Genomic DNA, 72,089 nt, shown 5'->3' with positions numbered 1-72,089 from the left:
GTAATCCGGTTAATGGACATATGCGAAACACACGTTCACCTTTACATATTTAAATGTCTGTACAGCACAGACACATTTATTACACTTTAACATTATATGTGCTGTAGTCGTAGTTGAACCGGGACTGCATTCACGTTGGCCGGATGCTGTAACCACTATACGTTTGGTGTTCTGACTCATTTATATGCATACCCATAGTACATAGCTACATTAACATATGCCTCACCGCTTCACTTACGACACAGGCATCCATTCTCCTGCTGGGAAAAATGCAGTACTACATATTACACATTCCCTATTCCCTACTGCTCTGGACCCAAGCTGCATATTGCATCACTGCAGGGATATTTAGAACCCCAAGGCTTATAGTCCTGACACATACAAGTCTTTAATTGTCAGGGTGTTCATGTGGTGATCTGAGTTTAGGCTTGTCCGCCTGGTGAACAGAACTGACCTGACTGTGTTCAAATGTCAGACAAAGTACATGGACAGAGTTTGTCCATTTTAAACATTTTATATGTGTTTACAGACACAGGTGTTTGGGCACCTGTCAGCAGCTTATAATGTTGGCAATACATAATATGGATGGGGGTAGTTACAATACATAATCTACGGTGTTGGTGTTCCCATTCACATTATTTTACCTGTGTTTACAGACACAGGTGTTTGGGCACCTGTCAGCAGCTTATATTGTTGGCAATACATAATTTGGGTGGGGGTGGTTACAATACATTATCCACGGTGGTGTTCACATTCACATTTGACTATTTTCTGTATTCATTCATACAAGGATTATTATTTTGGACATGAATTAGCTATGAGTTAACTACAGGTATGCAGTAGTACGGTAAACATATGTGAAGATTTGTTACAGTAAGAATGTACGGACATCTGTAATACTCGGGGACTACCCCACATCCTTCACAACATTTCATGCTAATGTACATACTATTATTCTGTGAACTTTCGAAGTTTGTGAGAGCAGTAATTACATCTGTCCCTATTTGTCCACCCATCCTTTTAGGCTTTGTCCAGATTTTGTTGCTGTAATAGGTTGAGAGGTGGTGTCGGTATGTGATTGAGTTGAATATATACTGTCGATAATTCAGTGGGGAGTAGGGTTACCACCTGTTCCTCTTTGCGAGGGGAAGTCCCTCTTTGGACAGTTGTGTCCTGCGATGAAACCTACGACATGGCAAATGTCCTGTGATTTTAAGACAACAGTATATTTCTTATTTTCTTTACTAGTTGCATGATACAGGTATTTTGTATCTGGAACACATAACTATTATTTGGGATAGCATAAGCTATTCAAATGCTATGGAATAAGCTTTTATCTTGGCATAAAGGTGTAATTCTGTCCTTTGCACTGGCCGGGGGTATGTTTTATCCTTCAAATTCTCACATTTCTACAACGGATGTCCCACCTTGGGCATCTTAACAGGTGGCAACCCTAGTGGGGAGACCTGCATGGTGGGCAGCTGTTCCATCCTGCATAGTATGTTTTGCATGTCTGTCTAGAAACTGAACCGTACCATGACTACACATACATGTTTTGTCCAGATGTGTACAGTACTAGACACCGTGGCGTGTAAACAACTCTGAGGTTTCAACTGGTTACTTATCCCACGCGGGATGCACACACATTTGGCCGAAACCTGAACGCACAGGCATTTGGATTTACGTAACTGTGATGGGATGTTTACAAACATGGGATACATATTTGCAATCTTGACACTGCCTAGGACGATACTTCCTACTACATATGGGGAATACTCGCTATGTGTAGGTGTACGGATGCGCAAGGCTGGTAGCTGGATTTGGTGGACATTCGGACATGGGTGCAGGTTATGTGCTATACAGGGGTTGTTGCGTATTGCATTTGCATGCATGGGTTCTGCTTTTGGATATCCCGGTTCCGCATATAGCATCCTATGTGTATGTGCCAGTTACATTCCTGTTCATGTGTATAGCACATTTTAATATACATATGTTTGTGTGTGTTTGTTATACAATTTGGACTGTCAGGTTTCTTTATGGTTGTTTTATAGCCACAACTTCCCAGCTGTATACTATCACTACCACTGTGGGACTGCTGGTGACCCTGCCCATGGGGCTAGACGTGTGTATTGGCGGCGCGATGACATGATGCGCTTCACTTCCGCTGGGTATACCTACTTACAGTGCAGTACATTACGGACACATAATTTTAAATATCATTTGTTCCATGGGCGGGAACTCATTTTGTGTTGCGTGCATTTCTGTTTGGTTCTCCATTTTGTGTGGCCGGGAACTGTCTTGCATGCTTTGCATACGTTTCATTATCCACGGACACTGATAGGTGCGATTACTATTGCAGGCAGACTATAATATTCAGCAGTTTAGGTTGCTCATCGACAGCCGACATTGACACGCCTCCGGGCGCAGCTTAGTAACGCCCCATGCAGTCGCGCACGTGTCCTATGCACATGGATGTGGTGGCAGCGCACCTTCATTAATATGCATATGGCGCTACTACACCATATATACACCGCACGGCCGGCGCAGGCCTTACACCGGCCTTGCGCCGAGCTTCATGAATCCGGGGGCCTATGTTGCCTCTGATCCAAGAGGTTTAAGGTATCACACGGTGGAAAGTCTAGCTTTTGCTAGATTTTCCTTTTTGTGTTTTTTAACCAATTGGTTTTCCTGTGTTACCTTTTTACTCATTGTTTTAACTTTTAGTAAAGAAATACAATGACATTTTAGTCCATCAGTTTAATACATACCAAACCATGCTGCACAATGAGAATTATTTTGTAAACTTCTTTATAGTAGTTGAATTTTTAGTGTCAGACCTATCTGTTGTGGACAAAGTAGCACCATTTTGCAAACTATCCTACCTTCCTTCATTTCTCTCTAGATAACTGCTGCCATGTTCTGATTAGTTCACTGTTCACTGTCTCTCTCTGTTTCTTCTCAATGACACTCTTTCTGGTATTGTAATTGGTTGGACAGGATGAATCCCATTGTATAGTGATATAAATCAACTGCCACTGGATCTTTACAATAATAAAATGGAAATGTTTGCTTTAGAGTTGGCGAAGCTAGCAGCTGACTGAAACATTTGTAGGGTGAAAAATATATAATCAAACGGGAGTATCAAGTTCTAAATCACAAAAAAAAAAAAAAAAAATCAGGTTGCTGTCAGTGCTAGCCACTGCTAATGCTGCATGATTTTCTCATTTTTTATATTGCGTATAGTTGTATTGACTTGAACATTAGACAGTGAGTTGCATACATTTCTTGAACTTTATATTTGCATAGAGTGAATCATATATAATTACATTTAGCATCCAATAACTTGAACTCATAGCTTCATGCCTCTGCTTGCAGTAACTGTTAACCTTACAGCCTTAGGAAAATGTGAATAATAATCCACATGGATTAAATACAATATTGCTGATGTTGAAACAAATCCAGTTTCTTCAGAGGTGTTTATGGAACTGGATAGGAATCATCTGCTTGTTTATATTACAATGTAATAATCATTACATATTCCAATTAAGAACCATTTTCTCAGTTTATATTAACATTCATAGACAATGTGAACACTTCATAGTCCATGAACCATGGATTATTGCCAACATTTCTTTCCTTAGATGATATAACATTAAACAACAAGCACATATAATGTCTTCATTAAATTAAAAGTAAGCTATTTTTTTTTCATTATACCACAGTTTAGGCACAGTTCTTAGAGTTACTTCTCAAATCTTCTACAAGTATGGATTATTCCCAATACAGTGTTGAAACTTTTTAAGTTTATTTTCAGTCACACGTAATTGTGTAACAATACTGCTCACTTCCTAGTTCTTTACTAATCAGTTTTCTTACAGCTCTAGGAAGAAAAATTAACAGCTTAGTATACATGTTGCATACATTTGTTGCTCTAATATATTAGTAACATCATTAAGCCCGTCAAAGCTATATATGCTTTGAGATTAAGTTATACATCTGAAATTACAAAAGCATGTGCTGCAGTTAGGTGGCACCTTGTACCACATGCTGCAGTTAGGTGGCACCTTGTACCACATGCTGCAGTTAGGTGGCAACTTGTACCATGTGCTGCAGTTAGGTGGCAAGTTGTACACGTGCTGCAGTTAGGTGGTACCTTGTACCACATGCTGCAGTTAGGTGGCACCTTGTACCACATGCTGCAGTTAGGTGGCACCTTGTACCACATGCTGTAGTTAGGTGGCAACTTGTACCACAGCTACTAAAACATACTCTGCAATGGCTTATTGTCTCCCTCTAGCAATACTTTCTTTGGATGAATATATCCAAGAAATCAATCCACAATTATAGATTGTGGCAGGCTGCCCTTTTGATATCTGATTGTACTGCATGTTTTGTAATTGTCAATAAAGGCTTTGGTTTTGGACCTGTAAACAGTTTGTGCTTTTCTTGCAAAACTTCTGCAGTATTTCCATCATTGATGCAGTTGGCATATTCAAATTAAAATATTTCAGTGTGGGATTTCTATTGTCGTCTGCTAGGAATTTCAAATAATTTTTCTCCCTCTGTGCTCAGTACTATAACATATATCGTTCCATTAATTTCCTTAAGTAAGTGGTAGCATGTAATTGTTAACAACTCACAGCCTTAATCAGTCATCTTGCCCTGAAAATTTTGAAAATAGGAACAAAGGTCTGTGAAAAAAAGATAGATCCAACCAAAGATCTGGACAGACACGGCAGCATAACATTTGAATACCAAACAGCACATGACTCTTCCTGCTTTATTTCTCGCTTCCAGAAGGAATGTGGGTACTACTCAGAAGCACATGTGTAAAATAACAGAGTAACAAAAAAAATGATAGAAAAATAGAAGCACATTATCATAGAAACTGCAAAATATGTAGACTTTAAGCAAGCAATAATGCCCGACAGGGTGTGTGTTGATGTGTAATTAATGCCCCTCCAGGGGTGTTGTGCGGCGTTGGGCCTCTACACTCCTGGAAGGTCATTAATTACACTCCCTGGAGGGCATTATTGCTCTTAGAGAATGGGCTTTCTGTAAAATTGTTGTATTTTACTTACTTATGTATTTTTTTAAGTTCTATTTTATTTTTTAATATATATTTGATGTAAAATAGTTCCTCCACCTGTTTCATACTTGCTGTAATATATGTTAATGGTGTTGAAGAAAGCATTTTACATCCAAAATATATTAAAAAAAATAAAACAGTGCTTAAAAAATATATAAGTAAGTAAAACACAACAAATCTGCAGAAAGCCCATTTTCTAAGAGCTGGCAGAGATTATTCTCTCTTCACTCGCTCTCACACATGCTACCAGGGGATGGTTGGTTCACTTTTGCACTTCACTCACTCACTCTCTCTCTTACACACACCCACACGCACAGTCTCTCTGCTTTCATGCACACATTCACTCACACAAGATCAGTCTCACCCTCTTCCTCAATCTCTCACAGTCTCCATCTGCTTTCATACGCACATTGTCTCACTTTCTCTCGATCTCTTTCACACACACACAGTCTCCCCTGCTTACACATACATGCATTCACTTACACATCACTCTCACTCTCTCTTTAACTCTCTAGATCTCTCTCTGTCTCTCTCTCACACACACACACACACACACACACACACACATACACACACACAGTCTCTCTCTGCTTTCATGCATGCATTCACTCACACATGCAGACAGAAACACACACTCAATCAATTGCTCTGTCTCTTTTACTCATACACGCATACAGTCTCTCACACACTTTCTCTTTTTTTTTTTTTAATTTTACCCTCTCTAAACAGCAAAAGTGCTGCTTAGCGAGTGTAAGATAATGCCTTGCTTGTTCTCACTATCACTACATGTATACACACACACACACACACACACACACACACACACACACACACACACACACACACACACACACACACACACATGCACACATTTTTTATTCTCTCTCTCTCTCTCTCTCTCTCTCTTCCTTTTTTGACATTTTACACTCGCTAAACAGCAGAAGCACTACTTAGTGAGTGTAAAATAATGGCAGCTGTTTCATTCTTCTCAGTCCAGCTGCACAGCGGCTGACTCATTTTTCACCGGGCATTACTTGTACATTAATACCCTGCTGGAGAACGTTTGTTCTCCAATCAGGGTACTGATGTACAGTAAACCTATTTTCTAATTAACTATATTGCAACATTCTGTCACACAAGGTAATTTATTTTTGCTTCTAAAAAACAGACGTAAAACGTGTTTCCTCTGTCTTTAAATTTTTGATGCCACTAATGTGTTGATCGTGTAGTATTGCTTTCTGTGTACTAGACAGCTTTAAAAAAATCACATGTGATGAGGGCAAGTCAGAAAATTGTGTCAAGAATAAATCAAGCCTGAAAGTTAGGGCATACTTCCAAAGATAGATAAATCATATGCAGGGGTATATCAGACTTGTAAATATACATTTGTCTCCAAAATAGTGACACTTGAGGGGTCTGGCCTTAATACTATTTACTAAACTGAGTTACCAACCTACCTGGGTATTGATGCTGTAACTCTGACACTGCAGTGCAGTGTTGAAATGGTGCTACATTTCAGAGGTGTCAGCCTTTGAACCACACATTAAACTAAGGTCCCACCTGCTTGAGATAGTGTTAGGTTAAATGAATTTTCTGAAGATATGACATCACTTATTCAACAAAGTACCTTTATTAAAGGTTAATTATCCTTAGTATCAGTAGTGCAACAGATAGTACAATTGTCTTTGGTACAAAAAGTTGTGGGTTCTATTCTCACACTGGATGATTGGATTGCTGACACTGTATTGCAGTATAAGGGGGGTGCTGCACTCCTGAGTTTGACATCCTTCAGATGACATGTTAAATCAAAGCCCCATCTGCCTCACTTAATGAAAGCTTTTGTGGATGTAAAATGTCTCACAGCACCTAACAAAAAGAGTAGGGCAAGTCCCCCAATACCCTGGCCAAATTTCACTCAGTAGTGTAATTATCACATGAGTTCTCCCCCCAAAAAGATGCTACTAACCTGGTGAACAACATACTCTTCCACGTTACCCTAAAGTTGTGCAAGTTCTTATCTCCTGAAAATTTTATCTTTACCGTCTCTCATTTTATGACTTATTTTTGCTACTTCATTCTCTGCTCTGCAGCCCTATTCCTTGCTACCCAACATGTCCACATATCTCACTCACCTTACTTGCAACAAACAAGACAATTACTCTCTGTGCTATCGTTTGTTAATCTTGATGATGAACCAACCAAAAACTTCACAGTGTGCAGGTTTTCTGGTTGGTTTGTTTTTGATCCAGTATAGGTTGCGTACTGGGTTTTCTGAGACTTTGAGGGATACCACATATTTTCATTTTATTCTTGATGACTCTTCCTAATATACATGCATGGCATTAACCAGTGTTAAATTACTCAATTTTTTACATTGTTTATATTTTCCACCTTTCCCAAGAACCCCCTTATGTGCATTCCTAGAATCCTGTCCAGATAGCTGTAGCATATACAACCTGCGTAAACACCACCTAGGCTGGTAAGTCCAGTGTGACTAACCCAGTAAACAAAAGTAGGCAAATACCAAAAGAAATAAATGTATTTTGAGCCCTCAGATAATATTGTCATTTTAAAATGAATTTCTTTAATTCTACATACTGTGACAGTATTTAATTATGCAACAATTGTTGAAAGAAGATAAAGACAGAATATCCCATGTTATAGGCAAAAATAATATAAACACACTTCTCACAGATCTGAAGGGCTGCTAATAATTCTTAGCCATACACGTACAAGCTGTCTGCTAATATGATTATCTGGGTTGTTTGCTATGTAGCAGAATGCTGCTTTTTACATATTCCAGAAAGTGTAGCAATAAAAAATTGCCTGTAAGATAATATATTTTAACAAACAAAACTGTGGATGCTGAAATGTACATTACTGCTGAGTGCTGATCTGAGTGAAAACATCTGTGGGAGATATTGCATCATTTAAAGAAAATTACTTTGGAATTGACAAATTAAATTTTACCAGTATTGTCATCAGGCAGATTTGTTAATGAATAATGATTCTTAAAGTGCAGCTGAATGCATTCAGGGATAAGCTGGAGGGTACAAGAAGTCTGTTTTAAATGTGAGGGCCTAATGCATTTGAAACAAACTTTGCACTTAGAATAAAATGTTACATACAGAACTCTGGATATGTATATATATATATATATATATATATATATATATATATATATATATGCATGCAGTATCTATATGTACATCTATATGGTATATTTATGTGTGTGTGTGCATATATGTGTGTGTGTGTGTGTGTGTGTGTGTGTGTGTGTGTGTGTGTGTGTGTGTGTGTGTGTGTGTGTGTGTGTGTGTGTGTGCATGCACATATATGCATGGTATCTATATCTATCTATCCATCTCTAGGTAGACAGATAGATGGATAAACAGATAGGTAGATAAACAGAAGGATAGATGGATAGATGACTAAATGGATAGGTAGATGGATAGAAACAGATAGAAGGACAGATAGAAAGATAGAGAGATAGATAGGGATAGATAGATAAATAGATAGATAGATAGATAGATAGATAGATAGATAGATAGATAGATAGATAGATAGATAGATAGATATTTGATTGCACAGCTCAATCTGCTGCTTAGAGGAAAACTAGATAAGACAGACATGCATCTGTACCTCATATAAGTTAACTGCTGCTTTACTGACTGCACACAAAACAGAAACTGCTAGGTACATTCTCAGAAATCTGTACTTATTGGGAATATAATGTAATATTTAAATAGATGGATTATTTATCTGCTTAGTGGTGAATATTATGCATATCTTACCTGAAAACAGCTCAGGATGAATCTTTTTTAACACTTCAAAATATCATATATATGTGCTTAATTTATGTATTTATTGTGCGTTTGTTTGCTTGTTAATCAGGTGAGTGGATTGGCATGGAACTATTTTCTGCTGCTTTCCACACCGCAAAGCTGAGACACATCAGATACAGACATACGATTTTACATATCCTTTTACAGTGACCACTAATCATATGACAGGCAGGTGTAAGTAGATAAAGATCAAATAATACAAGGCATATTACATTGTTAAACATATGCATTGAATCAAACATGACATTGCAAGAAAACAGTGGGATATATGTCAGTTCAAACATTCAATGTGCTTTGAAGAAAAAAAAAAATAATAATAATAAATAACCAGACCTTGCTACTAGAAGCATCTGAGCCCCTGGTGCTTGAAGCTCACTGTCTCACAGTTAGGGATTTGAGGGTCTTGTAGCTTGCGCATGTTGCCTCTTGTACTCAGACTCAACCATGAGTCTGGGAAATATGTAGCAGCTCCTATCTCTGCATGGCTGCAGCACCTTTGTTCTTTTAGGAAATAATCAGTGAAATTAAGTTTAGGGAGTGGAGATTTAAGTTTAGTGATCAAATCGGAGACTTTAGCATTATTAGAAAGAGAGTGGAGTATTAGGTTTATTGAATGATTTGAGATTTTTAGGTAAAAAGACAAGAAACGTTTCTATATTTCCAAATGAGAGGGACTGGAGTTTTAGGATTAAGTATAGACAGTGATCAGAAATTTTCAGTTTGGGGTACAAGGGAGAATTTTACAGGTTATAATAAGGGAACAAGGATACGGGTTATGATTAGGGACCATACGGGACTTTTAGAGTTAGAGTTAGGGCTCTGGTGGTGTTATACAGTTCAGTAGGGCTGCCTCATGGGAGAGTTGGGTAATTAAGTAGAATTGGGCTAATGAAAATTGGGGCATTTGCTGCTTAGAGCAAATGACAGCGAGCAATTGTGTTGCAATCTATTGACATGCAAGGACATGTAGTAGACCATAGCTGGACATCAGTGACAAGATGTGTACAGACTGGAATACAATTAATTCTCATCTCTAAAAATTAATACATTTTATTCCTGTAGTTAGTAAGATTTTAGGCTTTTTTAAAGCAAAACAAAGCAACTTAGAGCTTTTTTTCCCCAGGGTCTCTGCTGAAACAGGGCTCTTTCCCGGTAAACAAATCTGAATAAATAAATAAATACATAAATACATAAATACATAAATATATAAAATAACTAAATAAATACATAAATACATTATCCAGCTCAGTCAAATCAGTAGGGAAAGTATTCCATGTTTGTAGGGGCATATTTGTGAAATGACCTTTCACAAGCAGCTAAGATCAACTGTGGTCAGTTAAGTCTTAGGTTGTTGCTGCTAAGAATACAAAATCCTATGCAGAATAAGTGTGTTATCAAGGAGAAGGAAATAACACTCTTTGAAAAGCTTGAAAATAAGGGTGTTAAGCAGACAGGTGGCTCTGGCAGCTACTCAAAGCCATTTGATGTTATGGGTAATATAGAAATGGTGCTCTGATAGTTCGGCAAGACTTATCAAGCTAAGAATCTTGCTTTTATGGTTTGAAGCAATGAAATATTTTGTCCAGAGAGCAGGACTATGATGGGGAGAGCGTATTCAATTCTGGGAATGAGTACATTAATGGCAATAGATTTTCTAGCTTCAGTGATGAACAAGTGTAACATTTGCCGGGCAGGTTTAAGTTGTTGTAAGACTTTCATAGCAGTTTTTTTCAGCGTGCTTATGTAAGGATAGTGTGTCATCAATCAACATGCTTAGATGCCTGTACTCATTTGAATAATAAATTGATGACCATGTATGATTATAAATAAGCTCTCTACTGAAATGTCAGCACTTGAAATGCTAAGTGCAGACAAGCAGGAAAAAAACACAGGAGAAGAGCGAATCTTAAATCACTCTTCTCCTTAAAACTTCTTTTTGCAGAGGGGTCAAGCACCCCTGCAGAGAAACAACAAGGCAGAATCCCCCTTTCCTAAACATCTAGTATACTTCCCTGATCTGTCAGTTAGAAATCAAACTCTACATAATAGATGCCAGCTGAATGATGCAGAGCCTTAAGTAACAGGATAGAGGTGGTTTATCGTGGCTAACTTCAAGAGTGAGAGTGTGTGTGTGTGTGTGTGTGTGTGTGTGTGTGTGTGTGTGTGTGTGTGTGTGTGTGTGTGTGTGTGTGTATGTGTGTGGTGTGTGTGTGTGTGTGTGTGTGTGTGTGTGTGTGTGTGTGTGTGTGTGTGTGTGTGTGTGTGTGTGTGTGTGTGTGTGTATGTGTGCATTTCTGCAGTCATCCATTATAGCATAAACATAATGACTCATTCACATTGGCAGGCAAGATTCTTATAAAGGCAAATAGTTTAAATGCACACTTGGAGGTATAGGAATTCTGGCGATACAAGCACTCAAATTATAAGCAGAGGCTGAATGATTTTATCTAATCAAAGACGCCACCTGCAGATGACATAATGCCTTGACTATTGAAATAATATTAAAGATATACAGTGAAGTAATAGTTATGATGGTCTAAAGTGTATCACAGCCTCAGTTGTTAACACCTCATTTCCGTACATCCCAAAGACATTCGTTCAGTTTTGTTTGCCTGTTACCAAGCCAGTATTATGCAGTTACAGTATTCAGGAGAGTTTTACAAGCATTTGAGTCCCAAGCACTCAAAATGCACTGCCTCAAGGCTAGGAAGCACTCAAAATGTACTGCCTGGCGGCCAGGAAGCATTCAAAGTGCACTGCCTTGAGGCCAGGGACTTGAGAGTCTTGTTGCTCAAGTAGACTGCTGCTAGTGTACGCATTATTCAAGTTTGGGCGAGATAAGTGTGGCAGCTATTGTGAGTGAGTAGTGGGGGTGGGGTTTTCAGTTTAGGGAGCAGGACAGGGATTTTAGGTTTAGGGAAAAGGAAGACAGTCTAGTGTTAATGAGTGGGAAGAGGGCCTTAGGGTTGGGGAGCAGGAGATGGGTTTTAGAGTTAGTGAGCAGGAATAGAGTTTTAGGTTTAGGGAACAGGAAGGGAGTTTTAATGTTAGTGAGTGAGAAAGGGGTCTTAGGGTTACGGAAAAAGAAGGACATCTTACAGATGGAGAATAAGATGGGGTTTAGGTTCAGAGAGTGGGAAGGGAGTTTTATGGTTAAATTTAGGGTTCTGGTAGGGTTATAGGAGCTAATTAGTTATGAGATCAAGTTGGTGGGATTGATAGCACGTGCCTATTTGAGAAAAGGCATTAAGCAAGTGTTCTGGAAGCATATAGCATGGGAGCACTTGTATTAAACCCATTACTCAGCATGAACTTGTTGAACAGATTTTCATCACAAACTGTTAATTCTTAATTATCTTAACCATTCTCAGGGACATTATATACCATTAAATAACACTGCCACCGCACAGCAAGAGGTTCCTTGGTTCAATTCTTGGCTGGGGTGCCTTCTGTGTAAAGTCTGCATATCCTCTCTATGTTCAAGTGGGTTTCCTCCAAGTACTCTGGTTTCCACCCACATTTCAAAGACATGCAGCTGGTGAAATGGACACTCTAAATTTGCCATAGATGTGAGTGTGCGTGAGTGTGTGTTATGGGAGAACAATTGAGGCAGGGCTAGCCACCCAGCAGTGTGAACCTTGGTTCTAGATGATTGTTAGTGTTAAAGTGACACCCTGACCCCATGTGCAAAAATGGGAAAAGGAGTGAGACTGATAGATAATTAGATGGCTTCTCAAAAATGTTTAATGTCAATCTGAAAAAAAAATCAGTCTTGTAATTGCAGCACATTTTCTTTTACCTTATGTCAGATTAAAATACTCTTTTGGAGACTAAAATACAATTCAGTAAACACACATTATAAGACCACAAAAGGTAAAGACATAGTCATCAATACTGTATTGCACAGAAAAAAACATTATTTTTTACTTTTTAAGTTCTGTTGTAGTTGGTTGGCTTTTTCCACTGAAAAAGTTGCAGTTCTTCACTTTAAATTTTGCTTTCAATTTCCAGTTGCAGCTTGGCAATGAATGGTTGTAGCGATCTTATTAACAATTTTTCTATACATTTTATATTTTACATATTTGCTCTATTAAACAAAAATGCACAGCTGCAAGTTTTATGCACTTCAGTACATTTCAGAAATTAGTTGCACTCTCCCTTGGAGATTTATATGCAGTAACTACAATTTCTAATGTTTTCAGACAAATCAGTCTTAAAATAAGAGATTGTATTTTACTGATTAACAAATCACAGCAACAAAGCATGATCCAGCTCTTTATACATCCCTTTCATTATCTGTTCTTGTCTGCTTGACTTTCTTCACATATCAGCAGTCAGTCTATTTTTTTGACATGTTCATCACTTCAGCATCTTGTGAAACGGGACATTATGAGCACCAGCCTAAAACTCTGTTTAATCATACACACAGCTTCATGTCACATTGTCAGTACTGTACTGTGACATTCATTCTAAACTCCACCCATGTTGTCTTCCATTGATGTCTAAGTTCAGTGTGGGTGGAGCCTAGAGTGAATGTGGTGTAAGAGCACTGATCTTGTAGTACAGTGTCTGACCTTTGGTAAAATTATTACTTTCACTTCTTTAAAACTGTTCATAATGCATTAGTTGCAAAGCATGAAACCCATAGTTGAAATAGCAATAAAATGTGTTTTGCACTATAATCTTCAGCTTTTTTTTTTCTGTCGGTTATGCTCCTCCAACATTACACACTGAGGATAGTTCCAGAGTATCAGAAGGAATCCAAGTTCCACTGTAATACTTCTGAGTAGGAATGCTGTTGTTTTTCCATCTTTGTGTAAAATGTTATGTGAATGATATATACAGAAATGCACATCATTGCATCAGTGTTGTACCTTGTGCAGTCACTGTCAGGCACACACTGGACAACTGTGCACATTTTTCATGAGGGCATCATATTATTACACTGAGTAATACATGTTAAAATAAAACGATATGACTGAAGTAGTAGAGTGCCCCCTTCAGGTTGATATCAGCAATAACTCCTACAGATGGTTGCATTTGAGAATTAAGCAATCTACTGCGTTTCATTAAAATAAGATGTTGTCCAGGCAAGTAATACATCGTAGCAGGGAAGGGCATTAGTGTTGTGAGTGTACTCTTCATAAAAAATACAGCTGTAGGGGTGCAATGTTGAATAATCATGCTATTCTTATTATAGAACAATGTACCCTTCAGGTACCTCAGATTGCACAGTAGTACAGTAATTCCTCCACATGAGGTGTTCAACATCACATTCAGTTCTAGTGGTGCAGTGTGAATAATTATGTTACAGTAATTATATTACAATGTAGCCTGCAGGTACCACAAATTGTACAGTAGTACAGTAACTCCCCCACATGAGGTGTTCAACACCACATTCAGTTCTAGTGGTGCAGTGATGAATAATTATGTTACAGTAATTATATTACAATGTACCCTGCAGGTACCCCAAATTGTACAGTAGTACAGTAACTTCCCCGCATGAGGTGTACAACAACACAGGCAGCTGTAGTGGTACACTGCTGAGTAATTATGTTACTGCATTATGTTACAATAGACCCTGCAGGTACTCCAAATTGTACAGCAGTATGACTTCCCTACATGAAGTGTACACAACCACAGTCAGCTGTAGGGGTGCTGTGCTGAGCAATTATGTTACTGCAATTAGAACAACACAGTGACATAGTGGATAGCATTGTCACATCACAGCAACAGGTTCCTTGGTTCAGTTCTCAGCCAGGGTGCCTTCTGTATGGACTGGACATGTCCTCATGTGTTCGTGTGGGTTTCCTTCAGGTGCTCTGGTTTCATCCTACATTCGCAAGACAAGCAGTAGGTAAATCGAACACTCTAAACTAGCCATAGGTGCAGGTGTGTGGTTCATAGATTAGTACTAGGCTAACTGCCCTTATGAGCCATTTTAAGCTTAGCCAATTATCCCTTGTGAGACTCAAACCCTGCACCCTGTGTATGTAAGGCAAACACCTTAACCATTAGGCCACCCTCCCAACCCTGTGGAAGAACTACTTGGCAAGGCTAGCTACCCGGCAGTTTAAACATTGGCTCTAGATGATTGTTACTGTTGATATAACACAGCAACTCCATGTGCAGAAATGGGAGAAAAGGGACTGTGGATGGATTATAAAACAATGTAGTCTGCAGGTACCGCAAACTGTATAGTAGTGCAGTAGCACCTCCATATGAGTTGTACAGTGCCATAGTCAGCTCTAGAAATGCAGCTATGAGTAATTATGCTACTATTTTTATAGAACAATGTACCCTGCAAGTACCCCAACTTGTACAGTAGCACAGTGACTCCCCTTCCCAAGGTATACAACACCACATTCAGTTCTAGGGGTGCAGTGCTGAGCAATTATTATGACAGCACAGTGATCCCTGCAGCTGCAGTGAATCAATGATAGTACAGCCCACCACTATGAGGCAAATAATGGTAGAACAACCCACCACCATGAGGCAAATAATGGTAGTACACCCCACCACTATGAGGCAAACAATGGTAGTACACCCCACCACTGAGGGAACAATGCTTCAGTCAGTTCTGTCAGTACAGAGAGATGTTATTGTGTAATTGTTATGGAAATGACATGCTACCATGATGTATACTGTATCTTACTACAGAAGTGCACCACAGTATCACATAGTAGTACATTTTACTTTCATGAGGAATGCAGTGGAACAGTTAACCATTGGGGTGCACTGTTGAGTTATCCTGTCACTGCTGATATAGTACAGTGCCCCCTGCAGGTATGCTGCACTATTACAGTAATACAGTACTTGTGAGGACCACAGTTCTAATGCTGTAGTACTCAGTTAGCCTGGATGTTTCGTGGCAGGTGGTGTGTTACTAAAAGCATGCAACATTGCAGTGATAATACAGCTGCTTCTGCAGTTATATTAAGCCAAGCAGTAATATAGTGGAAGGATGTTATGCAGGAAGTATTTATCTTGCAATTCTCCTAGAAATTATTTCAGACTTGGGCATCCTGTGGTTCTTCTGATGTCTAATTAATCACCTTGTTGACATTTCCCATAGTTTTTCTTGGGGAGCTACATTTTCTTGCATATCAAGCATCTCAAAAACACTGCTAAGGTTATACTGCACACATGTTCCAAGGATGAATTTGTTGGCAAATGAAGTGCAGTCCAAGCCAAATTGTGTCAAATTTCAGGGCTTAACAAAAAAGAAATAAAGGAAAGAAGACTAAATACTGCTAAGACAATACCGATAAGATCAGCACTTCACTGCTGACATTTAGAACAACTCACTTGCTGTTAACAACTAAGCATAGGTTCATAGGTTGGTACTAGGCTATCAGCCCTAGGGCCTATATAAGTCTAGCCATAACAATTCCCTGGCTATTTCTTCCCACACTATTTACTTCTCTGGACCCCTGTCTAGCAGGGTGACTGACATGATCCCCAGGGTGAATTTCCTTTCTCCCATCCAATCATCAAGGTTCCTTTTGAAGAGGGCCAAAGAGGCGCTCTGCTTGACATGTATGGGCAGTCTATTCCAAAGTCTGGGGAGTCTCTGGGTCAGGAACCTATCCCTCCAGCATGTTTTGTTTATTGTGATGACAAGATTTAGATTCTTGGAGCATGTGGCTCCGAGGAATTGGGATTTCTTTAAGTGTAGCATGTCCAACAGCTCTGGGTTTGACATGGTCTTGTATGTTAAGCAGAGATCGCCTCGGAGTAGACGATATGCGACTGAGTATAGCTGGAGTTTTTTAAGGTGGTCAGCATAGGGCATCTGCTTTAGGCATGTGATTCTTTTAGTGAGGTATTTCTGTGGCCTTTCCAGTTGTTGCAGATGTCTTGAAAGGTACATACCAAATCGGGCAATATATTCTATAATGGGTCTAATGAGGGATGAGCACAGTGGGACAATGACCTCCTTTTTTCTGGATGAAAAGCCCTTAGTGATGAGGTGTGCCTTTCCTGACTGTTGTAGCGATGGGGTTATTGAAGGTGAGACCACTGTCCATCTGTGTCCCTAAGTCTCTTATCACACTTTCGGTGTTTAGTGTACTGCCACCTATGTGATAATTCATGGGTACATGTTTTTTCCCAAAGGGGATAACTATACATTTCTTGGCATTGAGCTTGAGCCCATGGCTCTGGCACAAAGCATCTGTTTCTGTAAGGCCCTTTTTTAGAGTATCCACATCATTTGGGGATTCAATAATGGCTCTCAGTTTGCAGTCATCTGCGAACTTTGTTAGCCAGAGTCCCTTAGTGTTGGCCTGTACTTCAGAAAAGTAGATGCCAAACAAGAGAGGTCCCAGGATTGAACCCTGAGGTACTCCACTTGTCACTTGTCTGGAGCTGGATTTGGAGTCAGTTACTTTTACAGTGTGGGTTCTGTCAGTAAGCCAGTTGGCAATCCATCGAGTGATGTAGGGATTAATGCCCAGCTTAGTAAGTTTATCTATGATTTCAGAGTGGGAGATGGTGTCAAAGGCCTTGGCAAAGTCCAGATAGGCTGTGTGGACTGCCTTACCCTCATCCACGGCTCTGGAGACTGATTCAAAGAAGTCAATAAGGTTCAGGAGACAAGATCGGCCCTTCACAAACCCAAACTGGGTGGGGTCCAGTGTTTTAAGGTTGCCAATGTCTTTGTTTATAAGTTCCATGATAATACATTCCATGGCCTTGCAGATCAGGCTCGTCACACTGATGGGGCAGTAGTTCCTGGGATCCAAGGTGGATCCCCCCTTGTGGAGTGGGATAACTGTAGCTGTGCGCCACTCAGTAGGCATGAAGCCTGAGGGTAGGGTATGATTAAACATGACACTTAGGTGAGGTGCCAGTTTATTTTGTAGTTCATGTAGTACACAGCCTGAGATGTCATCTGGTCCCATGGATGCTGTATTCTTAGCTTTGGAGAGTGCATTTTTTACTTGTGTGGCTGTTATTACCAGAATTTGGCAATCTTCCAGTATTGAGATGGGCCATTTAGGGGGTGAGAGGGGGGTGAAGTTGGCACTGAATCGATCTGCCGGAATATTGGCAATATCCTTGGGATCAGTATATTTAATGCCATTCTGTTGTAACTCAGAGCAGATCTGAGCATTGCCATTTAGATTCTTGAATAGTTATAGAATGTCTTGTGGGTGTCTTTGGAATCTTTGGCAATTTTATTTTCGTAACTAGCTTTGGAAGATTTTATGAGGGATCTCAGCTTCTTACTGAGACTGGTAAGGGAGTTTTTTACATCCTAGGGTTTTCCTCTTTTCTGCAACAGTTTTTTCCTTTTGTTGTAAAGTTTGTTTATGGCAGGGGACCACCAGATTGGCTTCCTTTTTTGGAGGAGAGCATTTTGGTTCTATTTGGGATGGCACGATACATGCATGAGTGGATGTGTTCGTACAATACCTTAATGTAGGACTCAGCAGTCGAACTTTCAGTTCCCATCTGCATGGGTGTCATGAAGTTTGTAACTTCTGACTTGAGTAGCATGAAGTTGGCCTTGGAGTAGTTTTTTATGGAGGTTTCCTAACTGGGGGGTTGGGGTGGGATGTGGATGTTAAGGGTGATTAGCTTATGGTCTGACTTGACCAATGAGGGGGTGACCATAGGTGTGGAGCATCGATTTCCCATGTTGGTAATGACCAGGTCTAGGATATTGGTGCCCCTGGTGGGACTATGGATTAGTTGATCCAGGGCATTGGAATTTATGAATTCCAAGAACAGTTGGGCAAAGGTGTTGGTGCATGAGTAGTTTTCCCATTTAATGGCAAGGTAGTTGAAATCATCCAGTATTAGGGTGTTTGGTTGTATATTAATATTTTCCAGTATGTTTAGAAAGGTGTAGTGAGAATCTTGGGGCATGGTGGGGAATCTGTAGCAAGCTACAATTTGGATTGCTGTCTTACCTGGTGTTAGTTGCACCTGGAGAATTTCAGATGCATTGTGTTGGGCAACTAACCTGGTGGTGTGAATATCCTTGGTGAATATGGACACTCCTCCACCTTTAGTGTTTCGATCCTGATTTGGTAGCCGAAAAGTGTGGTAAGATTTGTAGCCTGGTATTGCAGGGGTGCTCTCTGGAGCCTTGAACCAGGTCTCAGTTACTGCACAGATATCGATGTTCTCCATTTTAGGGGTGCCTCGAGAGAGTGCATTTTGAGGTTTAGACTTCTAGCATTGAGTAGCATTCCCTTCAGATTTTGCATGTTTGTACCTGTTACAGTGTTGGTTTTGTCCTTTGAACTTTGCCTAAAAACGGCACTATAGGGGTGGCAAGAGCCTTAGTCAGTAACCTGAATCCCAGGGGTGACAGGTGCAGACCATCTCTGGCAAAGCATCATAGTCTGCCGATCATGTCATCCCAAGCAGACAGACACTGGTTCCCCTTTGAGTGACACCAGAAGCTTAGCCAATTGTTGAAGTCAATCATTTTGTCCTTATATTGTGGTATCATTCTGGGCGAAGGCAGGATGCTACTTAGGGCTAGGGTCATACCTGCCTGGGCCACATGATCCAAGAGCTCTTCCACTTCTCTTTTCATGTAGTCCAGGGAGGTATGTCTCAAGTCATTCACTCCAACATGGACAATGACAGAGTCATATTTGTACTTGTTGTGGAGTGACTTGAGTGCATGAGTTATGTGGCCGATCCTGGCACCCGACAGGCAGCTCACTGTAATTTTCTCCTTGTTCAGCCTGGTGAGTGGGACATCAGTGTTCCTGACTATAGAGTCACCTATGACTAAAGTGTTAGGTACGTTGTCTTGCCTTAGGGGCTGTTGCTGGGTGGCACACTGGTGTTGTGAGCTATGTGACACTTTGGTTTTGATTGGTGTTTGTTTGCATTTCAGCTTCGGAGGTCCTTGTTGCTTGGGCAGGTTACAGTTAAGGGCCTCCGCATATGTGGATTTAGTGTTGCTATGTGTGGGTGTTGGTGGTGTGAGTTTAGAAGGGCTATGTGTTGCTTGAGGTGTAGTGCGGGTGTTAACCTTCTCCTCTTGACTGTCTAGCACAATCTTGGGTGGAGAGAGTGTTGCTTCCAGTTTGACTATGTAACTGCATCTCTCGCATGTCGTAGTGTTGGTTGGTAGGAGGAGAGGGTTGTCTGTATACATGAGGCAATTGCTGCATTGCCCCAGTATGCCCAGATTCACCAGGTGGACAGGAGAAATCAATGGAAGCTGACCCTTGGACATGCCTGGTTTGGTGCTTTTTTTTTTTCTTCAAATTACAGGAGCTGTTTTCCCTTACCTTAGCAAGGTACTTTGCAATTATAGGCTGTTTAGTGTCTATGATTAATTTCTCCTTATTAATAAGGAGAGTTGAGTGTTTGTATCAGTTTAAGGCTTCCTGGTGCTTTCCAGCTGGTATTAGAGCAAGTGCTAGTCAAAGGGATGCTTAAAGGTAAAATGAAAAAAAAAATGGTTTATCCTAAACACTGTAGTGTGCACTAGAGTAGTTAGATGTGAAAGTAGGTAACTTACATTTTACCTGTCTAAAAAGTTAAGTTTTAGTGGAGAGTAACTATTTTTAAAACAGCAAGATAGATTGAAAGGGGGTGATCACTTTTGTATTCCGGTACTTTGGAATACAGTAGAATGGGCAATAAATTTAAATAGTTGAAGGGGAGTGATTTCACAAAATGATAATTTTGTGCTTACTCATACAAGCCAGTGAAAGCAGAGAGGAAATGAGATATATAATCAAATTAACATAAGAGGCAGGCAGCTAAAAAGACAGTGGCATTTAAGAACACAACAGTGACAAGGTGGGGTGGGGGGCAGACTTATCTTTATAATGATTTGGTGCTTTATCTCACACCATCTTTAGATGTTAGCCTGAGAGGATTCTTTACCCTGACTTCAGCAATCCCAGCAACTTTAAAAGAAATCCTCAACGACTAATAGAATGGATACAATACACTGTGGAAAGTTCTATCATAACTGTTCCAGGAGGCAAAAAAATGTTTCCAGAATTATTGTAGGTAGTTATACTGCATAGTCTGACCAGGCTAAGGCATTTGTTACCCTATTCACAGAGCTGGACAATGGCCAAATGAGGCCCTCGGCAGAGTAATGGATCAGCCCCCCAGCAGAACATACCCCCACAGCTATTCCAGTGTCCCATTGCCTTTCTATTTCTCCCAAGTTACCATAAACACTATTCAAACTTGTAAGTGTGCATTACTTACTTCTACAATGTTTACAGATATTTGGATTTAATTTAACACTTTTATTTCAAATATTATAGCACAAACACTGATAGACATTTGTTCATAGGTTCATAGGCTCATAGGTAGGTACTAGGCTATTGTCCCTAGGGCCTATATAAGCCTAGCCAAAAAGGTACCCTGGCTATCGTCACCCAAGAAAATTATTTTCCTGTGCCCCTGTCAAGCAGAGCCATAGAAGTGATCCCCGGAGTGAAATTCCTATTTCCCATCCAATCAAGAAGTTTCTTGAAGACTGCTAATGAGGAGCTTTGTTTGATATAGATAGGTAGTTTGTTCCAGAGTATGGGAAGTCTTGGGGACAGGAATCTATCCCTCTGGCATGTTCTGTTTATTGTGGTGACAAGGTTTAGGTCCTTAGAGCATGTAGCTCGTAGGGATTGGGATTTCTTTAAGTGGAGCATGTCCAACAGCTCTGGGATTGGCATAGCTTTGTATGTTAGGCAGAGATTGCCTCTGAGTAGGTGATATGAGATGGAGTAAAGTTGGAGTTTTTTGAGACGGTCTGTGTAGGGCATCTGTTTTAGGCCTGTAATCCTCTTCATGGGGTATTTCTGCAGCCTTTCCAGTTGTTGTAGATGTCTTGTGAGGTACATACCAAAAGGGGCATTGTACTCTATAATGGGTCTAATGAGTGATGAGTAGAGGGGAACAATTGCCTCTTTTTTCCTGGATGAGAAACCTTTTGTAATGAGGTGTGCCATGTAGAATGACTTCCTGACTACTGTGGTGATGCGATTATCAAAGGACTACTGTCCACCTGTGTCCCAAGGTCTCTTATCACACTTTCAGTGTTAAGTTGACTACCGCCTATGTGGTAGATCATGTGTACAGAGTTTTTACCAAAAGAGATGACAATGCACTTTTTGGTATTGAGCTTGAGGCCATGACTTTGACACCAGGCATCTGTCTCAGTGAGGCCCTTTTGTAGGATGTCCACATCATTAGGAGTTTTGATTATGGCTGCTAGTTTGCAGTCATCTGTGAACTTCATTAGCCAAAGACCTTCTGTGTTAGCCTGTACTTCAGAGAAGTAGATACCAAACAGGAGAGGACCCGGGACTGAACCCTTTGGTACTCTACTTGTCACTGGTCTGAAGTTGGATTTGCAGTCTGCTAATTTCACAGTGTAGGTTCTGTCAGTGAGCCAGTTGGCAACCCATCTTGTGACAGGGTTTATACCTAGTTTAGTGAGTTTATCTATAATTCCAGAGTGGTGGATGGTGTTGAAAGCCTTGGTGAGATCTAGATAGGCTGTGTGAACCACTTTACCCTCATCTACGGCTTTGGTGACTGCTTCAAAGAAGTCTATCAGGTTTAGGAGACATGATCTGCCTTTTACAAACCTGAACTGGGTGAGGTCCAGAGTTTGGAGATTACCAATGTCTTTGTTTATAAGTTCCATGATGATACATTCCATGGCCTTGCAGACCTGGTGCGTCAGGCTAATGGAGCGGTAGTTTCCAGGGTCCATGGTGGATCCCCCTTTGTGAAGTGGGATAACTGTCATTGTGTGCCATTTAGTGGGTACAAAGCCTGAGGTGAGGCTATGATTGAACATGATACTTAGGTGGGGTGCCAATTCATCTGTCGTTCCTGTAAAACGCAGCCTGGGATGTTGTCAGGTCCCATGGATGTTGTGTTCTTGGCTTTGGAGAGAGTGTTTTTTACCTGTGCAGCCATAATTATAGGAACTTTGCATTATTCTGGTATAGGGATAGGCCATTTAGAGGGTGAGAGGGGGGTAAAGTTAGCACTGAATCTATCTGCCAGGATGTTGGCAATATCAGTTGGTTCTGTATATTTACCTGGCAACCTGTGACAAGTGTATGTCATTTTACGTGGGAAAAACTGAAAGAGAGTTAAAGAAAAGAATATACGAACACGTATATGACATTCAAAAAGGAAAAGAGACAAGTGCATTATTTAAGCATAGCAAAGAATGCATAGGATGTAGATTTCACTTCTTCATTCTGCAACAAGTTAGAAAGGATGTAAGAGGTGGAATTTGGGAAGAGATTTTGGAGAGTAAGGAATTGTGGTGGCAGGTATACCTTGAAGCAGGTAAAAAACCAGGTTTAAATGATTATCTGAGTATAGTTTCCTTATTAAAAATAAAGGCAAATAAAATATAATGGTATATTTTTAAATAGAGATGGGTGTGGATGTTTTATATTTCATATATATTTTTTATACATATTTATTTATTTATTAGATTATTTATAGAAGCAAGAACATATAGTATTAAGCACTTTACAAAGATTAATTTGCACAATATTTTATTTATATTCAATAGTATTTCAGTAATAAAATGTATATGTTTTTATTGCATTTTGGACATACAAATGTTATACAGGTTCCTGGCAGTAGAGGGAGTAATTATGATGTAAATATAGGAACAAGGCACAAGCACTTTATTCAATCATGTCACAGTTTTTAAATATAATATTTATTAAATTTAACATATATATGATTGCATGTTTGTTTGTGGTGGGTTTTAACAGTGATCGATTATTATATTTATGTTCAAAGTGATGAATTTGTGTAGCATATTTTAACTTATTTATGTTAATGAGACCGTTTTTTAATTTGCTTAATTTAAATGCCTAAAGCAACAATCATTGGTCAGTGGGTTATTCAAATTACTATATATAGATTAATTAAAGGGTTGTTTAATGTCTGATGAAGTCCAATTGGTTTTGGACGAAAACGCTTTGTTACTGTGTTGTTAGAAGTGCGTTAACGTTAAAGTCTGTGGAGTTTGGAACATTCATTAAAACCTTTTGATAAAGAATATACGGATTTTTCGGCATTCTTTGGCTTACTGCATTTTATTTTTTGGTTTTTGGTAACATTAGAGTGCATCCAGTGTTTATTTGTTGTCTGTATATTTAGTGCCATTGGTCTGTAACTCAGAGCAGATCTGAGTGTTGCCATTGAGATTCTTGACAAAGATATAGAATGCTTTGTGGTTGTCTTTAGAAACAGTGGTGATTTTGTTTTTGCAACTAGCTTTGGAGGATTTTATGAGGGATCTCAGCTTCTTGCTGAGGCTGACCAGGGAGTTCCTCCAATCATGGGATTTTACTCTTTTTTGCAGTAGTTTCTTTCTTCTGTTGTAGAGTTTGTTTATGGCAGGGGACCACCAGATTGGCTTCCTTTTTTGGAAGATCTTATCTTGGTTCTGCTAGGGATAGCATGATCCATGCACTTGTGTAAGTGCTTATAAAATGCATTTGTGTAGGATTCAGCAGTTGTACCTCTATTGTCTATCTGCATGGGTGTCATGAAGTTTGCCACTTCTGTCTTAAGAAGCGTGAAGTTGGCTTTGGAGAAATTTTTTATGGTAGTTTCCCTAATGGGTGGTGGGGGTGGAATGTGGATATCTAGGGTGATTAGCTTGTGGTCAGATCTGACTAACAAGGAATTGACCTCTGGTGTGGAATACCAGTCGCCCATGTTGGTAATGACCAGGTCTAGGATATTGCTTTCCCTCAGGTGGGTGTGTGGATAAGTTGATCCAAGGCATTGGAATTTATGAATTCCAGAAAACGTTGAGCAAAAGAGTTGGTAAATGAGTAGTTTTCCCAGTTAATAATGGGGCATGGTGGGGGATGTGTAGCAAGCTACAATTTGGATTGTGGTCTTGCCCAGAGTTAGCTGCACTTGGATAATCTCAGATGCATTATGCTGAGCAACTAGCCTGGAAGTGTGGATATCCTTAATGAATCTGGACACACCTCCACCTTTAGTGTTTTGCTCCAGGTTAGGTGGCTGAAAGGTGTGGTATGAATTATAGCCTGGCAATGCAGGGGTGCTCTCAGGAGCCTTGAACCAGGTTTCTGTCACTGCACAGATGTCGATGTTCTTCATTTTAAGGAGTGCCTCAAGTGAGTGCATTTTGAGGTTTAGACTTCTAGCATTAAATAGCATTACCCTCAGATTTTGCTTTCTTGTACCTGTTAAAGTGGTGCATTTGTTATTTGAACCTTGCCTAAAAATGGCACTATGGGGGTGGCAAGAGCCTTAGCCAGTATCCGGAATCCTAAGGATGACAGGTGCAGGCTATCTCTGGCAAAGCATTGTGGTCTGTCGATCATGTCATCCCAGGCAGACAGATACTGGATCCCCTTAGAATGACACCAGAAGCTTAGCCAACTGTTGAAGTCAATCATTTTGTCCTTGTACTGTGGTATCATTCTGGGTGATGGCAGGATGCTACTCAGGGCTAGGGTCATTCCTGCCTGGGCTACAAGATTGGAGAGCTCCTCCATGTCTCTTTTCATGTAGTCCAGGGAGGTACATCTCAGGTCATTCACACCAACATGGACAATGACAGAGTCATATTTGTACTTGTTGTGGAGGGACCTGAGTGCATGCATTATGTGGTGGATCCTGCTACCTGACAGGCAGCTGACAGTAACTCTCTCCTTGTTTAGCCTGGTGAGTGGAACATCAGTGTGCCTAACTATAGAGTCACCTATGACTGGAGTGTTGGGTACGTTGCTATGCATTATGAGCTGTGACTGGGTGGCACACTGAGTTTGTGGATTATGTGTCATTTGGTATGGGTTGGGGGGGTGGAGGTTGCTTGCATTTCTGCTTTAGAGGTCTCTGTTGCTTGGGCAGATTTTTATTGAGAGCCTCTGTGAATGTAGGTGTGTGTTTTGTGTTTCTATGTGTGTATTTTGTTGGTGTAGGTTTTGAGGGACGATGTAATGAGTGTGGTGTGGTGCAAGTGTTTACCCTCTCCTCTTGACTGTCTAGTCCAGTCTTGGGTGAAGAGAGCTTTGCTTCCAGTTTGGCTATATAAGTTCATCTCTCACAGGTTGTAGTGTTGGGTGGTAGAAGGAGACGGTTGTCTATGTACATGAGGCAATTGCTGCATCGCCCCAAGATTCCTAGATTCATCGGGTAGACAGGAGAAAACACCGGGAGCTGACCCATAAACATGCCTGGATAGGTGCTTATTTATTAAGTACTAAAAACTGTTTTCCTATAGACAAGTGAGGAAAGTTGAGTGCTGTAGTAATTTGTAGCTTATTTAGTGCTTACAATGAGTTCTGAACAAGTGCTGAGCTCAGAGAAACAGATTTGAGTGCTAAAACTAAATACTGGCTAGTTCTAAGGGAAAATTTGAAGAGCAGACTTTATGGCACTGGGAATAATTTAACCCTAGTAATTGGAAATGCATAAAGTGCATTTTCTTTTAATATAACAGTAGCAAATGAGCAAACTGATTTAAACAAATTAACCACATAACCAATAAAAAGCTAAATACTGAGCCCCATTCCAGCAGTCTTCAATCAGACAAGTTCCAACTGCACACTCCTGCCACTATGGTGCAGGGGAATCTTCTCCAGAAAAAGATGGCCTGGATTAGTGCTCAAGTTATACAAACTAAGCTAGATTCAGCAGGACTGAATCTAGTCTTGTGCTACAGCAAACAAGGTGTGCCAATTGCCAAAAGAAACAATTCAAATAAGCAGGCACAATAAGCCTTGAACCAGAAACTCCCAGCTCAGAAGGGCAGAATCTACCCTCTCCTCCCACAAGAGTACAGACCATACCTTCTTAATGTAAAATAATTGGCCCTAAGCCCAAGTGCTTAAACCAGAACTAATACATTTTTAGAATAACAGACACTAAGCCTTCAATCAGCAACTCCCAACTTAGAAGGATATAAGCTACCTGTTCTGCCACAACAGTGAAGACCACAAACTTTCTTAATGTAAAACAACTGGTCTGAAGCCCAAGTGTTTAAAACCAAAGGCTTAGAATAACAGTTACAATTTAATCAAGCTACAAACAAGCAGTAATAAATGCAGAAGAATAAATGCAATTAAGTACTTTTAAGAACAGGCAGCAAAAGCAAAATAAAGTAATGAAGTAGGAAGAAACACAAATACAATAAAAGCAGCTGAATAAAGTGCAAATTTTTATTTTATAACAATAGAAAATGGGCAAACTGATTTAGACAAATTACCCAAATTAACCAGTAAAAAAGCTCAAATCTGAGCCCTGTTCCAGCAGTCTTCAATCAGACAAACCCTAACTGCACACTCCTGCCACTAGGGTGCAGGGGAACCTTCTCCAAAAAAGATGGCCTGGATTAGTGCTCAAGTTATACAAACAAAGCTAGATTCAGCAAGCCCGAATATAGTCTATGCTACAGCAAACAAGGCGTACCAATATCCAAAAGAAACAGTTAAAATAAGCAAGCACAATAAGCCTTGAACCAGAAACTCCCAGCTCAGAAGGGCAGAATCTACCCTCTCCTCCCACAAGAGTACAGACCATACCTTCTTAATGTAAAATAACTGGCCCTAAGCCCAAGTGCTTAAACCAGAACTAATACACTTTTAGAATAACAGACACTAAGCCTTCAATCAGCAACTCCCAACTTAGAAGGATGTAAGCTACCTGTTCTGCCACAACAGTGAAGACCACAAACCTTCTTAATGTAAAACAACTGGTCTGAAGCCCAAGTCTTTAAACCAAAGGCTTGGAATAACAGTTACAATTTAATCAAGCTACTAACAAGCAGTAATAAATGCAGCAGAATAAATGCAATTAAGCACTTTTATGAACAGGCAGCAAAAGCAAAATAAAGTAATAAAATATGAAGAAACACAAATACAGTAAAAGCAGCTGAATAAAGTGCACATTTCTATCTTATAACAATAGAAAATGAGCAAACTGATTTAAACAAATTACCCAATTAACCAGTAAAAAAGCTCAAAACTGAGCCCTGTTCCAACAGTCTTCAACCAGACAGGTTCTAACTGCGCACTCCTATCACTAGGGTGCAGGGGAACCTTCTCAAAAAAAGATGGCCTGGATTAGTGCTCAAGTTATACAAACAAAGCTAAATTCAGGAGGCCTGAATATAGTCTATGCTACAGCAAACAAGGCACACCAATTTCAGTAAGAAACAGTTCAAATAAGCAGGCACAATAAGCCTTTAATCAGAAATTCACAGCTTAGAAGGGCAGAATCTACCCTCTCCTCCTACAAGAGTGCAGACCCCAAACTTTCTTAATATAAAATAAATGGCCTGAAGCCCAAGTGCTTAAACCAGAACTAATACACTTTTATAATAACAGACACTTAGCCTTCAATAAGCAATTCCCAACTTAGAAGGATGTAAGCTACCTGTCCTGCCACAACAGTGCAGACCACAAACCTTCTTAATGTAAAACAAATGGTCTGAAGCCCAAGTGTTTAAACCAACAAGCTTAGAATAACAGTTACAATTTAATCAGGCTACTACCAGGCAGTAATAAATGCAGCAGAATAAATACAATTGAGTACTTTTAAAAAGAGGCAAAAGCAAAATAAGGTAATAAAGTAGGAGGAAACACAAATGCAGATGAATAAAGTGCATTTTTTTAGTAAAGTGCAAGGATAGAGGAAGTGGATTGGCCTTCTCAAATGTTCACTCTGTATTAAGTAGAGTGAATACTAGACTGGGAGGGATGTCCCAGATCAAATTTACAGTAGGGGTGAGCAACTGCAAAGCCACCAACTATAACAAGAATAGGGTGGGAGGGAGGGGGAAAAACAGTTTCTGGACAGATGAGAATGGAAAACAATGCCAGAAATATATAAAATAATTCAGTCAGGCAAAAAATATGTCAGTCAGGCAAAATTAAGTTAAACAATTAAATAGACAGAAAAGTAAAATACAGTGCTATCTTTAAAACTGCAAGTTAAACAAAACAATACAGTCTCAAAATGAAAACAAACTTAGCATGAGAAGTGCACTTCTCTGACCTTGATAATCACATTCCTTGAAATGGCACTGAAACCCACGTTCAAAGAAAATGCATTTAGCCAGTGGTGGATTAAGTTTACCTTTGGGCTGTTTCAAACCATAGGCCCCTTGCACACATTTGTAGAACTATGTGTACATGCATGTGTTCTTTGATTCATCTGCCTGATTGCATTAAATTATATTCCTTGTATAATACAGCACCACTTGTTAGGGTGTGTTTTAAATTTGTAGTTTTGAAAATTTTTCCAGTAAGCAATGAAACAAAATGTATGAACCAATAATGGCAAAACTAGCCATTTCGGAATGTTTCAACCATAAAAGGCCACTTGAACTTCTGTCATTACAATCCACCAATATAATATCACCAATATATCAGTCAATATGCACAATCTCAGCAGAAGTAAAAGTCATCTGAATAATTCCACATTAAAGATATGTGCAACTAATGAAGAGTTTTATTAAAACATTTCAATGTTTTCTATAAAATTCAAGGCCTGCTGCTCTTGAAGAATAAAGTGCCTATATTATATTTAAAAAACGGTAAGCTGGTAATATTGCAATAGAGAATGACACTCATAGTTTCATAGCTCGCCATCCACAGGAGGACCCACTCAGAAATGCAGCAACCCCAATCCCCCTTAAAGTGCACTTCAAAAGCATCACTCCATCAACATAGCATAGGAGTAGAACCCACAGCCTTCTACACTAAAGGCAAGTATGTTACCTGCTCTGCTTCTAACACTGTTCTCAAATTCTGTAGCACAAACACTGTTTGCCATTTGCTAAACAAAACAGTTGCACATTGAAGATCGACTTAGCATGAGCAACAGTAAACTTCTCTTCCCTGGAAGCTCACAATTCCTTGAAAATGCACTGAAACTCAATTTCTTATAAACACAATAAAGCTCACATTCCTTGAAAATGTACCCCTATTAAATATGTAAGCAATCTGGTATTTGGTGTATAGGATTTCAAGGTGCAGGGTTTGAGCCAGAGCAAGTTATTTAACTAATCTGTCAGTGTAACTAGTGCATTTCACAAACACACACACAGAGCACACACACACACACACACACACACACACACACACACACACACACACACACACACACACACACACACTTCTCTCCCTATACACTTATTGAGGAATGGGCTTGCTTGCTTGTCTCTCTCACAGAATTGTTTTTACTTATTTTATTTATTTATTTATTTTACATTTATTTACCAGGAAAATCCGACTGGACACAGGTTCTTTTTCAGAGGAGGCCCAGGGAGAAAACCTCCAGCAATAGGAAATACAGACAGAATAAAAGTTACAAAATACAAGGAAATTCCAGTACAATTTACAATCAGCAACAGTATAATGTTGAGTATTACAGTTTTTTACAGGTCGCATTAAGATAACATGATGCAAAAGTATATTCATTTAAATAATGAGGAAAGGCCGAGTTACAATTGAAATGAGTACATAGATCGGAGTAAAAATAGTACCCAATGAGCAAGATGTGGTTAAATATACTGAGGTTAGAGTTATCCAGGAGACTTGCAAGAACAGAGTCAGGTGTCTACTAAGTGAGCAGTTAGGAGCTTTTTATATTTTACTGGAGCAGTTAGAGATAATAGGGGCTGACAGTTTATTCCATATTTTAGGAATGATGTTTGAGAAGAGAGATGCCCCAGCCGAGTTGTTAGCTTTGCCGGTTTCTGAAAGGAGTTTGTTACTGGAATGGAGGGCTTTAGAAGTGGTGTAAGGTCGTATAACATTTTGGAAAGCAGGGACTTTATCCTGTTGATCTAGTATTTTGTGGGCAAAGGCAAATTGTTTACAGTGTAGCAGTTGAGGAAGTTCTTGCCATTTTAGTTGTTTAAGAGCAGTGCAGACATGTGACCTGTGTGGCATCAGCAGCAAACTTGGCAATTTTATTGTAACAGGATTCCAACTTGGTAAGACCAGTTTTACAGAGGTCGGTTTGTACTCAGGAGGCATATAGCAAAGTTGACAGGAGGTGTGTATGGGTGATGCTAGCTTTTGTCGTTGAGTTAAAAATTGTTTCTTTCTGTAAAGAAGACCTAGCTTCTTGTGGACCTTCTTAATGGTTTGATCAATATGAATGTCAAATTTGAGATTATTGTTATTTTCAACACCTAGCAGTTTAATGTGTGTTATTGGGGTGATAATAGTTAAATGTTAGGCAAGAAGAGGTAGATCATGTGGGATAGAACAGAAGGAGCTTAGTTTTATTGGGGTTTAGAATGAACTGAGAATTGATGAGCCATGTTTCTACAGCTAGAAATTAATCTTGTGTTATGGTGTGGAGGTCTTGTAGGGAGGAGAATGTGCATATTAGAGGTGAGCTGTCTGCATATTGTATCACAGAGGCATGAAGAGTGGATGTTTAGAGTTTATTGGTGAATAGGAGGAAAAGTAGAGGCCCAAGGATGGAGTTCTCCACATTTGAATTGCATGCAAAAAGCAGCAGAAGGGAGGGAAAGTTAAGTGTGCATTCATGGTGTGGCTGTGTGTCATACTAAAGATGCATGCAGAGTGTGTCTTTAAAGAAGAACTGGGCTCAGTCTTGTTTGGTGTCTACTTCTCGGAAGTCAAGGTTAATTAATGTTCAAGGCCTCTAGCTCAACAAGATGACTGTAAATTGGGAGCGATTGCAGATTCCCCCCAAAGACACCGACGTCTTGCAAGTGGTTTTAACACAGACAAGTGCCTGGTGCCAAAGCCATGACCTAAAGCTCAGTGCCAAGAAATGCATTATAATGCCCTTTGAGAAACTTTCAACCCAAGTTGATTACTCCAGCAGTAAAACAGCCCAAAGAGTCAACTCAATAGTAAGGGAGCTGGGAACATACTTTGACAGCAATCTGACCTTTGAACAACACATAGCTAAGATGATAAAAAACTCATTTTATGTTGCCCAACTCATAGGTAATGGTATGGCATCCAGGTCCAAGGAAGTTATACTACAACTCTACTAGGCCCTTTGGAGACCTACCATTGAAAATACTGCCTCTTTTGACATGTATCTAAACAGACACTTGCAACAGCTGGAACACCAACAAAGGTTTCTTACTAGGAGAATTCAAGTTATAAATACCCTGTCATACACTGATTGCCCAAAGGCTCTATTGCTGTATTCAGTCTCCTACAGGCATTTGAGAGGGGATCTTTGCCTGGGTTACAGGGCTTCCTCAGATCCAGTCCTTATGGATCTGTTGCACATGCACAAAACAAACAGCACCAGAAACACTAGATCCAGGAATCTGAACTTTGCTCGTGACATGAACAAAATGTGCTGGAAAGACAGATATGTGTCCCAAAGGAGCTCCTCACTATGGAATAGGGACTCCCCATCCATGTAAAATAGAGTTCATCCTTGACCCTATTCAAAGGAAACCTTGACAATTGGATAGGCAATCGTACATTTACTCCCATTTTTGTCCTCCATGTCCCTTATGGACAAAAGCCATTAATAAAAAAAGCATTATCATAATGCCCCCCTACAAATCCTTAGTTACCTCCCTACTAACATGCCCCCCCCCCCCAAATGGACGCTCATGATACTCTGGATCTAAATGGTTTGAGTTGCGTGGCTAGGCTTGTAAGGATCCTAGTGGTCACCTAGTAACAACGTATGCACCTAAGTTCCTGAGAATTCTGAACTCTACCATTATGCCTACATGCACACATGCAAATATGTAGGCTTGGCATATAATAAACTCAACTTTGTGAAAGTCTAGCACTCTGATACAGGGACACCATTTGATACAGTGGTTTAATGGAGCATTGCATACAACAGTACAGCAAACTTTATAAGCTGGAAAACTTGCTTGTCACTGTAGTTTCTGTATGTGAAAAGCAGTTAATCCCAAACTGTCTTCAGACCTCAACGAACTCCTATGAAAAAGTTTCAGATTTCTTTTTTTCAGAATTAGAGTATAGTATGTGTCCCTTTCATGTACCATAGAAACAAACTTGGTGTACCAGACAGGAGGTATCCTGCAAGTGCTGTATAAATCTGTTGCCAGGAGCTGCAGCAGACTGCTAGGGAGAAGTACTTCTGCACTGATATACTGCCTGTTTAGATGGTATGAGGAATAGCACAAAACTGGACATTAGGGATATTACAAATAAGGCATTTTTGTAGAAAACTGGCATTTATAAGCCATGTAATACGTTTTATTTATATATTTACATTTGATAGACAGGAATGCCAAATGATCAGTAGTCATTTTTCAGTAGAGTCCTGGTGAAAGTTTCATGGGCAATCAAATAAAGTTATTAAATAGTTAATAAAAATACACAGGTCACTGTACAATTAAAAACAATCAGAAGGAAGCTTTAGAAAGATCAGACAAAGCGTCTGAGTCAAATTATTTTTTGTTGTAATGTGCAATTAAAAATAGCAATACAAGAAAAATAGGTAAGGCACAAACTAAATGTGAAAAAAGATTAACAAGGCATGCATTTCAAAATTCAATGTAAATCAATTGTTTCTGTATTTTTATCTAACAGGTACATGCATCATACATTTAAAAACTGTAATTAAAATGAGTATTAGCATGCAAAGAATTTTCATGTAAAATCACAAAGAAGCATGCAGTTATTATGGAGATCATCCTTCAATGAGTTTTTGAATACATACTTAAAAGGAATGTGTCTTCATTAAAGTGAAAGTCTATTCCAGGCTTGCCAGCATAGACAGAGAAGTATGAGTCTATTAATGTATTATCGATAAATTACTGTTCATCATCATAAAACGCTGAGAACAGTCACATTTTGAAGTTCTTGATGTGAAAAGACCTTTCGTGTAATTATCCCTGGAAAGGCTATCAAGCCAGCAGGTCTGTCAGGATGTGCAGGAGCTCTTGACATTGCTGAGATCGAGAACCCATAGCGAAGTATAACCGCCAACAGATAAATAATTGTGATTCAGCCAGTTAAACTGCAAAATTGCACCTGTCAACATATTACATTATTTGAACTGCTTAAACCATAAAGTACACACCTACGAGTAGCAATTAGTGGTGATTTTTCCTATTTAAACAGTAAAGAAGCCTGATTTTTGACAAGGTAACTGGCTGCATTTCCCAACAGATTGTGTCTGCCTGTGAAAGTGGTCCACAAATCACCCTGAAATAACCTGGTTGTTGCTGATGAGCTGTTAAAATTTTCTGATGCTAGCCAGTATAGGGAGACGTGCAATTGATTTTATTAAGGTACTCGGCTAATGAACCAATTACTGTACAAAATCCATATTCTACTATTTAGGAAAGTAACTAGGTAACTCATAGAGTGCATCTAATGCAAAATATATTAATCAATCACTTGAAACACTTTATTTTTACATGGCACTGGAAAAAATATACAATATTTTATGATACATTTTTTTTTAACTGCTAGACCTTACTCCTTCTGTTTTTGCACATTACCTCTAGCTGTTTCTTTTATGAAGTTCAATCCTTTTTTATGGGTTGCTTAAATTACTCAGAACATAAACAAGAAAAAGAAACCCAGCTAAATTTCTTCCAATTAAGCTAACAAAAATATTTCTAGTCTGGTGTTTCTTTAGGGGCTCTGGTTTCCTCTCACCTCTAAGAAGTACTTGCATTTACCCTTGTTCTGGCTTAGTTTATGGTTTTGAAAAAGATTCAGACACATTTAAAAACATACTCGTCCTGCCTGACCGATGCTGGAAAAGCTAATTGGCTGGTGTGTTTGCCAAGATCTTGAGGACTCCTGTACACTGCTTCCAAGAAATCATTTGCACTATGTTTCATGTTTCAGCTAAAAAATTCTCCCTGGAACTATTCAGTTTATTTTATTTGTCAACTGGACAAGCTCATTAGGAAGAAGTGCCTCTATTCAGAATAAACCAGGGAGAGCAGATTTGCTGTGAGTTATAGTGTTTGCAAGTTTAGATAAAAATAATGAATCCTAGACATACAGGATGAAACATGTTAGAAGCGCATAACCTTTAAACTCCTGTGGTAAGCTGCAAGAATATGTTTATTTTCCTTCAGAGAGGTGTCTGCCAAGACAATGCAGTTTTTGCTGGAACCATTTAACTATGATGAATCATAAGGCTTTGCTTTGATTTTGGTAACTAACCATATCACACTCTCCTGCCACTAATTGGAGGCTTGCTGTGACTCTGTACCTCTAGAGGTTCTCTGATTTGCCCAGCTTCTCCTGTCATATTATGGGTGAAGGAAGTACATAATACTAAAGCTGCATTAGTTAGTAACCCTCATTTCATGGTGAAGCATTGCTTAGTAATGCAGTACTTATTCCTTTCATGTAGGATTACTTGAAACATGACATGTGGTCTGCCCTATAGGTAGCAACATTGACCCTATTAATCTTCATTTCTGTTAGGTTTGTTGCTAGACCCTTAAGATGTTCAGTGCTCTTATCATACTGATCATTTCAGTATCCACAGATACTACTCATCTCTCCACCACCGCCCACCCACACCACCACCACTGCTAAGCTCATACAGTTAAACTGTATTTGCCTTTGATACCACTTGTAACAATATGATGTCACTGTTTCATGTTACATCACTCTACAGGGTTATGGCATCCTTTTGGGAAGTTTTTGTCAAACTCTTCGAAGCAGATAATGTTAACGCCAACTCTGAGGCACCACTGTTTCCAGACCCATCTACCCATGGTCAACAATCAGAACTGAAACTTCCCACATTCCACACATTTATGGTTTACATCAAAAGATGACAGACCTGTGCAGATAAACAATGGCATCTACACAAAAACCTTGAAAGTCAGAATAATTTGACTTGATATTTTAACATCTTAGTAACCTGACTGACTGTCCCACTTGAGTATTTGGGTTACTTTTACAAGGCAGAATTGAGAGTACATGACAATTAAAAGAGTTGGGGTGGAGCCTGAATGGCTAACTGAAAGCAGCAAAATTTCAGAGCTCCATAAACCAGTAAAATAAATAAGGAAAATGTTATTATTTTCAAAAAAAAAATACAAATAACTTATAGATAAACAACTGAACTATATAAATTCTAAATTTGGTGGATTTCTATAACACTTTTCCTGTCAAGAAACTTGGAGATATACTCAGTCACTGAAAATAAACAAGGAATTCTCATCCTGATACAGCTTTAAAGAAAGAGCTACAACTGATGACAACTACCTTACAGGAACTGTCTCTGAAGATGGATGGTTTCAAAGATGATTTAGAAAACCTCAAATTAAACTTTCAAAAACAGACTGATACCCTCAATGAACTACTGCAGCAATATCAAACAAAAATAACAAATATAGAATCCTCCCTAAATGGCAATGAAGGGAGACTGAAAGAAGAAGAATCCCAAAAAGAATATTTGTTTAAACAGAATACATGGCTGCTTAATGGGGGGGAGTGATTCAGAAAACAGGGAAAGGAGAAATAACATAAGGATCTTTGGACTGCCTGAAAAGACAGAAGGTGAGGACATTATTTCATTTTTAACAATTTGGATACCTGAATTTTTTGACTTGAAAGAAGGTCTCTCCTTTGGAATTGAAAGGGTGCACAGAGCACTGAGGAAACCTGCTTCTTACTTAACAAATGCCCCTCCAAGATCAATAGCTATAAAGTTTCTTTCATATATGGACAAGGAACTAATTTTAAAATCTGCTTGGAGGAAATCACTTTAAAATATAATCAAAACCTGATAAGGTTTGATAATGACTACTCCACCAGAATAATAGAACAGAGAAAAAAGGTTTGGCCAATAATAAAACTACTAAAGCAAAACAACACCAAGGCACAGCTTGCTTTTCCAGCCAAGATAAAAATCCTATATGCCAATGAGATGAGAACCTTTAATGACTTAGAAGAAGCTTCTTCTTTTATTAAAAATAATAACGTGATTTCTATCCCAGAAAATATGGACTGGATAGCCTCATCTCTCAAAAGAATAAAGGAACAAAATGCCTGGACTGATGTTAAAAAGAAAAAACAAAAGACCGATTTCAAAATAACTGTTAAAAAAAATAGATGTCTCAACTAATTCTCTCAAAGAGTCACCTATAATACAAACAATCATCGGTAGCTATCTAAAATGAGAAAGTATCCTTTGTATGGACTCTTAGCAGAAAAGTTATTTAATTTATTAGGAAACCATTAATATCTATCTCAGAATGCTGAAGTGTCAAATAATTCCCCACAGATACAGGTAGGTCAAAATGGGTTACTTTAATACACTAGTGAAAATAAAAATGTGTACTATCTAACATAAACACTTGCAACATATAATATATGCACTGTCTTCTTATTGAATCTAATGAATGCTTCCCTTGTTTTCAGTTGACTAGTGTCTCTTGAGTAATTTAAGTATTAATTAATTTGGTTAAATAAGGTACTATTTATTGGTAGTATGCTTTAAATCAGTTAAATTAATATCATGAATATACATAGCAGTGCCTGTCAGTTTGGTTAAATATCTGTTGCTGCGTTTATTCACTTATTTAGTTAAAATAACTTTCATAAAACTTGCCACATTTGCTTTCTTATCAAATACAGGATCTCTAGCCTGCAGGTATATTTAAATTAGTATCATAAGCATAAGTATAGCTTTATCCACAAGTTTCTTAGGTAATCATTTCTAAATATGCTGTCTTGATTAATCTAATGTGGTGAGTATGAACGTTGCTGCATCTACTAGTTGATTGAGTGATGTTACCATTACCACTGAAATGTTTGGAATGATATACCTGATCACCTGTTCCTCTGTTTTTTGTCTTGAACACACATTTCTCTATTTTGTCAACCACTGTTAAAGTTTTTTACCACTGTTTTTATCAATTTGTATTAATTTGACTGAATGTGTTAATGTGTAAACTTCTGTAATATTTTGTATCTTTATTCAGGAGCTTTTCTCCCCAGGACTCCATTGAAAATGGGTACTTCGGGCCCAATGGACAATCCTGGTAAATCAACTATAAATAAAATAAATATAGAGTGCTGAATAGTATATGCTAGCCTGTCAAAATAAACTTTGGCATTTTGCAGTCTTGTTTGGGATAAAAGGATGTCAATTAATGCTTGATAGGTTGCTTGGGTCATGCTGTGGTGATTGTGAACTTATTGGTTCTGGCCCAGAGCGGTTATTGACTCATTACTTTTCCCCTATTCTCGGTCTGGCTTGGATTTTTTTTCCTTTCTCCTAATTTGCACTCATCACATAAAAGGAGGGAAAATTATGTGAAGTTTTTTTGTCTTGAATGCCTCACGAGCCCTTTTAGACTGCATTGCATTAATCAAAGGGTAGGTTTCAACTTCACTTGGATTCCCATAAGAACGGGAAAGAATGACATCAGCAAATACCAGCTTTGCAGCACTTCAGAGGTAAATCTCGACTATTAGTTAATAAATTACAGTTTCCTCCCTTTCTTTTACTTTGTTTTTTTTTTTTATAAGCAGCTCTATGTTCAAGGAGTTATTACGGACGTCCATGCTGATGATAACCTTACTAATTTACTATAAATACCAACTGTAAACAAATGTTTTTTTTTTCTTTGATGAATACGATGCACTTCATTGGCATCTCCTTATTGTGCTACAGGACAAGATACAGGACGCATCGTAGATGTTCTAGAGGTGGCTGTATAACTAAAATCTGCAGCTAAATATTAGCAAATTATATCATTCAGTGAAGGATGATGTTCCCAAATAGAAATCTTTCTTTCAAAATCACATAAGGCAATTAGATGTTAGCAGAAAATACTAATAGTTACACATAACAAGTGATCCTTGATTAGGACCTAACCTTTTAATTTTACTGAAAAGTAATGTAATCTAAGTGTTATCAGCTTTGGGACATCTATAAAGACTAAAGAAATACTTCACTTCATATCGCTGGTAAGACAGCTGTAGTTTATACTATCAAAAATTACTTTCGAGAGCTGTTACACTCTATGATCTTGCATTTCACTGCATGGAGAAGCTGGTTATAGTTTGTAACAATGATGCAGTGTTGTTATCTCATATATAACAGAACCTCTCACTGTTCAAAATCTTCAAAATTAGGATAGGCAGTTAATAAGGTAAACTGAGCTAAATGTAATATGCTTAAATTGGACACAACATTCTGTGATGTAACTTGTGATTTTTTTTAAAGACATTCAACACTGCTTCAGTCCAGCAAGGGATCTAATGCCTGATTTATTCAACTGGAGCAGAGAATCACAACAGGAACTAAGATTGTCTGTTCTCACAATATCTACATTGTTTTGAACATTCTGTGCCATAATGCTATTGCAAATTTGGTTTATATCTGACTACTAATATATAGAGCTACATTCAAATGCTCGGAACTCATATCCTGCTATGACATAGGCTAATCAACAGATATATTAGCTATGCAAAATATTTACTTAGAGCAGCTAGATGTATGGCATACAGTTGGTATATAATAAGAAACTGTATTACTGAATCTCTGTTACTTAAAGGGACAGAACTTAGTAACATAGACTTTCTATAATATTACTATTGCTTTAACGCGTAATGAAAGATGCACATAATATTCTATATTATGGAGAATTATATTGATCGCCTCCTGTAAATTAGTAAGTATAAGTAAGTTAAGGTGATTTGCCTGGATTTGAATTCTCAGCATCTGAAACCCATCTTGACCATGTATGATAAATTTGATGATAACAACAACAACAACAACAACAACAACAACAACCAATGGAACTAGTGTTTTTATACTCTCATTAAACTTGCAAAGTTATTCAGGTAATTAATATAAGAGTGATTTTTTGGAAACTGTAACTAATTGCAACGTGTCATAATATGAAACAAGTAGTTTCTGAATTAACAGCAGTCATTCAACCAAATTATTTAGTAGATGGCTGACTGTACAGTCTTAAAACTGTTTATATTCTACTTCAACATACTTAGACTTTGTCGTTCTAAGGTAATTAATAGACAAAGAAGAGAAGTTTGATAAAGGATCCATTTGCCTGTTAGACAATAATCAGAAAGGATATAAACTATGTTATTAATAGATAAATTAGGAGAATCTGCAAACTCTAACTTATATTAGTACTAATATTTAACAATGTCTATATATTGAAGTTTTGATAAGTTAAACATGCCAATAATAAAAGATAACTATATGAATATCAGCAAGAGTGAGGAATATCACTTCTGACATGTTTAATTGATTACACTGCCTGTAATTACTATACACAAACTCTATTAATAGAACATCATACTGATTGCATAGTTCACAATGAAATTTCTAAAAAATCTAATTTTACAGTACAGAGAAATATATAGGATAGTATTTTTTTTTAGTACTTGGGAAAATATGTTATATAGTCCTTTCTAAGTGTAACATCTTTAGTATTGGGCCATAAACAACACAATCTCATCATATCATAATCAGCTTGGTCAATACCCAGCATAAATGTAAACACTAACTGTATCTATAATATGAATATTACAAGAAATGTAATAAGCCAAGCTTGTTAATAACATACAAATACTAAACATCTATTGTCTGTGATTAAACTTATGACCTATTAACACATCACTAGAGTAATTTAGACATTATATATATATATATATATATATATATATATATATATATATATTAAAAAGAAATAGTAAGAAGAAGCAATTACATTTTAAAAAACATTTAACCATCATTATTAACAATCATAACAAAAGATATTTCTGTCCAATTCATATTAACTGTACAAATTGAATGTAAATATATTTGTGATTCTATATAATTGTATACATATCTGATAATTTCTATGGTAATAACATTTTTGATTAAACTACTAAAGGTAATATTATCTGGTATAAGATATTATTTTTTATTCCTTCTACAAACTACTCTCCATACAATAGTTTAGTTTGTGGAGCTCAGTTGCCTTGGTATGTTAAAGGTATGAGTGATAATTTGATAGACCCATGTTTATCAATCAGATTAGGAGTGATACTCATTCCATGTCTACAGTGGAACTTAGTTAATAGTTGCTATTTTAATTTTGTTATTATATAAAAATGTTTTTCTTAAGTCTGACCAAAATATTACTTTATTGTTATTCATGCAAGAAATAGGACAGATAACTTATTTTATCAGATTATATATAATTATAAACTTTGTTATCATAGGAAACTGTATAATTGCTATAATAATAATAATAATAAAGAAGGTCTACTTTTCCAATAATAACTTAATATTGGCTTGACTTTATTATCTTTAAATACTAATGGCTAAAACAATTCTAGCAAAAGAAAATTTACTGAAATATTTAAAATTGAACAAAGCACAGATTGTCTTTCTTCAAGAAACACATTTCAAAATAAATTATAGCTATAAATGGAATCCCAAGGAATATATGGTATTAGCCCAATGCTCCTATAAGACAAAAACAAAAGGAGTATTAATTATATGAAAAAAATATTACCATCCCAAAAAATATTTACAAATATGAAGATGAAGATGGGCTCATAACTTTTGTAATAATTAAATTTAATAACAGAATATGGACTCTAGTAAACCTGTACTGGTTCCCTGGTATCGGTATAGGAACTGTCAAAAACACTTAGATTTTATTTCCAATAACTATAAAGGTAATTTAATATTAGGAGGAGACTTTACTTGTATACTAGATGCTTCTGTAACTACAGACAAGAGACCTTTACGTACATCTTCTATCTCAAAATCATTAAATAAATGGGTTGAATTATTTCATTTTAATAGATACCTATAAACTGAAAGAAGATAAGTCCTTGTTGTTCTCTTATCAAGATCATAGATTTGGAACTCAAACCAGAATAGACAAAATTTTTATTGCTCAAGATTTAAATTCAAAAATCTTAAATTTCTCAATCACCCCTTGCCCTTTCTCAGATCACAACTCTATAATCTTGAAATTTCAAATTGAGTTCAAACCAGTAATCTTTTCTTCTAGAATCCCATCATATATAACAAAAATCAAAGAATTTAAACACTGGTTGTTATCAGAATTACAGTTCTTTTTAGATATTAATTATACTACTGATATCAATAAAGTTATGATATGGGACTCATTAAAACATTATATATTTGGTAAAATCCTTAGTTGGTATAGAAACAAAGTTAGAGAATGGAATTCATAATTATTAGGTTTACAATCTAGACTCTTGTCAGCAAAATCTGAAAAAAAAATCTAATTTTTTTAGAAATTAAAAAGAAAATTGAGGAATTAAATGGAAAATATAATTAAATTGTAATACATAAAACTAGTTTAGCCTTAGAAAAACTAAAAGTAAACTCGTTGACTACTTCCCCCAAATATTTACATAATTTATCTACAAGAATTAAAATACAATGAAAAGCTAATATCATCACAAAGTCTATCACAAAAAGAAAGGGAAAAAAGTATCGGCTGTTGGGGACATTCTTGATGCATTCAGACATCACTACATGGAACATTCTAAAAAAGAGAATACATATACTGATCAATTAAGTCTGGACACAAAATCTATTAATGTAAAAAAAAAATCACAAGAATTAAAACTAGAGCTACAAAAACTTATATCATACAAAGAAATTACTGATAGAATAAAAGAAGGCAAAAATAATAAAACACCAGGAATAGATGGCATAATTATGAAATGATATAAACCTTTCCCTTCAATGATAGAAGCCCTCTTTCATAAAACGCTATTAGAAATACAACCACAAGGAGTAATACCACCTCTTGAAAATATTCTTTAATCACTCCAGTCTTAAAAAGAAAAGAAAATTTCAAATCTCTGTGCTTCATACAGACCCATATCATTGTTAACTAATGATTATAAGATATTTATGACAATTTTAACCAATAGAATGAAAATACCATTAACTAAAACAATAACTAATGACCAAATTGGATTTATCAACAACAGACACATGCATGATAATATTAAAATGATACTTACTCTCATAGATTATGTAAACAAGGAAAATAAAGAAACACTCATAATTGGTATGGACATAGAGAAAGCCTTAATTTCCTTAAACTGGGACTATTTATTCAGAATTCTAGAACTATCTGAATTTCCTACTTCCTTTGTTCATCTATTAAAGTATATATATATATATATATATATATATATATATATATATATATATATATATATATAAATAATCTAGCGTATGTCAAACTAGGCCCTTTTTACTTCTGAATCTATTTATATAACAAAAGGTACTAAACAAGGCTGCCCCATGTCACTGATTCTATTTGCTTTGGCCATTAAAATACTGGCAGAGTCAATATGCAATAATTTAAAGATAAGAGCAGTGGATGTTTATGATCAATAATCTTCTAAAATAATGCTCTTTGCTGATGACATTTTATTCTTCTTCTCTTTCATCTGTTCCCATTAGGGGTCACCACAGTGGATCATCTGTTTCCATTTCTTCCTGTCCTCTGCATATTGCTGTGTCACACCAACCACCTGCATATCCTCTCTCAACACATCCATAAACCTTATTTTAGGCCTTCCTCTTACCTGGCAGCTCCATCCTTAGCATCCTTTTCCCAATATACCTAGCATCCCTCCTCAGCACATGTCCAAACCAATGCAATCTCGCCTCTCTGACTTTGTCTCCAAACCATCCAACCTGAGCTGACCCTCTAATATACTGATTCCTAATCATGTCCATCCTTGTCACACCCAGTGCAAATCTTAACATCTTTAACTCAGCCACTTCCAGGTCTGACTCCTGCCTATTTGTCAGTGCCACTGTCTCCAACCCATACGACATAGCTGGTCTCACTATCCTCTTGTAGACCTTCCCTTTCACTCTTACTGGTACCCGTCTGTCACAAATCACTCCTGACACTCTTCTCCACCCAATCCACCCTGCCTGTACTCTCTTCTTCACCTCTCTTCCACACTCACTATTACTCTGAACTGTTGATCCCAAGTACTTAAACTCTGGTCTATATTAGAACACCGAACGTTCAAAATTTCGAGTGTTTTAATATCAACCCATTTTCAGCGAACGCTGAAAATTTCAAAGAAACAGAAAACTGAATTTTTTCCCTAGGGAAATAATTTGGTTGTCTGTTTCTGTTGCTTCAGTATTTTCAGTGCTGTGGTGAACAGTTATGGGTCAGGTTCAGGTAAGTGTGCGATTGTGTGGATGTGAGGGTTAAGGAGGGTTAGGTGAGTTAGGGTTAGGGCGTGGGTCAGGTAAGTGTGCGATTGTGTGGACGTGAGGGTTAGGGTGGGGTAGGTGAGTTAGGGTGAGGGCGCTGGTGAGGTGACTGTGCGATAGTGATGGACCTTAGGGTTAGGGTTTGGGTTAAGGTAAGTGGATAGTTAGTGGTGTATGTATAGTTTAGTGTAAGAGTTTAGGTGTATGTGTGTCAATTGCTTTTTGTTTGGTGTGCTTGTGTTGTGTGTATGTGTTTTGGAACAGCAAATTTTTTCCCTAGGAAATAAATTCTCTGTTCTGAATGTTCGATGTTTTAAATTTTCGATTCATAGGGTTTGATATTAGAACACTCGACATTTTGAATGTTTGATGGTCTAATATAGACTCCTTAAACTCATCCACCTTTGCCAGCTCTACTCCCTGCATCCTCACCATTCCTCTATCCTCCCTCGCATTCACACACATATATTCTTAGTCCTGCTGACTTTCATTCCTCTCCTCTCTAGAGCACATCTCCACCTCTCCAGGGTCTCCTCAACCTGGTCCCTACTCTCACTACGGATCACAATGTCATCTGCAAACATCATAGTCCAAGGTCTGATCTCGTCTGTCAACCTGTCCATCACCATTGCAAATAAGAAAGGGCTCAGAGTTGATCCTTGATGTAATCCCACCTCCACCTTAAACACATCTTTCACTCCCACCACAGACCTCACCACTGTCACACTACCCTTGTACATATCCTGTACCACTCTTACATACTTCTCTGCCACTCCTGACTTCCTCATACAATACCACAACTCCTCTCTAGGCACCCTATTGTATGCTTTCTCCAAGTCCACAAAGACACAATGCAAATCCTTCTGACCTTCTCTATATTTCTCCATCAACAATCTCAGAGCAAATATTGCTCTTTCCCGGCATGAAACTATACTGCTGATCACTAACCATCACCTCCCTTCTTAAGCTAGCTTCTATCACTCTTCATCATAACTTCAAGCTGTGACTGATGAGTTTTATCCCTCTGTAGTTACTACAGCTCTGAACATCACCCTTATTTTTAAAAATAGGTAACAAAACACTTTTTCTCCACTCCTCAGGCATCCTCTGACTTTCCAAGATTTAATTAAACAATCTGGTTAAAAGCTCCACTGCCATTTCTCCTAAGCACCTTCATGCTTCCACTGGTATGTCATCTGGACCAGCAGCCTTTCCATTCTTCATCCTCTTCATAGCTGTCCATACTTCCTCATTGCTAATCTGTTTCACTTCCTGATTCACTATCCCCACGCCATCCAACCTTCACGTATTATTAATCTTATCTAATTCTAAGGAAACCTTAAAGGAACTGGATATATTGATTGAGAAATGTTATAGAACTTCAGGTCTTCAATTTAATAGATCAAAATAAAAATGTTTAATTCTAAATATAAAAATAAATACATGTTAAGGGAAATCACATAATAGGGAAACAAGAATCTACTCTAAAGTATTTAGGAACAGATTTATGCAAAGATCTAAATGAAATGACTTCAATAAACTATAGTAATATCATTAACACAATTAAAATATGTGTGGAAAATGGAATAAAACAATATTAACATCTGAAGATAAATTACAATAAATAAAAATGGTTTTACTACCTAAGATTCTTTATGTAGCATTAGCATTACAGTTACTTCCTGAAAGAAATGTCCTTAAAGAAATAAATACATGTTTAATAAAAAAGTTTTTATGGTTACACAAGAGGAATAGAATTGCCCTAACACATCACAATAGACCATAGAAACAGGGAGGACTAAACTTTCCAGATATTGAGACATATATAAAGGCATCCATATTTAAAAAATATTACATACTGTATAAATCCTAATTATTCTGCTATCTGGAAAGAATTACTAACTGTGATTTTAATAAATGAGTTTAGTTTACTAAATAAATGTCAAAGATCAAATAAAACTAATAACCATGGTGCATACTAACAGTATGCAGTAAAACATAACAAAACCCACTAAAGCACATTTGAATAATTATTATATTAATTAATTCAAAAAAACTATTAATACAAATATAGCTTTAAAGCTATGGATTGACCTTCTAACACCATTCATCATAACAAAGAACTATCCACATAAAATATATAGTGAAATAATTAATTCTTGGGAACAAAGAAGATTTATCTGTTGGTCACAATGCATCAAGAAACTAAAAGTATTGGCTATACAAATGATAACAACAATGTATAAAATTCCACAACAGGATTTGGTTAACTTTACAAAGTATACTGATGTACTCACAAGATTTATGCAGAATAATTAATAATTTCTCTTTTAAAGACACACCAAAGCTCATTAATTATTTATATGGAATCATATGCAATGATACTAACATAAAAAAATAGCATTTCAATTTTTTACAAAGGACTAATAAAATATAAAACACCAAAAATATTGTGTTGGAAATATATATCAAAAGGACACTCATTGCATTTAACTGAAGAAATCAAATCAAATATTTTATTATCAGTAAAGTATACATCTTTTACACAATAATGGAAAATATTTAACTGAAAATACTTACACAGAGCATTTTAACCCCAGATAAAATGACTAAAATCAATTCTACTACAAATGGAATATGCTGGAGATGTGAACAAGCAAATAAAGCAGATTGGAATTCTATTTTCTATGATTGTGTTAAAATTAAAACATATTGGAATGGAATTAATAACTTTTTACAAGCTTTATTTAATGAAACTTTTATCCTATCCAAGGCTCTTATCTTGTTGAATGTAAATGAAGGTCCTCACTTAAATAAAACAAACATGCATTTATTATGGACAATACTCGCAATATCAAGGAAAAGTATAAGTAGAAGATGGAATACAAACACAACACCGACTCTGGAAGACTTTTACACTTTTCTGAAGACTACAGCATTGATGGAAACCAAAATTAAAGAACCAAGAATCTATCCTAGGCTATTGGTCAATAATCCATTGAAAAAAAGTTTTATCATTGACAGACACAATGCAATATGGAATAGATATACTCTGATAACTAGACAGAGACAAAGTTATTGCATGAACTGAATATTGTTATTGTTGTCAAGCTGATTATATATCGTACATAGTTATTTAAAATCTCATATACAGTATACTATGCAATTTATACAACATTATTTGCAAATAAAATTGTTTGAGGAAGAAATTAAAAGAGTTGTGCAGGAGTGATAAATTATATGAATGAAAGCTAACTGGATTTGAACCAAGGTATTAAGTTTCACAGAACAATACCTCAATCAGTCATTGCTCTACTACATCTCAGACCACCCAGATGTCCAGGGCGGAATTAGTTCAGACCTTACAACCTTGCTCTTTCCCAGCTTTGTAGACATTTACCTGAGCTTTACATGTGAAAGAGAGACAGGACTGGGTGGGAAAGAGGGTATGAATTATATTAAAGAGGGCATTCAGGCCATACACCTTACTACTGTATTAACACCACTGACAAGGAACCTACCAGACTGACTTCTAAAAGAAATGGTTGTGGAAGCAATGACCCACGTCCTCATAGCCATTACTTTCTGTATTCATCACTGCCTGGGTCACCATGTCCTGTCATCACTCTGCTCACTACAAATCATGCCTACTTACATTTTATCCCTCTCAAAAAAAATTTACTAGTTACTGTCAATGTGGGAAACATTCATTGATTTCAGCATTTGGTAACCAGATAGATAATTGACCTTGATGTCCATTTTCAGATCAAATCTAAGAAAGACAAAGTAAATTAAACTAAGGTAACTGCACACAGTGTAATGCAGATATCCATTTTAAAACATCGATAATTACTCATCACAAAAATATACGATAACTTCTGGGCAGATCCTTATAGTTACAGATGTTGTTTTGCATTGTTTGACAATGTGGTTTCATAAAGAAAAATACGATAGCAAGCTAAGTCATGCTACAATTACATATGTATTACAACTTTTGCTGCTGCAACAATCAGAAAATATGCAGAAGGGAGAAATACATTAAGAAAAAGGAAAGGAGCAGGTAAAGTGAAACCCTGTGCATTTCATTTTTGCAGATTGTTTGTAACACCTTACTTTCCATTATATTCTGCCAGTCTATATTTTGATCAATGTGAATATGCTTACAATGTATAACTGACAAGTTATTTATGGTCACAATCTGTATTGTTTGAGTCTGTTGCTGATATATTTTGCTATGTCCCTTACTTCAAGACATTTATACATGGAGGAACAGTCCTGTGTAATAAAATTACATTTCAGTGGAAAGATTCTGAGAAGTGTTTCAAGATTTTAGCTGTCCTAGACTGTTAGAAACAGTCCATGTGCACATGATATCACAGGTGTCATGTGATACTTTTAAAGGCCAACTCCATTTTTGCAGTAAACATATATCCACATAACGAGAAAAGATCAGAACATATAATTTGTATGCATATCAGCTTTATAAATACTTTAACCATTAAGCATTTTTCATAGTACATATTAAATACCTTAAGACAGTTACAAGACCAAAGCAATAGTGATAAAAGGGCTTCGTTTACCAGGGATCATCTACTGACATTCATGAAAGTGGTTGGGATGATGACTGATAAACGAATACAAGGCATAACAAACCTGCCCTATGCAGAGCACCTTATAGATTGCTGAGGGGTGCTTTAAGTCTGGCTTAAAAGACATCCACAAACCTTACACTTATGAATTTCCTGCATATTCGTAAGTCAAAGACTACCAGAAATACAAGGCCTAGGAACCTGAATTTTGTCTGTGACTTAAACAAAACTTGCTGGAGAGAGATATGTGCCTCAGAGACTGCTGCTCCTATAGAACAGGCTTCCTATCCATGTGAGACTGAGTTTCTGTATTACCCAGTTTAAGCACAACCTAGACAAGTGGATGGAACAGGAAATTTACAAGCGGGGCCTGGCACCCATGTTCATTATGGACAGAGGTAGCTTATAAATGCCTGGCCATTAATGTCCTATTTGAATACAGGACATCATTATTCTTTTGGGAAAACCTGTTTAGGCTTAGAAAGCCCCCCCCCCCCCAGATTGTTAGAGTAGTAATAGTCTGTGAATCTATGAATACTCAGAGCAGTCGAAAAGAAGATTGGAAATTATCTGTTTGGATTCAAATCAAGATGTAGCACAACCAATTTGATGTTTGCAGTAAGAAAGATTGCACAGAAGAAGCTAGAAATGAGGAAGAAGTCTAACTGGGCATTCTTAGACTTGGAGAAAGCATATGACAAGGTCCCAAAAAAGTTGATTTGGGCAGTTCTGTGGTGGTTCAAAGCCCCAGAAACATTGGCAGAATTAGTGCAAGCTATGTACAAGAATGCAATGACACAAGTACAAACAATGTTCAATCTCACAATGGGGTTACTAGTGGAAGTTGGTGTTCACCAAGGTTTAGCTCTAAGGCCACTGCTGCTCCTAATGGTGATGAATAACATTAACAAACAGGTTGGAGGGGAGAGGTTAACAAAGCTGTGAAATGCAGATAATGTGGCATTACAAGCAAACTCTAAAAAGGAACTAAAGCAAATGATAGTGGAATGGAATGGAAAACTGAAGGCACATAGGATGAAACTGAGTACAGACAAGACAATTTCCAATTTTTTATAATTTAGCACAAAGGGTTAAGGCTGAGAGCTGCAGTTACTTTGGTATATGGTCTGATTCCCTCAGCCTTCACTTCCTACTGTGTAACCCTGAGAAAGTCACTTAACCAGACATTGTTCTTGGGTCGTCCCTGAAAAGAGACTATATGTCTAGTGGGCCTACCTGTTATATGAATGGGTATTATTGCTATTGTTTCTCAGGGCCCCAGTGCTCTAATGGAGAAGACATTTGCCTCACAAGCCAGGGACTGTAGGTTCAAGTCCCATCTGGAGTGATATAATGTAGGATGAGTTTGACATAATGGTTAAGATCTTTACCTCACAGAAACAAGGTATAGGGTTTGATTCTGACCTTGGGCTTGGCTTAAATTGACCCTTCAGAAAAGTGAGGCTGGTACTCACCTTATCAGCAAATGGGGGGAATCAAAAGAAGCTGAAAACAGATATAGAAGGGGAAAATAATGGAACAGGTTGAGGAGAAGAAAGTCTGAAAGAGGAGATCAAAGCTGGAATTAGAGGGGCTACAGCCAACTGGCACAGTGACAAGGGGTAGTGAGTGACAGAAAAATGTCACGTAAGGTATATAGAACAGTAATGTGATAGTACTTCTGGGCAGTAAAGGCAGAGCAGTTGAAACTAGAAGTGATGGAGATGAAGTGTCTGAGATGGGTGATAAGATGCATGCTGTGGGACTTAAGAAGACATGATGATATCAGAGCAGAAGCCAAAGTAGCCCCAATTGCAGAGAAGGTGAAAAAGAACAGGTTAAAGTGGTACAAGTACATGTTCAGAAAATATGATTTGGCGAAGAAGATTTGCAAGAAATGGAAAGAAAATAAGAAGAAACAATTATATCAAGCAAATAAATGGCTGGATTGTGTGATAGAAGATCTACAATGGTCAGTCATGACTGCTGAAGAAGGTAGGAGAGCAGCACTGAATTAAAAGGGGTGGTGGCAGTCAACACTCACCCCAATCTCGTTGCAACCTCATTTAGAAAATGGAAAAAAGGAGGTTGATGATGATGATGAAGCTGGAGCATATATCCTGTCAATAAATGGGCAATAGGCATAGAACCTGTCCTGGACAGGACACCAGAGAATCACAGACTGAACCTGTCAGCATTTCTTAGAGAAGAAACTAGATCTTCAGTAAAAAGATACACAAACACACAGAACATGCAAACACTGCAAAATAAGTACCTCATCCAAGACTTGAGCCCAGAAACCAAGAGCTATGATGCAGCTAAACCAGTCACTGCACACCTGCACTCCCAGACAAAAAGCAGAGCTCAAACTTGTAGGAATACCATAAATAAATCTGTAAATTATATATTCACGCTAAGGACATGTGTGCATTTTCAACGATTGTATACTGTGCAGAAAACATAACATAGTATCACAAAGCAACTGCAATGCTCAGTCTAACACTGTCAGCATAATTTTTAGAGAAACAGAGATGCTGTACCATCTCCCCACTTTGGTTGTGCCTTTCTTCTCACACAAGTACATATTAGCGATAAGTGTAGAAAGGAGGTTGAAGGAATTATGACATACTCTAGGACCACCACTTCAGAATACTAGAATTCAGAATCAGTAACTCTTAATAATGAGGTCTTTTTTTTTTTCTGGACGAGGGTCATGCACCAAATAAAGTTAAGTCACCCCGCACATTTGTGCTATACCAATCAGGTACTCATCACTACACAAAAGTGTCTATTTATGGGCCTACAAAGGTAACAATTATTTTAAATTATGCAAGTAACTGATGAAGACTGACTAATGTGCATGGTAAGCTTTTTGACAAATAGGCAAATGACGTGAGGGATAAGGTGACTGAAACTTACCTTATCATTCTGTACACATCATTACTTTGAACCTGATTTTTAAAGGGTGGTCAAGAGAATGTGAGACCCCTGCCATATGAGTTATGTAAAATACAGACATTTTTTGAGGTGGACAGAAACTGCAATTAGCTCTTCATAGGCTATAACTATTGAGGAAGAATTTTCTAGAATGCCAGAGTGGTATATTAATTTGTGCCGGTTTCATTTCATTCATGAGACCTTCAGTAAATAAATGCATGCCAATAATAGCCAGAGACATATTTTTATAAGGTCTCTGATTTTTAGAAATAATTCATGAGCTTTACTGGATACCCCCAAAGGAGCTTGTAATCAAATCTATTATGTATTCTATGAGAGATGACCCAGGAACACAGCTAGTGAAACATGCATTCCCCTTTTCTACTACAGAAAAATATTACCCCAAATAGTCCCTACAGCCTAGAATAATTTAGCTCACGTTACCAGAAAATCTAACAGCAAGAGTGTCAAGAAGCAGCTAAAGGCAGAATTGGAAAATAAAATAAACACACGTGTTTCACAGAAGCCGAGTAATCCACAAAACCTCACAGAATAGATCACAAAGCTGAGCCAAGGTACATCACTCGTTGTCAAATAGCTGTACTATTCTCAATATATTTATTTATTTTTCTTTATTTTATTTATTTGACATTTGTTTACCAGATAGTCCAACAAGGATAATATCCCATTTTTAGCAGAGGCCAGGGGAGAAAAGCTCCGCATTCACATAATATGGATACAGTTCAATAAAGTTATTACAAAGCTTAATACAGAGAATGACATATAAACTAAGTAAAAATTCAGCTTAGTTTCTCACAGTGTAAACCTATACATACATAGTGCAAATATTTGGACAGCTATAACAAGCTGAAAAAGACATCTTCAATAAAGTATTCACAAGCTGCAGTTTATCAAGATGACATTAAACACACTAAGTATACTCTTTGGAACAGAGATGACTATAGCAATAGTTGGTGTGGTTTGGTCAATGGGCTAAGCCCGAGGGCCAAAACAAAGCCAACTGTGAGTAACCAGCATTACATGACATTATTTAAGAAAAAAAATAATTACTTTTCTTAAATAATGCCATTGTATAATGCCTCCTTGCTGCCCTTCCGCAGCTATTTGGTATTCTGCGGCAGTTCTGATGTACTGCACATGCATATGCCTATGCAGTACATCAGAGCTGTGGGCAAAAGCAATGGAGAAAGCAAGATCTCCGTTGCTTTTTACTGTTTCACTATGTTAAATGGGTTTAACATAGTGAGACAGCTTTAAAAAAAGCAACGGAGAATCTCCGTTGTTTATTTTAAAGCTGTCTCGCTATGTTAAACCCATTTAACATAGCGAGACAGGTTTAAAAAATAGCAACAGAGAAAGCAAGAATCCACCACATAACGCAAGCACTCAGGTCACTCCAGAACAAGTACAAATATGACTTTGTCATTGTTCTTCTTGGTGTGAATGACCAAAGATGTACCTCCCTGGAGTACATGAAAAGAGACATGGAAGAGGTCTCTGATCATGTAGCCCAGGCGGGATGACCCTAACCCTGAGTAGCATCCTGCTCTCACCAAGAATGATACCTCAGTATAAAGAAATAAATAACAATTTCAACACTTGGCTAAGCTTCTGGTGTCATTCAAAGGGGATCCAGTGTCTGTCAGCCTGGGATGACATGGTCGGCAAGACGCGTTGCTTTGCAAGAGACGGCTTGCACCTGTCACCCCTTGGTTTAGAATACTGGCCAAGACTCTTGCTGCCCCCATAGTGTCTTTTTTAAGCAAGGATCAAAATTCAAACCCACCTCCGTAAACAGCACAAGTAAAAAAATGAGGGTTATGCTACTCAACACCAAGAGTTTAAAATCTCAAAATGCATGCGCTCGAAGCACTCCTAAGTATGGAGAACGTTGACATCTGTGCAGTAACTGAAACCTGGTTCAAGGCTCCAGAGAGCACTCCAGCACTACTGGGCTATAACTCATACCACACATTTTGGCCACAGAACATGGACCGAAACACAAAAGGAGGGGGTGCATCCATATTCATCAAGGATACCCACACCTCCAGGTTAGTGGCGCAGCATGATACCTCTGAGATCATCCATGTACAGCTAACATTGGGCAAATCTGCAATGCAAATTGTGGCCTGCTACAGATCACCCTCCATAACTCAGGACCACCATTCCACCTTTCTGGAGACACTGGAAAACATGAAGCTCCTACCGCACACCCTAATATTGGGCGATTTCAATTACCCTACCATTAACTGGGAAAACTACTTGAGTACAAACTCCCAGGCTCAGCACTTCCTGGAATTTATCAACTCAAATGTCCTGGATCAGCTGGTAAACTCCCCTACTAGAGGCCACAACATATTGGACCTGGTCATCACCAACATGGGCGACAGGTATTCCATACCGGAGGTTAACCCATCACTGGTTAGATCAGACCATAAGCTAATCACGCTGGATGTCCACACCCCACCACCACCCCCAACCAAGGAAACCACAGTGAAAAACTTTTGTAAAGCAAACTTCACCTTACTTAAGGCAGAGGAGGTAAGTTTCACAGCCCCCATGCTAAACAATAACACTGCCCAAGATGCAGAATCCTTTACAATTGCATTCTATGAGCACCTACAAGGATGCATGGATTGTGCCATCTCTAGCAAAACCAAGACACTCCCCTAAGAGAATGAAACCAGTCTGGTGGACCCCTGCCATAAACAGGTTATACAACAAAAGGAGGAAACTAGTTCAGAAAAAAAGCAAATCCCAAGAAGGAAAGACATCCCTGATCAGTATCAGTAAGAAACTAAGGTCCCTCATAAAATCATTCAAGGCTAACTTCGAAATAAAAATAGCCAAGGATTCAAAAGATAACCACAAAGCCTTCTTTAGCTATGTCAAGAATCTAAGTAGCAACTTGCAGATATGCTCTGAGCTAGTGCAAAATAGCACAAAATATACTGAACCTACTGATATTGCCAACATCCTGGCAGACAGATTCAGTGCAAACCACCTCCCTCTCACCTTCAAAAGGGCCCACAACAATACCAGAAAAGTGTAGTGTCATGGAAATCACAAAAGCACAGGTAAAAATAGCCCTTTCAAAAGCCAAAAACACAGCATCAATGGGGCCAGATGGTGTCCCAGGCTGCATCTTGCATGAACTACAGAACAGACTAACCCCCCACCTAAACACGCTGTTCAGCCTCAGCCTCTCCACAGGCTACATGCCCATGGAATGGTGCACAGCAATGGTTATTCCGCACCACAAAGGAAGGGCCACAATTGACCCTGGTAACTATCACCCCATAAGCCTGACTAGCCTGGTCTGCAAGGCTATGGAGCGCATCATCATGGAACTCATTAACAAAGACATTGGGAACCTCCAAACACTTGACCCGACCCAGTTCGGCTTTGTTAAGGGCAAATCATGCCAACTAAACCTGGCTGACTTTTCGAGACAGTCACCAAGGCCATAGACAAGGGAAAGGTGGTTCACACAGCCTACCTTGATCTCGCCAAGGCGTTCAATGCCATTCCTCACTCAGGTATTATAGAAAAACTCACCAGCCTGAACACAAACCCCTACATCACAAGATGGGTTGCCAACTGGCTTACAGACAGAGCTCACACGGTAAGAATAGCGGGCTCCAGGTCTGACTCTAAACCAGTTACAAGTGGTGTCCTACAAGGCTCAGTTCTGGGATCCTACTATTTGGCATATATTTCTCAGAGGTACAGGCAAACACAGGAGGACTATGGCTAACCAAGTTCGCCGATGACTGCAAACTGGGAGCCATAATTGACTCTCCGACTGACACGGACATCCTTCAAAAAGGCCTTACTGAGACAGACACTTGGTGTCAAAGTCATGGCCTCAAGCTAAATGCCAAAAAATGTATAGTCATCCCGTTTGGGAAAAACAAAACACCCACGAATTACCACATAGGTGGCAGCCCCCTTAATACAGAAGAGGTAATAAGAGATCTGGGGACCCAGGTAGATAGTAATCTCTCCTTTGACAATCATATTTCCAAAGTAGTTAGGAAACCCTTCTATGTGGTCCATCTAATTACTAAGGGGTTCTCATCTAGAAATAAAGAGGTTATAGTGCCCCTCTACTTGTCACTCATCAAACCTATCATAGAGTGCATACAATGCCCCATGTGGGATGTACCTCACAAGACACTTCCAACAGCTCGAAAGACCACAAAAGCACCTCACCAAGAGGATTACTGGCCTCAAACATATGTCCTGTGCAGCTTGACTGAAAAAACTCTGGCTGTACTCAGTGACATATCGCTTACACAGAGGTGATCTGTGCCTGACTTACAAAGCCATGTCCAACTCAGAACTAATGGACATGCTCCACCTAAAGAAATCCAAGTCACTGCGAGCCACGCACTCTAGTGAACTAAACCTCGCCACAACAATAAATAGAACATGCTGGAGGAATAGATTCCTGTCACAGAGACTCCCCATGCTTTGGAACAAAATTCCTAACTACATTAGGCAGATCCCCTCACTAACACTCTTCAAGAGAAGCCTTGACGAGTGGATGGGTAACAGAAAATACACCCCTGCAATCACTTCATTGGCTCTGCTTGACAGAGGCTCAGTTAATTAATCAATGGGGCAGCAAAATCCGACACACTCTGGCTAGGCTTATAAATGCCCTTGGGCAGATAGACTAGTACCTACCTATGAACCTATTAATCTATGAACCTATGTACATCACAACCCACAACACCAAGCACCACACATAGTACACACGCCTGTGTCTCACAGCCTCTAAGACCCAGCCACAAACCCAACATACTAGTCATAGGAGACCCTATCGTGAGACACACGGCTGTTCCCCTCACCAGGCTAGACAAGTATAAACTCACAGTACGTTGCTTATGAGGTGCTAGAATCCACCATATCATGCATGCCCTCAAGTCTCTTAACAACAGGTACTGTTATGACTCTGTCATAGTCCATGCTAGTGTGAATGACATGAGATGTACCTCTCTAGACTATATGAAGAGAGACAAGAGTGACCTCACTGAATATGTGTCTCAGTCAGGTATGTTCCTAGCCTTAAGCAACATCCAACTATCACCCAGAATGATGCCTCAATACAAACAGAAAATGACTGACTAACAATTGACTTAGTTTCTGGTGTTATTCCAACATGATCCAGTAATTGATAGCCTTGAAGGATATGATTGACAGACCAGGATGCTTTGCAAAGATGGTCTTCATCAGTCTTCCCCCTGGGCTTCAGGCTTCTGGCAAAGGTTCTTGCCTCCCCCATAGTGTCTTTTTTAGGCAAAGTTATGAACACAAAAGTACTAATGTGAAAAATTCTTCTAAATGAAATTTAAAGGTCATGCTGCTAAACGCTAGGAGTCTTAACATGAAACTGCACTCATTGTAAGCATTCCTCACCCTGGAGGATGCTGACATTTGTGCAGTCACTGAAACCTGGTTCAAAGCTATGGAGAGTACCCCAGCCTTACCAGGTTACTCATCTTACCTACTCTTAGACCCCAAAACGGAGGCTGGTCAAACAGTAAGATGCACAGGAGACACTCCAAGTGAAGTTAACTGTTGACAAAACACCTATTCAAATCATAGCTAGCTACAGACCCCCAACTATGACTCAGGACGCCCACTCCACCTATCTGGACTTATTGAATCAATCAAGAAACACCCCTCTACCCTGATCCTGGGTGACTTTAACTACCCAATCATGGAGTGAAAGACCTATTCTATCCCAAAATGAACACCCAGAGATTTCTTGACTTCACCAATGCTGATGCATTGGATCAGCTGGTCAACATCCCCATGAGAGGTGAGAATATCCTGTACTAACCAACATGAGTAGCCACTGTAGCACTTCTACAGTGTCATTCTCCTTGGTAAAATCCAACCATAAAGTGATCACTTTCCAAGTCACCATCTGGGTCAAACAAAAAAACTTTTCCAAAGCTGACTAAATCTCTGAGAGCAGGTATAAGCAGCTTCACAGCCACCATCCCTTCAGTTGGAAATAGCACTAATTTCCAAGCCTTCACCAAAAAACTACATGAGCACCTATGTAGCTGCATGAACACAGCAATACCTGACAGGACCAAATCATCTTCCTCAAGAAAGAGTAAATCTGTCTGATGGGCAGCAGCAATAAACAAACTCTATAATAAAAGGAAAAAATTGTTGTCCAGGGCCAAGAAGGAGAAGGTGTCAAGTTGAAAACAATCTCTCCGTTGTCTGAACAAGCAAATAAGGTAACGGGTGAAATCCTCTTAGGCTAACTTCGAGTCCAAATTGGCGACATCCACTAAAGACAATCACAAGACCTTCTTCACATACATCCTCAATCTCAAAGGTAACACCCAAATCTGCTCTGAACTGGTGGTCAAGAATACCACTTACACAAATGGCATAGATATAGCCAACCTGCTGGCAGACAGGTTCAGTAAAAGCTTCATACCCCTGTCCCCCCCATCAGTAAACCAAGACATCCCCAGCACCTTTCCACCTCCCCGCTTCACCAGGCAGTATGTCTTTAATGCCCTTTCAAAGGCAAAAATACAGTCTCCATGGAACCTGACAACATCCCCAGCTGTGTCCTACATGAACTCAGGCATGAGTTCTCAGCACCATTAGGCACCCTATTCAACCAAAGTCTAAGCACCAGCTTCATTCCAGCCAAATGGAGGACAGCCACTGTCATCCCTCTTCACAAAGGTGGGGTTCCACTGACCCAGGCAATTATAGGCCCATCAGCCTAATTAGCCTGATCTGCAAGACCATGGAATGTATTATCATGGACCTTATAAACAAGGATATTGGCAACCTTCAAATGCTTGACTACAGACAGTTTGGTTTTGTCAAAGGGAGATCATGCCTGTTAAACTTGGTCGCCTTCTTTGAAACAGTCATCAAAGCCATGGACAAGGGGAAGATGGTGCATACCATCTACCTTAACCTAGCCAAAGCCTTTGACACTATTCCCCACTTGGGCATAATAGTTAAACTCTCCCAGCTAGGCATCAGCCCATATGGGTAGCTAAATGGCTCACTGATAGACCTCACTCAGTCAAAATAGGGGAAGCCACCTCTAGTAGTAAACCCATAATGAGTGGCATACCCCAAGGATCGGTGTTGGGACCCATACTGTTTGGGATATACTTTTCTGAGGTGCAAGCCAAAACCAGTGGTTTGTGGCTGACCAAGTCTGTTGTCTTAAATTCCCCTAGTGATGTGAACATCCTCCAAGAGTGCCTTACCCAAACTAATGACTGGTGCCAGAAGCATAGCCTCAAACTGAATGCCAAGAAATGCATCATTATCCCCACTGGGGAAAATGGCATCCCCACTAATTATTACATCAATAACAACATACTAAGCATGCAATCAGTTGTGTGATTTGGGTCCAAAGTTGATAGCAACCTGACTTTTGACCACCATGTTGCATCCATTGTACAGAAGGCTTTCTACATGGTGAACCTCATAAGTAAGTGTATTTCATCCAGGAACAAGGAGGTCATAACCTCCCTGTACTCCTCTCTTATCAGACCTATTATCGAGTACAATGCCCCCTTCAGCATGTACCTTATCAAGCACATGCAGCAGCTGGAGAGACCACAGAGGTTCTTGACTAGGAAAATCCAGGGTCTCAAACACCTATCCTATACAGATAGGCTAAAAGAGACCCTTTGTAATTAAAGACCCTTCATAATGGTTACAGGATTGTAGCATATTTAAATGAGCATTCTATATAAAATGGCTTTACTCTGAAGAAGCCCTGTGATGAGGAAGGGTAAAAGTGCTTACTGCTTATGTTTTTAACAATTCATTAATAAACCGAGTGTCAAGTTTACACCTGGCGGTGGAGTTTTTATTTTATTTTTAGTCTAAAAGCCCTGTCCCTCTACTCGGTCTCATACAGACTTCTCAGAGGTGACCTGTGTCTGGCATACAAGGCCATCTCAGACCCAGCCTTGATGGAGTTGCTGCATATCCATAAGTCACACTCCACTAGCACAGATCACATGCAAGGCCTCGACCCTGGTCTGTAACATTAATAGAACTTGTTGGTGGGACAGCTTTGTGAGAAAGGCAAACCAAGGCAGGTGGATGAAGACTGGTTAAACACAAGCCAAGCAATCCAAGTAGAAGAATGACCAGTCAACACAGCTGAATCCAATAAAGTAGTAGTCCAAAGTGTAATAAAACAGCACAGAAAATATACCATAGCATACAAAATACCAGAACCTTTACCTGCCAAAGAGAAGAGAGATCGCTCATAGAGCAGAGGAAGGCAGGTTTGAAAAAGCACATTGATGGCTGGGCAGCTGGATCTTGGTCCAGCCTTACGGAGAAAGATTCCATGGACTTAATAGTGAATATATCCACCATTATTTAAAATAAATGAACAATGACAAGTGTTAAACAAGGCCCTTTCTTTTATTCCTTCCAAAGGCTCTTCTTTGTGTGATGTACTCACTGATTTGAGATTATTTGTCAGGAGTATTTCTTTGAAACTGGTGTATGGTTTAAACGCCAGTGTTCAGAGTGACATTTCTAAGAGACCTAGTTATTTTGTTCTGGTGAATCCACCATTAGTTGAGTCTTTTTTGAAACTTTGTGAACAAGATAAATGTAAATTATTGTTATGTAAAATCTTAGAGACTAGTTTAACCTTACCGAAACACAGTTTAAGGCTCTTATGGATTTAACTTTGATGGAATATATATATATATATATATATATATATATATATATATATATATATATATATATATATATATATATTAGACCTGCTGACAAAGGGGGCACCATAGTTGTGACAGACACCTCTAGGTACACTGAGAGTATGTGTAATGTGCTATCTGATAGTTTTACTTATGTTGGTTGTCCTTAATCTGACATTGGTAATTTGTTATCAATAATTTGTTCTAATTTACATGATTTGTTGATGGAAGGTAGCATTACTAAGGAATTGTTTCAATATTTTCTGATTGAATATCCTACCATTCTTATTTTACATGCCCTCACCAAAATTCATAAAACCCTGGAAAATCCTCCAATGAGGCCTATTGTCTCTGGCCATGGTTGGTCAACTGAGGCCTTATCTATTTATGTTGAAAAGCAACTGCAGCCAGTATTAGCTAAAGTTAACACTGTTCTTAGGGGTCTACTTTGAAACATCTAGCACCCATAACATCTAATTTCATATCATTGAGACCAGAACATCTAAAACCCAAAACATCTAAAACCCATAACATCGACTTTCATAACATCTAACCTACAAATCACAAGAAAGCAATATCCCCTCCACATATAATGACATCAAACTACCAAACACACTTTTTATTACGTTTATGAAGGGGGCAAACCCCCCTGCACTGCACTCCCACCCCACCCCCGTAAATTAAATATACCAACTCCAAGATCGCACTACAGTGGGAAAAAGTTAATTTCCTAACCCCACTGTATCAAACCCCCCCTGCAGAATCTTAGTAAAAAGTGTGTTTGGTAGTTTGGTGTCATCATATGTCGTTATATGTGGAGAGGATGTCATTTTCATGTGATTTGTACTGTTAGATGTTATGAAATTCAATGTTATAGGTTTTAGATGTTTTGGGTTTTAGATGTTCTAGACTCAGTGTTATGAAATTACACGTTATGGGTTTTAGTTGTTTTGAAGGGGACCCGTTCTTAGAGATACTAAGCACCTTTTAACATTTTTATTTGAGTTTTCCAGTATCAACAGTAGTGACAATTTTCTGTTAGTCACAATGGATGTGGTATCACTTTTGACAGTCATACCAGTGACACAGGGACTGAATTTGCCCCTCTGTTCTTGTCTAAATATTCTGATTATAGTGCAGGACATATTTATCTCATAAACTTACTTCTTGATTTGATTTTGCACAACAATGTTTTCACCTTTAATGATCAGCTATACAAGCAGAGAGTGGGCATAGCGATGGGCACACCCTGTGCCAATAGCTATGCAACCCTTGTGCTAGCTTACTGGGAGACACTCATGTCTTTAATGAGAGCAACCTTTTTAAACAGTATATTCTATACTATGCCAGGTTTGTGGATGACATATTTTTGTATGGGCAGGTTCTGTTTCTATGCCGCGTGATTTTGTTGAATATCTGCAACAGACAACCAAGTTCCTATGAATTATCCCTAAGTTCTCTGCTGAGAATATTGAGTTTTTAGATGTTAAAATCACCATGAAATGGAATGGTTTAGACACGCAAGTTTACACAAAATCTTGTACAAATGTAGCATTTTACATCGGCAGAATATGCACCCATAACATATTCCTAGGAATGTTTGGAAAGGACAGTTCCTTAGGTATGCCAGGCTCTATGCAGATGATGCATGCATGGTATCTGCTTTTGATGACCTGGCACATGATTTTAGTTACAGAGGCTACCAACAGCATGAAATAGATGTAGCACAACAAGGGGTTCTTCTAATAGGAATACCCTGGCCAGACCATATTTCTCTCATCAAGCTCCAGACACTAAGCTAAGAGCTCTAGGGTGTCACTAGAAGACAGGCTGAGAATGAGCATTACCTTCTCAAATGATGTTAGCTCTGTCTGTGAAATTATTAAAAAGCACTGGCATGTCCTTATATGTGATGATAGAAACAAAACTATTTTAGGTGAGATTCCTAAATTTTGTTTTAAGAACAATACTTATTTGAGAAAAACTTTCCCCGGGATTCAGGAAGGCTGATTTTCTGTGCAAGAACAGTGTAAGAGCTTCTGCACAGAAAATGGCCGCCAAGTGATTCAGGATAGTGCCTTTTCATGTGCACGAGCGGCCCTACACTGTTCTAGCATGGTAAACCATGCAAATGAGGTGATTTAGCAATTCACCAAGCTGTCAGTTCTCCGTACTAGAACAGTGTCAGTGCAGAAATGTATTCGGAAAATAACTGAGTACATTTCTGCAACTGACAAAACAGAGGCATGACAGCTCATGAAAAAGCATTTATTATGTACATTAGGCATGCCAATGGCCAAATATAAGGCCATTGACATTAAAAATGTATTAATTATGATGAAAATTAAACTTTTTTTTTGGCCGATCATGGCAGTTTAAGCATAGGGCAGTGGCGCACAATTGGAATCCTGCCGAAAATAAAAAAAAAATGTGAAAACTAAATTTTAAATGAATTCTGCATTTTGTCATTTTAGTCAATGGCATGCAGAATGTAAACAATAACAGGGAGTACTGGTTGTCAAGGGGAAAGTGTCCGTTTTAGTGCAGTAACTAACGACCTACATACTGGGGCATGCAAATGAGGGGAGTTATACTGAATCACATATTTCTTCAAAATGTCAGCTTGTTCCTAACTATGTAGGTTCAGCAATACAACAGTGCAAGTGTAAGCTGAATGACTTCATAAGCGGGTGTGTCATGCTTGCTGTAAGCTCATTGCAGCTCTGTGGCCCATGTTTGCCCTTAGCTAAGCACAGCTAAGGAAGGGGGCGTGTCAGATGTGCCTGAGCGGTGTGTACCTAGCCTAAACAGATGCACGCACCATGCACCGGGTTTTAAACATTAAACAAAAAAAAGAAAAAGGAAATGGAAGCATTGTTTACATTTCAGCACTGGGTATGCAAGTCATGCCCTGGGACTTAAATAGGGAGGAACTGGGAAGGGGAAACAGCAGTAGGAAGGCAATCAAGGAGAACTAGCATAGCTGGCAGGTGGAGTGTATCAGCATCAGTTAATTACACATGCAGCAGCCCAGAGCACTACTATAAACTATGCAAACACCCTACAGACTGTTTTTTCCTACAAACTGTGCATCATTGGTGTACACAGATGGGGGATTTTTAACTGGCAAAACTAACTAAAAATTTTACAGGCTGCTGCTGCTTTACTCCATCAATATGTGCTAGAGACTGAGGGTGGTGAGGAGGAGAATGCTGACAACTGGCCCACAGTGAGGAGGAGGAGAAGAGAGGACAGACCCAGGGTAACCTACCAGGGCCTACATAAGCTGGAGATAGTGGAAGAGCGGTATAACGTTGACAGGGACATTCTACAGTAAATCACTGAGCTGTGCCGGCCATGCCTCACACACAGAACTAACAGAGGTGAACCAATCCCAGTGGATACCAAGGAATGTGTAGGCTTAAGAATACTAACCACAGGTACCTTCCAAAGAACAACTGGGGATATCATGGGGAGTCTCACAGGCATCAGCATCCAGGGAACTCCACCAGTTCCTGGATGCCATGACACCTCATGGTAATGAGCACATATATTTCTCCACCAACCATGAGGCTTTGACCAGACGTATGCGTCTCTTCCACCATATAGCAGAATACCCAGTGGTAGTTGATGTTATAGACTGCATGCACATCCACATCAAAGCACCACCTAGTGAGTGAGGCAGGGTCTAAATAAACCACAAGGGTTTCCCCTCTATCAACTGCCAGGTCATGTGTGATGCCCAGGGCATTATCATGAATGTGTGCGCTGGCAGCCATGGAAGCTATTACAACTCCCACATCTGGCATTGCTCACAGCTGTATCAGGAGTTTGCCAGGGGTGACATCCCTTATGGCCATCTAGTGGGGGATGCTGTCTATGCACTGGAGCCGTGGCTGATAACACCCATCAGAAATGCACACACACTTGAAAAAGAACACCATAATGAGGCACACACACATACCAGGATTATTGTAGAGCATGTGTTTAGGATGCTCACGTCATAGTTCCACTGCCTTGACATATCCGGTGCAGCCTTGCAGTACTCTCAAGCTACATGTACACAAATGTTCATAGTATGTGCACAATATGATCCTGTGGAAATAGCTGCAGCAGGAACAGCACAGGGCAGGACCACACAGCCCCCACCACTGCCAAGGCCAGCACAGGAGCAGAGGCAGAAGGAGGCATGCCCAGTATACCCATGCTTGTGCAAAGAGGCAATGCATAGCACACACACTGACACTGCAAGGACCCAGGGACTGACACCTCTCTTCGACTCACACATACAGTAAAAGAGATGCCAACCATGACACTACTTATGCTTTACCATGTATTGGGAGTGTACTACTTGCATCTGGCATAGTCAGCCCTCCAGCACCATCCTCAGTTCTGACCCAGCAACAAGGTAAGTCACCCGTCCTATCAATTACTGAATGGAGTAGTATGTTTTCATAGTTATATTTATGATATGGATGCAAGCATGCCAGGGAATTGGGTGGCTGAATGGGATAGCAGCAGACAGCTGACAGCTATATGGGACAGCAGGAAATCCATAACAAATACTAGTGTTAACATACTAGGCAGTACTACACAAGGTACAACTGTCACCGCAGTACAAAATAACTGTGGGTGTCAATAGGTCACAGACATGGATGTCAGTGAGGGTCACATACCCACCACCAGCCTCACCCAGCAGAACAGGTGTAGATTACCATAAAGAAATGCCGGGCTAAGGCCCCCAAATGATAGCAATGGTGAACAGCCCCCCACCAGACCTACACAAACATACTACAACAGATCTGGCAGTTGCATTTTACTTCTGAAGAGTAAGAAGTCTGAAACTGAAATGTATGCCATTAAGGTCTAACATGTGTACTCTAATGATATGCCTTCTTTCTGCATGATAGGTCACAATAAAATAGGAAATGGAAGCCAACAGATTAACTGAAATACCAGTACAGTCATTGCAAATGTTTAAAGTCTTCAGGTGTGCACCCCACCAACAATCCCATATAGAAATGCAGTAACATGTAAGTTTGAGGAGTAATATCACTGGAGCACAGATTGCCAGAGCTGTCCCAATCTACATTGTTGCTTGTGTGCAATATGCAGGGGTCAGTGTAGTAAGTTTATTGTGCATTTAATATTGCCTGGAAGTGGTGAGCATGTGAGCCTGGATGGTTGTGTCTCAGTGGCCTAGGTACAGTACAGTGATTAACAGGGTCATGTTCTAACAACTGCAGTGCCAACCACACTGCTTCTCAGCTACACCCATGTCAGCAGTTGTATATACTCACTGTCCAGATGTCAATATCTGTCACTGTCAGAAGGCTGGACATGCCATGAATGGAGGCCCATACATAGAAACAGCACACAGGTGGAAGTAACCTGCAAAGAGCTCATATAAAATAACTGTCAACTCCACATAAGTTTGGAATTATACAGAGAGGTTAGCATCACATTAGTTGTCTCTCTAGTATGGAATACTGGTAGTCTGGTCAATCACTGGCAGACCACAAAAGGCACAGTTATAAAGTAATGACATGCTGCCATGTCCACACATAAGCCAGCATAAGGGGAATGTCCCAGGTATATGTGTGAGTCAGGTGCAAGTAGCTTCCATATCACACATGCACCCAGCTCACCCCACCATCAGCCACAGGTTTATCACAAGTCATATCCTTGCTGTATGGAATGAGTACAGCATGAACCCATCTCTGTATGGGAATACATACATGATGCTGAATAGGTGTCCACTGCAGGTGTGTCCCTAGCTGTAAGCAGCAACTCGACCACATCCAGACTCGTGGATCAGTATGAACAGGAAGGATTGACAGGAACACCTCAACCACTTACCACTATCACCCCTGGGTAATCCACAGGCTTGCAACCTGGGAGCGTATGACTGACAGAATGCACTGGCCTGCTACAGATGGCCTGCAGCACTCTTAAATGGCCTATCATCCTCCAACAAAGGCCCATGCCTCAGCCATAGTGCCAATGTACAGAATGCAAGGAGGTCCTAACTAACAACCTAACACAGTAAACAGAAAACAAATGCAAGGCCATGTTGACAAATGCCAGTAGCATGCCTCACCATGTCCTACTGCAAGAACTGTGGACCAGACCATAAATACAACTGGGATAAAGGCCCAACTATAGGGATGCCTCTGAGATATTGCTTTCATAATGTTAGGAAGAGGAGAGAATAACAGAGTGGGGGTGTAGAAGCATGGCTGTCATGGAGTGTGTGAAGTCTGAAACTCTAATGTCCGCCCACAGTACCTCCTGACTGCAAACCCATGAATGAATAGCCAGAAAACCACTTGTAAACCACAATGTGAATGTAAACTGACCAGATATATTAGTCCTGCCTCTGGATAACCTGGGTGTATCTGTACAGCTAAGTGGTATGGCCCCAGCAGGATATGGCCATTACTTGAAGTTGAGAAAAGCACTAGGAGGGGAACCACAGCCAGTACACTAACAAGGTGCTGGACCATTTACACAGAACCAGCAGTCTATTGTCTGTAGCTACCACTCCACAATGGTAGGAGTGTGCCAGAATGTGTAGTCTATATGCCTTAGAATATTGGTCTCAGCTTCATTCATCTTGTATGTCCCTGGTACATAACTGTGAGCAAAGAATGATAACTGTCCATAGTTGATGACATGATACATCACAGTGTAAAACAGTACATATGTCAGAAAATCTATGCTACAACCAACCATGTCACACAAGCTGCACAGACAGCAAAAGTTACAGTACCCCCCATATGTTACACCCATTATGTCTCCATATTGGCAACCTGTCTACAGATATCCTGCAGAAACAGGTTGCTAGGTGTAGCTGTAGCATAGAAAACCATGAACTGGAGTCCAACTCTCACTGGAATGGATGCAAACACTCAGTATAGAAGCTCATACTAGGCATGCTCCTACACTTAGAGAAATGAAGCCCATGTCTGACAATACTGTGGATTACAGATATCCATTATTCACAGATGTCTGTGCACACACCAAATTGCACACCATTGATACTTCACACACACACACACACACACACACACACACACACACACACACACACACACACACACACACACACACACACACACACACACACACACACACACAAACACACACACTGGATAGGAATACTCACACATATATAAGGCCAACATAATATAATATGTCAAACATACACACAGAGAGATGGGGGAAGAGAGAGACAGACAGCAACAGAGAGAATCCCATTATGAGGCCTTTCCCACCCAGTACACATCCAACTGGCCTATATCACATGATGTGCTGATATCCTTCACTGTAGAAATTTCTTTGGTAAGCCCTCCACCCTATAGTTTCAGTGGAGCTTGTGATAACTGTGTGACACTGTAGTACAAATAAGTATCCATGTAGCAGTTGTAATCTCAGTCCTGTCAAATATAAAGTTGTGTGTGAGTGTGTGTGTGTGTGTGTGTGTGTGTGTGTGTGTGTGTGTGTGTGTGTGTGTGTGTGTGTGCTTCTAGATGAATGTGTTTGTGCCATTCACATTCATTACACTTCCCATTGCCCTACTTTAGTACTCCTGTTGATTTCAGTCACCCAGAAATAACCCTTTGGGCAGCATGCAGCCCTGTAATCTCCCTGGCATTTGCTATAATTGTGTAATACTATAGTAAAGCAAACTAGTTAGGTAGGAGTTCTAATTCCAGTCCTGGCAACTGTAAGAATGTATGTGTTTGTGTGAGAGAGTGTGTGTGTCTTTGTAGAGACATGATGTTGTGGCCATTCACAATCGCTACACTTTCCTTTCCTCTCATTTAGCACTGCTGCTGATGTCACTCACATACAAAGATACTTTTGGACAGCTCTCCAACATATAAGCTCTATGGCACTTGCAATAACTGTGTAATACTCTAGTGTAGCAAGCTAGGTAGGTAGGAGTTCTAATCTCTATCCTGGCAATTATGAAAATGTGTGTGTTTGTAAAGACATGATTTTGTGGCTATTCATACTCACTACACTTCCCTTACCCCTCCTTTAGTACTGCTGCTGATGTCACTCACCTACAAAGATAGTTTAGACAGTTCTCCACCATATAAGTCATGTGGCCCTTGTGATAACTGCATAACACTATAGTGTAGCAAACTAGTTAGGTAGGAGTTCTAATTCCAGTTCTGACAACTATGAAAATGTGTGTGTGTTTGTGTGAGAGAGTGTGTGTACATTGTAGAGACATGCTTTTGATGCCATTCACACTCACTACACTTCCCTTACCCCTCCTTTAGCACTGCTGCTGATGTCACTCACCTTCAAAGATACCTTTGGACAGCTGTCCAATATATAAGCTCTGTGGCACCTGTGATAACTGCGTAGAACTATAATGTAGCAAACTAGTTAGGTAGGAGTTTTAATCCTGGTCCTGGCAACTATGAAAATGTTTTTGTGAGAGTTTGTATGTGTCTTTGTAGAGACCTGATTTTGAGGTCATTCACACTCACTACATTCCCCTTCCCCCTCCTTTAACACTGCTGCAGATGTCACTCACCTTAGATGTATGTTTGGACACTGTTCTCCCTTTAAGCTCTGCGGCACATGTGATAACTGCGTAACAATGTAGTAGCAATAATTGCATAAGTAAGGGCTTGAATCCCATTCCTGGTAAGCGTTTGTGTGTGTGTACATATATCTATATATGTGTCCATACCTTAAAGATTTTGGCCCCATTTACACCCAGTACACTTCTCAGTGCCTGACTTTAGCAGTCCTGCAGATATCATTCACCTTAAAAGTGCCTGTTGGAAACCCTAAATCATTTAAGGGCAGTGGTGCATGTGGTAAATGCATATCATAAAGGTCTGAAAACATAGTTAGATAGAGGTTCAAACCTCACTCCTGGCACATGTAAATGTGTGTAGAGGGTAAAATATTTTATGAAATCTCTCACCCACTACATCACCCAATGCCAGTATTTAGAAGAGCTGGTGATGTTCCTCACCTTAGAAGTACTTTGGGACAACATCCATCCTATAAGCTCTGTGGCACATGCAATAAATGCATAACACTGTAGTATCAATATCATAGATAGGTAGGGGCTTGAAATGCAATACTAGTGTGTGTGCCTGTCATCAGTATCCTGTGTTGGTGTGATTGTGTAATGACAGGATCCATTGGGGGTGGGTTTTGCTAAATTATTATATTGAGGACCTAGTATATGTTCCAATGTCCACATTACAGGCCTGCAGTTGTCAAACACCTTAGAGGTTGGTGTAGACAATCCATAGCCCTAAATGTGTAGTGCCATGTGCAATGAATATGTGACAGTATGGATTAGTTAATACTCAAAGACCACTCTCCACCCAGGAATCATACAGAAACACCTTTGGCTAGGCATCCGTTCTCCTGCAAATTGCCTCACAGATAGTACCCATGGTGTGATTGCAGTGGACTCCATGTCAAACCGATGATCACACATGACTGGGGTCACAGAGGGCATGGACCCATGTCCTCTCATGTTTGGGATCTACCCTTCTGAGGTGCAGGAGAACACAAAGTCACCATGGCTGATAATGTTTGCATACAACAGTAAGGTGGGTGGTAGCATTCCCAATCCATGTGATGTTGAAATCACAGCCAAAGGCCACTTGATACCTATGACTGTTGTTAGAACCCTGGACATTACCTCAATGAAAAAGAGATGTGCCACCATAACCTTTGGGAACACAATGGATAACATGAAGCAATACATTAGTGATAGTCCACTGAACAGTGATGTTATTATAACTGAATGGAGAACACAGGTCAACAGCTGCCTGTTGACCACAACAGTGCCACTGATATCAGAAAGTACTTTGATGTGTTACATCTCCTGACTGTGTGTTATTCAGCAAGTAAAAGGACATGGCACCCTGTTCCATCCACTTAGTAGCCCAATCAATGTGTACAGTGGCCCTTTTGTGATATTCCCCACTGGACACCTGCAAAAACTGTAGAGTCTGCAAACGTACCCCACAAAAGGAATACCATGCCTTATACACATGCCCTGTATTCACAGACTCCAATAACTCTAATGAATCCCCATATCATACTGTCTATGTAGGTGCAATCACTATCTCAGTTAACAGCCACGTCTCACAAAACTAGGTCAGGAATTCTACTTCTGAATATACCAATCTGTTCACACAACATGCCCCAGAGACCTCAAGTGCACTTTCACACTTCAAAGAACATGCATGTAGGACATGTGCATGACCTAGACACTGTCCATGTTATGGAATATAAATCACATACATGTGAAGCAGTGCACATCACTGGCCACCCACAATAGAAATCTGGATAAGTGGATGGAAAATACAATACCTACCCCTGGGGATAACTCCAATGACTATACTCGTGAGCCACACCAGGGACTATTGTCTTGTGGGCTGATGCCAGGGTGTTCCCTTGGGCTAGCCTTGTAGAGCCTTTAGGCCCATTCACCTACTACACACCTATGAAGCAATGAACCTATGGATCTCAGTACTGGCAAGTGTGTGTGTGTGTGTGTGTGTGTGTGTGTGTGTGTGTGTGTGTGTGAGTGTGTGTGTGTGTGTGTGTGTGTGTGTGTGTGTGATTATCAGCTGTGGCTGTGGTTATTAGCAATCAGAGGTGCTTACAAACCACAACACGTATCATTCTCCACTCTACAACAGATGTTGTAAATCAACATATACCTATGTACAACCCTCAACCCTATAATCTGTGTGGCATATACAACCACTGTGTTACAGAGCGTGTATTTCCATGCACATAGAGCTCTACCCTGCCTATGACATGGTGGATGTGTTACCACACTGCCATATCCCATGGTCTTGCTGCAGGACCAAATCGTGGTGACACATAGACACCTAGAACAGAAACAGGATACAGCATGTGAGAACACATTCACTCAGAACTTCACTTGTGGTGGGAGAGAGGGGTAAAGCTAGTAATGAATGTGTTTCCAAGACTGTGGACAATATCTGTTGTCTCAGGACAGGTATTAGCATTGTGCAGTAACTCACAGCACTATTGTTTAATGCTGTGGAGGTTGTTGATGTAACTATCAAAGGCTGTTGTGACTGTCGTCAGTGTCTGCTGCATGTCTGCCACCATAGAAGCCTGTAGGAGATTCCATGAGGGATCCAAAGTTGTGTTTGAGGCTAAGAAGAGAGTTCAACAGTCATGGGACACCACCTTTCTCTGCAACATTGTCCTCCTTCTGATGTACACTTTAGTAGTGGCAGGTGGCCATCACATAGTCTTCAAATGTTTGGAGGAGAGTGTCTGGGTTCTGTTGGCTCTGGCTAGTACCATGCATTCATGTACCTGTTTGTACAGTGCATATGTGTATGATTCTACAGGCATGCAGCTATTTCCCATTGCCATGGGTGCAGTGAAGTCATCCACCCCTATTTTTATGGCTGCATAGTCAGCCTTGGAGAGGTTCTGCAAGGTGATTACCTTTGTGGGGGGTGTTGCTAACACATTGAATTCCATGTTGATTACAGCCTGTCTGGATCTCACCAAGTAGGGATTGACAACTGTGGATGAGCAACAGTCCCATATTTAAGTCATCAACACAGGTCAAGGTTGTTACATCCTCTACTGGGCATCAGTGTGAGCTGGTCCAGGGCATTGGAAATGA

The sequence above is a fragment of the Protopterus annectens genome, chromosome 8.part0 (assembly GCF_019279795.1).
Source record: "Protopterus annectens isolate FY-2018-M chromosome 8.part0, PAN1.0, whole genome shotgun sequence".
Classification (NCBI taxonomy): Eukaryota; Metazoa; Chordata; order Ceratodontiformes; family Protopteridae; genus Protopterus; species Protopterus annectens.
This window is presented reverse-complemented; position numbering follows the sequence as displayed.